Raw genomic sequence first — 69,750 nt, 5'->3', positions numbered from 1 at the left:
GCAGGTTTCTCCAATAGTTCAGATCTGCACTGAGCGAGAGGGGAACCACCACCAACCGATGACGTTGACGCAATGGGTCTAGTCTTAGTTGGGCGAACCATCGCTGCATCCTGCGCATATGCAGGAGTCCCAGTGGAACCACAGAGTGGGCTGACGACATGAGACCCAAAAGTGACATGATCGACAGCGCCGTCACCGTGTGATTCGGACGACACTTCCTCAGGGCTAGCAACAAGGCTACCCTTCGGGGGTCCGAAATTCGAGCCCTCATCCTCACAGTGTCTAGCTGTATTCCCAGGTAGACAATCTGATGAGTGGGCCAGGGCGCGCTCTTTTTCCAATTCACAGCAAACCCCAGACTTGTGAGATGCATCACTGTCTGTGTTGTGTGAGTGATCGCCAGCTCTGCTGACGGGGCGAGAACCAGTAGATCGTCCAGGTAGGCTAGTAGCCGTATTCCCTGACGACGCAACGGTTCCAATGCCGCCTCCACACACTTGGAAAATGTGCGAGGTGCCAGGGAGTACCCAAATGGCATCCTCGTGTATTCGTACGCCACCCCTTGAAAGGCGAACCGCAGAAACTTCCTGTGACGCGGCTGAACCGGCACATGAAAGTACGCGTCCTTTAGGTCTATGCTCGTACAAAAGTCCCCTCTCTGGACACATTCCAGCAGACGTTTTGTCGTTAGCATTCGGAAGGGCCGTTTGGTTATGCTCTCGTTGAGAATGCGTAAGTCCAAAATCGGCCTCACTCCCCCCGTCTTTTTGGGCACTAGGAAATAAGGCGAATATAGCCCTTTGTTCCTTTGCTCCCGGGGAACTACTGTCACCGCCTCCTTCGCCAAAAGTTCCGTAATCTCTGACATCAGAGCGGCCACTTTGTCTGGCGTTTTCATCACCGTCTCCACCACTCCCCTGAACGAGGGTGGGGTCCGGTGGAATTGGAGAGCATAACCCTTCTGCAACGTCTGTTCTAGCCAGCGTGAGAGGGTGCAGCTTCTTCGCCACTGCCAGCAATGCAGAGAAAGCGGCTGAGCACGAAGCTGAGGTGCATCCAGTAGGAAGGACCTGTATTCCTCTATGGCCCTTACCGCCACTGCTCCCCAACATTGAAGTGGTGGAACAGCCCAAGGTGGGCCTCCCGTGAAAGGGAGAGGAACCATCAATGCGTTCTGAGAGAGAAAGAGGAGCAGGGACGTCGGTTAAACTCGTAACCGTCGTATTCCTGCCCTCCTTGAACGCATCGCGGGTCTGAATTGCGCTGACCGAGGTCACAGCCTGCGGCAGGGCACCATCCCCAGCAAGCGATTGCGTCATCTTAGGTGACTGCAATTCGCTATCCGAGCCCTTCACTACAGTACTCCTAGAAGTCTGTAGTATGAGGTCTCTATGAGGTAAAACAAGGCGGCGCCTTGATACCTTCTTAACTTTCACCTTCTGTGTGCGTTCAACTCTGCACCCCTGGTGGGTTGATTCACACTCAGTGTGGTGAGTACTAGCTCGTTCTGTCAGGGGAGCCGATACGTTGGTTATACCCATAACCCTAGTAATCCAGCCCTCCATGAACGTAGCATGGGTCTGAATCGCATTAACCGAGACCTTGGTCTGCGATAATGCGCCGTCCCCAGATAGCTGCTGTGTTACAATGCCTGGGGGCGCCGATACTCTGGACACCTTCGTGACCGCGGTAATCGGGCCCTCCGTGAACGCAGCATGGGTCTGGCTCGTACTAGCGGAGACCTTAGTCTGTGCTAGTGCGCCATCCCCAAATAGCGGCTGCGTCCTCATGTCAGAATCTGACAGGGACTGCTGCCTGCTATGTAAAGACTTCTTATATGTGAAGTGTGATGTGACGACCTGATTGAGGTCTTATGGATACCTACTCTAAGTGCCTGTTCAGCAACGCACCCTCGGTGGGCTGAACGGCTCTTAGAGTGGTAAGGAAGAGAGGGTGAGATTTGAACGCTCTCGGACGTATTATGGAAAAGAGGCTATTTTTTGACAAAGTCAGGTGGAGCCAACTCTTTATTAAATACATCAACAAAGGCATTTACATCAACACCCATCCCTTCAACCGAAGGGTGGGGGGGAACAGTGGGCACGTTCGACACCATCGATGCGTCCTCCATCCACTCCCCCGCGTCCCGTCACGTACGCCTCCTCTTGCCTCCCTTGGAGGGCCAGGTCGGCGTCCTCGTCACCTCCCTCGCCGGCTGTAGTGGGGCTACCGTAGCTGCTGGAAGGGCGGGGCCCGTTCCCTTGCTGCTCGTGGCCGCCGGATGACGCCGATTACGCCGCCTCGCCGTAGACCCCGGTCTACTTGGAGGGGCGGAGGTAGATGGCCTTTGGGATGGAGCGGGGCCGAGTCGTCCTGCCAACGGCAGGTGCTTGGCCAGCTGTTTCTTTTCCTCCTCCAGCTTGGAAAAACGCTCCGTCGCCTCTTTGACTGCGACCCCAAAGAGGCCGTCGTCAGAGAGAGGGGCGTTCAAAAGAGACGTCTTGTCTGCCTCTTTCATGGATGTCAAGGACAACCAGAGGTGTCGTTCCCCGACCACCGAAGTGGCCATGGACCTCCCCGCGCAGACTGCGGACGCCTGTGTCAGGTGGAGTATGGCGCCAGAAATTCTGGACGTCTCCTCCACCTCCTCCGGTGCCAGCTCTGTCTTGCCCGTGGTTAAACGGGACAGAGAGGCTGCCAAGAGGGCAATATTGTTAGCTGCTGCTACAGCTTGGGCTCCCAACCCAAAGGACTTCTCTAACAGCGACGCTGTGAGTCGGTCCTTCTGGGATGGCAACGTGGCCTTCTTGGAAGAGGGCCAAGGGCTCGAACCCGGTACGAGATACGCCGCTATGGCGCTCTATAACCTGGGGATTCCCTGACCCTGGAACCTTCCTTCCACTCTCGTGAATGGGAGATACGCTTTTACAGGAAAACGCACCGCTAAAGGTGCCTCCCACGAGCCCTCAACGTACCTAGCCAAAGAAGGCATGGCAGGAGCCACTGGCTCTGCCGCCTTCCTTGGCCTGGAATATATCAACCTATATCAACCTCCGGTGCGGAGGGAAGAGGGGGCAGCCTTATCACCAGCCGTTGAGCAGCTCTCTCAATGAGACCCGGAAAATCCGATCTCAGAGAGGCTGCAGCGAAAGAGAGAGCTTCTGATCTCTCAGAGCTCGTATCCCCTTCGCTATAGGGACTACAAGCCCTCTCGCTCTCCAAAGGAAAGGGGGGCTTGAAAGTATGAGGGATGGGGTCCGACTGTTCCATTGGAATGCCAGACCCCTCCTCAAAGTCCCTATCTTCCCCCGAGTCTGCGCAGTCGGACAACGCCTCTGAAGCAGAGGCTAGTATCGACAGCACGTCCTCAAGGGGGATGTCCTCCCTGAAAAACGCCCAACGCTGCTTCCTCTCCTTTAAAGAAAGGAGGGCGCAGGAGGCGCAATTCGGGGGACTGCAGACCCCTTCCTTGGCATGCTGGCATCCCAAACACACGAAACACAGGTCGTGGTGGTCACCGGCCGCCATGGAAGTGCATCTGCACTGAGTTCTGAAAAGAGCTTTTGGGGGTGGAAAATCTCCCGATGTGCTCATTTAGACGACGTTGATGACTGGAATATCAACGGCGTTTTCGTCCTGAGTCTTGTGCTTCGTCTCTTCTTGGCTCTTCAGTCTAGTCATCCAGTCGCTGAAGAAAAAGGGAGGCTGATTGAGGGGAGGCATCCCCTCTTATAGGGACACCTGTACTCCTATTGGCTGCAGGTGTGTGCATAATTTTGTCTCAGGCTGATGCTGCCTTAGGGCAGAGGGTAAACCACTAGGAGCAGAGCTCCCCTATGGGGCGGAGCTCCACGATATAGAACCAATGGAAGTACATTTCTTGGATACAACAGCCTTCTTCAACCAAAACAATGTAGCACAGAAAACAGTACTCACCTAAAGATACACATGCTCTACTACCTTTACATAAAAATTGAGCAAATAGTTTGGATAGGCTGATCTACTAGAAGGTTGATAGGCTAAGGTATAACACGGCCAGCCAATCAACAGCAAGGGCAACAGCTAGGCCCTCCCCCAATATAAGAGCAATTGGAGAGTTTCTCCTCCCCTGTCCCAACTACTCTCTTTTAAAAGCACTAGGGTGTCCTCAATAGGTAAAATTTCCTCTGAAGAAGCAGTATCACTGCAAAACGTCAGGAGGATTTTAAAACGGGACGACACAGTGGGCCTCACCTTGGTTTTGGTTTTCTTTATTGATCTTGATTTTAAATCATTTATTAAAAGTTACGTTTTAACAACAGGAGGTGAAGGGTTCAGGGGTTTGGTGATATAACGTCAACAACATTTTAACTGCCAGTGGAATCTGTTTTATCTGGACTTCATCCACCAGGCAATACCATTCCAACCCTAGGAGCAACCAGCCTACAAATATCAAGGCAGTAAGAACCCATTCCTGACAGCACATGCCTTGTGCTGTTGGGAAAATTCACATCCTGTTTTTAAATATAGTTTATACCAATGTGGGGGGGACAAACTGTCTTGTCATTTTGCCTATTGATAACACCTTTTGCTATAGTTTTAGGACCACACCCTGTATAATTCATCATGTAGCCCCTGATGAACATAGTGACACGTTCACACACAAACAGAACACCACAGCCCTTCCCCCATGGAACAATACAACGCTTACCCTATAGAGTCCAACAACCCCGTACCAACACAATCCCACCATGGCCTATCCACTGGCAGCCCCAACTCAACCAACCTCCTGATGATGCGACCAGACAGATGGCCAAGGTGTACTTTAAGGTAATTCAAGCAATACACCACAGAGCAATAATCTCAACCCAAATGTTCCCTGTTGGAATGATGAGACAGGTGAAACATTTCACCGCCTTCATCAAACCCTCCTCACCCACAGATCACACCACAGCCCTGGTAGCAGCAAACACTAACCAATGGATGAACAATAACATGCAGATATTACAAATAAATTACAACAACATCATCCAATCACTCACACAACCACAAAACACCTTCGAATCTCTGGCACTTAATATAGCTGTGGGCTGGGCAGAGAAACGATACGCACATAAACTCACATTGACCACCATCACTACAGTAGAGGCAGCTCTCAATCCCTCCCCAGCCACAAGCAATAGTCAAGCTCCTAGGAACACCCCTTCTCACCCCAGTACAGAACCCATTTCCCGCAGCCCCTTTGAAAATACCAACAACCAGAATGGTAATTGCTAAACTGGCTACCGCCCCAGCCCCCTACCTACCACCAATTGATGAGTACCCTCCCCTACCCAAGCCCCCTCCTCCCCTACTCAAGCCCCCTCCTCGACCCAAACGCTCACATTCACTTGGACCATGCCCAAGAGCATGTGACACCACTGCCACTATTAATGAAAGAGCACAACCGACCCCTCTACCCACTGCCCCAACCTCAGTACCCACTCGGTCTTCAATAGCAAAGGACTGCATAGAAAAATATCCCCCCTCTCAAACCCCTCCCCAGACACAACCGGGTTCTCATACAACAATAAAAGAGAAGCGTACCACAACTCCGCACAATCACACTACTCCTCTGCAATTACAGATGGATGTCAGCAATATTGATCCCATACCTCCCAAGTCCAATATTAACATACCCGTCATGGTACATCACAGATACTGCAGCCAACCAACAGCAACAACATCCTCCCACTCTCCCCTACCAGCAAACACATGAAAGAGGCACAGCAATGTAGCAGTACTAACATGGAAAGCATCTCACCCCTCTTCTCTCTTTCACCAACAGGAGGCACCAGTTCAGGGGTCCAGTCACGGACAGGGCAGCTAATAGGGCACATGACAAACTATGGGTAAACCCAGTCAAAAAAACAATCTGAGCCCGTCTCTGAAAACACCATGCCCTTGCCGGACCGGGACCCCGAAACAACTGGTACCTCAGCACATCCACCTCAGACACAGCACCAATCGTACCAGCCCCAACCCCAGCCTCGATCTGCACCCACACTAACACACCAAACACCTACATACCATATAGCAAGACCCAAATACAAAACTTAATAGGCACAGCATCCACACTGATACTAGGAGATTCCAACCTCAACTGAATACCCCCATTCAATAACCCAAACATACAAATCGACAGCTACCCAGGTGCAACTTTTTATCATTTTGCCAAGGTTCTGAAAAATACACCTGTGCACTTAGACACCAGCCAGGTGGTTCTCTCGGTGGGTATAAACAACAAGGACCATGATCCCTACCAGACCTCCCTCAAACAACTGGCAGCCATGTATAAAGAAGCAAAAAACACTTTTCCAAATGCTATTATTTATATCCCTATCCTTAACCACTCATAGTTCCTCACCCCAGTGCAGAAACACAACCTGAAAATCACGAATGGATACATCACCACACAATTCCCAACCCTCCTAGAGATACTGTATGATACATTCCATGCGTCTCCAGATCTGATACACTGGACAACAACCACAGCAAGACTGATATTCAATAACTGGTGTCAGCATTACATTTACATTGACTTCCATCCACAGCTTGGACAATCATAGCCACACCAACAGAATATTAATATAACTCTTTCCCTCTTCCCTCACTGTTGCTGCCACAGCCACTACCTCAGATCCCCCAGCAGAGGGCAGAACTACACCTGGTTTATCAAACATCATGGATTTATCAAAAACTTTTCAGCCAACAGCAATACAGATCCAATTCCTGGAAAATTGTTTTTATTTCATTCCCCGCCCCAACAGATTCGATTGGGAGGAACTTCAAAGGGACACCCACAAGTACCACAGACGACTAAGACTTTTAGACTATTTTGACTATGAGACTAATGACAATCACTTGCCATTTACCCTTCCTTCCACCTGGGAACCAAAGTTGTCCCAGGTGGATGGGAGGATTAAGCAGCTAATCAGAACAGACAAAAATACTCTCCACAATGACCAACCCCAGACAGACACAAAAGACAATCTCACCCACATAGAAAGAGAGGCCATAAAACAACTTAAAAACAACCCACACAATATACCGAAACCAGCAGACAAAGGATCAAAAAGTGTTATAATAGATAAACACCAATAGAATTATCCAACACTAAACACTATTAACCAATAGACAACAGTATACAACTACAGACACAAATACAATTAAGGCAAATCATTCAAACCTTCTATGAAAAACATATCACTGCTAAACAACGGAACTTTCTCTTTGGACCAGACACCCCACGACCTAGACTGTTTTACAGTGAGGGAAAAAAGTATTTGATACCCTGCTGATTGTGTACGTTTGCCCACTGACAAAGAAATGATCAGTCTATCATTTTAGTGGTAGGTTTATTTGAACAGTGAGAGACAGAATAACAACAAAATAATCCAGAAAAACGCATGTCAAAAATGTTATGAATTTATTTGCATTTTAATGAGGGAAATAAGTATTTGAACCCTCTGCAAAACAGGGCTTAGTACTTGGTGGCAAAACCCTTGTTGGCAATCACAGAGGTCAGACGTTTCTTGTAGTTGGCCACCAGGTTTGCACACATCTCAGGAGGGATTTTGTCCAACTCCTCTTTGCAGATCTTCTCCAAGTCATTGAGGTTTCGAGGCTGACGTTTGGCAACTCGAACCTTCAACTCCCTCCACAGATTCTCTATGGGATTAAGGTCTGGAGACTGGCTAGGCCACTCAAGGACCTTAATGTGCTTCTTCTTGAGCCACTCCTTTGTTGCCTTGGCCGTGTGTTTTGGGTCATTGTCGTGCTGGATTACCATCCACGACCCATTTTCAATGCCCTGGCTGAGGGAAGGAGGTTCTCACCCAATAGTTGACAGTACATGGCCCCATCCATCATCCCTTTGATGCGGCGAAGTTGTCCTGTCCCCTTAGCAGAAAAACACCCCCAAAGCATGTTTCCACCTCCATGTTTGATGGTGGGGATGGTGTTCTTGTGGTCATAGGCAGCATTCCTCCTCCACCAAACACGGCGAGTTGAGTTGATGCCAAAGAGCTCGATTTTGGTCTCATCTGACCACAACACTTTCATCCAGTTCTCCTCTGAATCATTCAGATGTTCATTGGCAAACTTCAGACGGGCATGTATATGTGCTTTCTTGAGCAGGGGGACCTTGCGGGCATTGCAGGATTTCAGTCCTTCACGGCGTAGTGTGTTACCAATTGTTTTCTTGGTTACTATGGTCCCAGCTGCCTTGAGATCATTGACAAGATCCTCCCGTGTAGTTCTGGGCTGATTCCTCACTGTTCTCATGATCATTGCAACTCCACAAGGTGAGATATTGCATGGAGCCCCAGGCAGAGGGAGATTGACAGTTGTTTTGTGTTTCTTCCATTTGTGAATAATCGCACAACCTGTTGTCACCTTCTCGCCAAGCAGCTTGGCGATGGTCTTGTAGCCCATTCCAGCCTTGTGTAGGTCTACAATCTTATCCCTGACATCCTTGGAGAGCTCTTTGGTCATGGCCATGGTGGAGAGTTTGTAATCTGATTGATTGATTGATTCTGTGGACAGGTGTCTTTTATACAGGTAACAAGCTGAGATTAGGAGCACTCCCTTTAAGAGTGTGCTCCTAATCTCAGCTCGTTACCTGTATAAAAAGACACCTGGGAGCCAGAAATCTTTCTGATTGAGAGGGGGTATATTCTGCCCTGGAATTGCGTTCCCGTGCAAAACTAGACAGATAGCTAACAACTGAGTCTTCAATAAAACTTCCAAGGCGTGACTTTTCTTGAACGAATGTATTGAAAACGTTTATGTTGTGAAACTGCAAATACAGAAAATAATATACTTTAGTATTCAATTCACATTGACATACTGTAGCTGTACATTATACATTTCAAGTTGAAGTTGCATAAATACAAAGCAAGTGCCAAGTTACCATATATCTGGCATGACGACAACCCAAATAGATAATTACTCTATGAGTAAAAACTAGCCAACTCCTTTCATTACTCTAATAATGTACAAACACCTCTGTACAATAACAAAGCATATTACACTAGAAACAGTAACAAACTATAGTATGTTTTACACTTCTTTTACATGACGCACGAGCAAACTAATACAGCTAACGGCATCCATGAAAGTCAATGCAATTTGCGTGAGTAAATGTAACCAACTAACATTGATAAGTAAGCAATTTTGTCAATAACAATATTATCATCACTTGCAATATGCTTGAATTGAACTTACAAACAAATATTTTCAGAGGCTGAAGCGTAACAAGAAATAGTTGCACTGAAAGAACTGTACAGTAGCGTTGTTTCTAGCTGCTTGTCTGCGTGCAGAATGACTACTTTACTTCCGGTTTTTGTACATTATTCTAAGTACCAGAAAGCTCCACTAGGGGGCGCTAAACACCATGGAACACAATGAAAGTCACTCTTAATCACTATAATAAAATAAACTGTTACCTTCTAACAAGATGGCAGCACAGGGTCAAATACTTATTTCCCTCATTAAAATGCAAATCAATTTATAACATTTTTGAAATGCGTTTTTTCTGGATTTTGTTGTTGTTATTCTGTCTCTCACTGTTCAAATAAACCTACCATTAAAATTATAGACTGTTCATTTCTTTGTCAGTGGGCAAACGTACAAAATCAGCAGGGGATTAAATACTTTTTCCCCCTCACTGTACCTACTCCCGAAAATTCACAAAGAACCAGAAACTTGGATAGTTCCCTTTGAGGTTCCCCCCGGAAGACCAATTGTTTCTGACTGGAACAGTGAGTCCTACAACATCTCAGAATACATTGACTATTATATCAATCCCCTCTCCACTAAGCACCCCAGTTATCTTAGGGACACTTATCACTTCATGGAGAGGATTGGACCCATAGTTGTTCGCTCCCAAACCCACATATTCACAATAGATATTGATGGCCTATACACTAATATAAATACAGCAACATGAATACAAGCAGTCAGAAACATTTTCAAGAGATATACAGTTAACACTAGACCGGACAAAGAAATACTACAACTATTAGAAATCAGCCTTACTAGCAATAACTTTTTATTCAACGATCCACAGCACAGGTGGTGGGAACAGCTATTGGTAAAACATGTGCAACTGCATACGCAAATATACAGTGGGGAAAAAAAGTATTTAGTCAGCCACCAATTGTGCAAGTTCTCCCACTTAAAAAGATGAGAGAGGCCTGTAATTTGCATCATAGGTACACGTCAACTATGACAGACAAATTGAGGGAAAAAAATCCAGAAAATCACATTGTAGGATTTTTTATGAATTTGTTTGCAAATTATGGTGGAAAATAAGTATTTGGTCACCTACAAACAAGCAAGATTTCTGGCTCTCACAGACCTGTAACTTCTTCTTTAAGAGGCTCCTCTGTCCTCCACTCGTTACCTGTATTAATGGCACCTGTTTGAACTTGTTATCAGTATAAAAGACACCTGTCCACAACCTCAAACAGTCACACTCCAAACTCCACTATGGCCAAGACCAAAGAGCTGTCAAAGGACACCAGAAACAAAATTGTAGACCTGCACCAGGCTGGGAAGACTGAATCTGCAATAGGTAAGCAGCTTGGTTCGAAGAAATCAACTGTGGGAGCAATTATTAGGAAATGGAAGACATACAAGACCACTGATAATCTCAGTCGATCTGGGGCTCCACGCAAGATCTCACCCCGTGGGGTCAAAATGATCACAAGAACCATGAGCAAAAATCCCAGAACCAAACGGGGGGACCTAGTGAATGACCTGCAGAGAGCTGGGACCAAAGTAACAAAGCCTACCATCAGTAACACACTACGCCGCCAGGGACTCAAATCCTGCAGTGCGAGACGTGTCCCCCTGCTTAAGCCAGTACATGTCCAGGCCCGTCAGAAGTTTGCTAGAGTGCATTTGGATGATCCAGAAGAGGATTGGGAGAATGTCATAATGTCAGATGAAACCAAAATATAACTTTTTGGTAAAAACTCAACTCGTCGTGTTTGGAGGACCAAGAATGCTGAGTTGCATTCAAAGAACACCATACCTACTGTGAAGCATGGGGGTGGAAACATCATGCTTTGGGGCTGTTTTTCTGCAAAGGGACCAGGACGACTGATCCATGTAAAGGAAAGAATGAATGGGGCCATGTATCGTGAGATTTTGAGTGAAAACCTCCTTCCATCAGCAAGGGCATTGAATATGAAACGTGGCTGTGTCTTTCAGCATGACAATGATCCCAAACACACCACCCGGGCAACGAAGGAGTGGCTTCGTAAGAAGCATTTCAGGGTCCTGGAGTGGCCTAGCCAGTCTCCAGATCTCAACCCCATAGAAAATCTTTGGAGGGAGTTGAAAGTCTGTGTTGCCCAGTGACAGCCCCAAAACATCACTGCTCTAGAGGAGATCTGCATGGAGGAATGGGCCAAAATACCAGCAACAGTGTGTGAAAACCTTGTGAAGACTTACAGAAAACGTTTGACCTGTGTCATTGCCAACAAAGTGTATATAACAAAGTATTGAGAAACTTTTGTTACTGACCAAATACTTATTTTCCACCATAATTTGCAAATAAATTCATTAAAAATCCTACAATGTGATTTTCTGGAATTTTTTTTCTCATTTTGTCTGTCATAGATGACGTGTACCTATGATGAAAATTACAGGCCTCTCTCATCTTTTTAAGTGGGAGAACGTGCACAATTGGTGGCTGACTAAATACTTTTTTCCCCCACTGTATACATGGCTGAATGGGAGAGAGAGGCGCTGAATGGGAGAGAGAGGCACTGGCCAAGTGTCCATACCAACCCACATGTTATTACCGATTCTTAGACGATATAATAGGAGCCTGGCCTCACGACATTCAACTATTTACAGATTTCCTAAACATTCTCAACAATCATCCATCCATTAAGATTAAATACACAATTCATCTGCAAGAAATCAACTTCCTTGACACAACAGTTTTTTCAGTAAGAACAATCCATCACTGAAAAAAGTCTGTCACACCACAGTGATACATCATTTGACAATAAAAAAACAGCTTAAAAAATCCACATTGTGGACCACTCAAATAGTTTTGAGACACTGAAAGCAGTAATAGCAACATAGTACATTATTTAATTTGGAGTCCACTATAATCTATAATACATGTAGGCCTACAGATTTAAGTATAACTTTTGTATGACTGAAGCTTTTAGTGGTAGGTCCAACGCTTAAAATATTTTGATATACTATTGATATTCATTTTATAAATAGGCCCGTTTAATTTCGTCTGGCTTGCTGTTCCAAATAAAATGGAATGTTTCTTTTTCATATAAAAAAAAAAAAAAAAAACTGTTCGCTAGGTGTAGGCAAGACCGTAAACTGGGATAATACTATAGAGTTAATCAGTGCGATTTCTTTCCACAAATAGACAGGTATTTTTACCTTTCCGTGGTAGCAAGATCTTATCATTTTTTGCGAACTTTATATTAACATTTAATAGAGTGAGATCATTTTAATTATTTTGGGATATGTATCCACATCACCATCAGACCATTTTATTGGTAAACTACAAGTTGTATTGTCAGTGATCCAATTTACAGTTTAGTCATTTAGCAGACGCTCTTATCCAGAGCGACTTCCAATTAGTGAGTGCATACATTTTTCATACTGGCCCCCGTGGGAATCGAACCCACAACCCTTGCGATGCAAGCGCCATGCTCTACCAACTGAGCTACAGGAGGGCCAATACCTTATATAGTACATTTATCATAATGTGGTTGTATTCCAGAGAGGTTAGAAAATGTATCTAGATCCTCTGAGTACAATGACACGTTTGTTTTTAAACCTTGGATTTCTAATCCCTTGATATAATTGTTGGATCTGATTTGAATAGCTAACATTTCGATGGCCATAATAAATAGATATACCGATAGTGGACAACTTTTTACATTTCAGCACCACGGAGCTCCGCTATTACCCGTCTCGTGAGTGGAGATGAAGCAGAAGCGCTGTCCATTCAACTGTGCTGAATAAAGCAACGCATGCACCGAGTATTCCTTTGTCCTTCCTGATTTGGCCAATTATTTGAGTATTTCGGTCTGCCGCGCGTCTTTGACTATTGTAGATAATCCCTTTGGATTTATGCGTTTTATTTCAACGCCTCAGGCAAGTAAAACGTGCAATACGTAGCTTTAAGACGGGTTAGTTAACAACATACATGGTGAGAAATGTAGAGGTGCGCGTGTAAATGGAGCAATGTGCCTTTTTGATGGAAATATGGAGGTGGGATTTTGGAGATCAGGTCATCATTTACACGCGCTCTCCGCGAATACAGTGGGCCATCAGGATGTCCTAGGGCACGATGGACACCCTCTTTGCGTGGATGGCACACAGTTTGGTGTCCTCGAACAGACCGACCAGGTAAGCCTCGCTAGCCTCCTGCAGGGCTATCACGGCGGAGCTCTAGAAGCGCAGGTCGATCTTGAAGAACTGGGCGATTTTTCTCCCCAGGCGCTGGCAGGGCTCGTAATGGGGAGGCGCTCCTGCGCTCAGACTTGGCGGCTAGCTGCTTCCTGTAGGCTTTGCCACGGGTGGATTTGCGAGCGGTTTGCTTGGTTCTGGCCATGGCGCTTGCTTCCTTCTTAGACAGTCGGAGTATAGCCTCGAAATGCCCATGTGAAATGTATAAAGCCGGCAGTGGCATCTGCTGATTGGACACCATCTCCCCACCACCCGGATTGGCCCGTTGCGGAGGACTCCTCTGTCGGTTACTGGAAAGGATGCTTTGCTTCTTTTATTTTAGGACCGCGCGCCCATCACAATACATTGCACGCCAAAAACATCAGTACACTAAGCGCGTGCGTACAATAGCACACTGCTGGCCCTTTGCGCGCAATAATAGTCGTCAAAGTCAAGAGTGAAATCTTGTGTTATATTTTAATGCTAGCCTGTTATCGCAAACGAGGCCAATAGTACACTGCCTGCACACAACTACACACTGCGCGCTGGCAAAAGCACACTGACAGTCGGGAGTATAGCCTCGAAATGCAGAGACGCGCCATGGCCAGAACCAAGCAAACCGCTCGCAAATCCACCGGTGGCAAAGCCCCCAGGAAGCAGCTTGCCACTAAGGCTGCTCGCAAGAGCACCCCGGCCACTGGCGGTGTGAAGAAGCCTCACCGTTACAGGCCCGGCACCGTGGCTCTGAGAGAGATCCGTCGTTACCAGAAGTCCACTGAACTGCTCATCCGCAAGCTGCCCTTGCAGCGCCTGGTGAGAGAAATCTCCCAGGACTTCAAGACCGACCTGCGCTTCCAGAGCTCCGCCGTGATGGCCCTGCAGGAGGCTAGCGAGGCTTACCTGGTCGGCCTGTTCGAGGACAGCAACCTGTGCGCCATCCACGCCAAGCCGGTGACCATCATGCCCAAGGACATCCAGCTGGCCCGCCGAATTCGCGGAGAGCGCGCATAAATGAGGATGACCTGATCTCCAAAATCCCCCAAATGCTCTTTTAAGAGCCAACTCCATATTTCCATCAAAAAGGCACAATTGTTCCATGTATACACGCACCTCTACATTATGCAGTATGTTGTTCACTAACACGTCTAAAAGCTACGTATTGCACCTTTTAGTTGCCTGAAGTCTAGCTTCAATGTTTGTGTGTGTATATACAACCATCTGGCATCATCCACTTCCTTTGGACTATAGTATCACAGTAAAATGCTTTACAAAGGAGGGGAAAAAGAAACTAGTGATAATATAGGCCGAATAGTAACAAGAATTGTGTTCAGATGAATAATTGACACTATTAGCTGTGTGTAATAGCCTTGCATGCAGTCAAGAAAAAACATTGCATGCCAACTGACTTTGAAAGTCCAATGTTGTAGTGCTGCTGAGAGACTCATGCAGAGGCCAAAACTTTACAGTGGAGCATGGAGGACATCTTGTGGTTCAACTCGGGTACTGCCCATGTAGCTCTTTAGCCCAGCGTTTCCCAAACGCGGTCTGGGGTCCCCAAGGGGTGCGCGTTTTGCCCTAGCACTCCACAGCTGATTCTAATACTCCCAGCTTGATGATGATGAGTTGATTATTTGAATCAGCTGTGTAGTGCTAGGGCAAAAACTCCCAAAACGTGGCCTGAGTTTGGGAAACCCTGATTTAGGCTAATACTAGCCTATTAGGATGACTTGGTTCTATCGCTTTATGCCAACCGCTGAACTCTGGTTTTCACTAATTACTTGTCCCAGGTGACCATTATGAATCTAATAGCAAAACAAATGTTTCTAAATTGCTCTTTGAATGTAGCATGCTACAGTCTGTCAATTACACTGTGGAAATCACATTTACATCTATCTTATCCCCTGTGTCGTCATTGAAGACATATCACAATCATTGAAGGAAAAAGTCCATGTATTCTTTAGATAATTACAACATAGATGTCCTGTAATCAAACGACAGAAATGGAATGAATGAAACAAACCGAACGTTTAGCAGGCACTAGTTTGCATCAAGCCTGTCTTGAGCATTTTGACATAGGTGTGGATTTGATGTCATTGCATGCCTCATCCGTGGCCTGGAGGAGGGTGGCACGCTCATGGGGATGGCAATCACACACACCTTCCACCTGTATTGCATTTCACAGTATTGTGTGGCTCAGGTATTCAGCGCATGTCACTAGCAACACCATAGTTGTGGGTTGGATCCCCACTGGGGTCACATGCTAAAAGGTATGGACTCACTGTTGTCACTTGGGATAAAAGCGCCAGCTATATCAAAGCTATAGGATATGAAGGTAGGGCATTGGCCAATGCCATTTCCGGAAAGCAGTGTGAACCCCCCCGAAGGAGAAGTTGACTATTCAAATAGAGCTACCCAAACATTTATTGGATGTTGCAAAGTTTTTTGCTTTCACCCATGGTTCCTAAAGGGAGTCAAAAAAGGGCAGGAAACGATGGGTTCTCAGCAATATTTCACCAACAACCAATCACTATTCAAGCATAGACATTAGGATCATCAACAAATATTCCTAAGTCATACTACAAAAGGGTTGTAACGAAATGGAATTGTTTGTTCAATGCAAGTTCAACGTCAAAGAAAAAGTGCATCACCACAACAAACGTGTCTTTAGATACACTGTAAAAAATGACTTTGTGGAATGTACTCAAACAGTCAACAAAAGCACACGTAATATTATTGATTAGATATTTTTGCTTGTTTTTATGAGTAGATAAGCTTGAGTAAGTTGTTTAGATGTGGTCAAATACATTGAGTAAAGATGCTAGAAGTAAAAATGATAATATTACGTTGATTCAACTCAAATAGATCCATGACATTGTGTTCTTTTACCTACATTTACATGTACATTTACGTCATTTAGCAGATGCTCTTATCCAGAGCGACTTACAAATAGGTGCATTCACCTTATAGCCAGTGGGATAATCACTTTACAGTAAAGGGGGGGGTAGAAGGATTACTTTATCCTATCCCAGGTATTCCTTAAAGAGGTGGGGTTTCAAATGTCTCCGGAAGGTGGTGAGTGACTCCGCTGTCCTGTCGTCGTGAGGGAGCTTGTTCCACCATTGGGGTGCCAGAGCAGCGAACAGTTTTGACTGGGCTGAGCGGGAACTATGCTTCCGCAGAGGTAGGGGAGCCAGCAGGCCAGAGGTGGATGAACGCAGTGCCCTCGTTTGGGTGTAGGGACTGATCAGAGCCTGAAGGTGCGGAGGTGCCATTCCCCTCACAGCTCCGTAGGCACGCACCATGGTCTTGTAGCAGATGCAAGCTTCAACTGGAAGCCAGTGGAGTGTGCGGAGGAGCGGGGTGACGTGAGAGAACTTGGGAAGGTTGAACACCAGACGGGCTGCGGCATTCTGGATGAGTTGTAGGGGTTTAATGGCACAGGCAGGGAGCCCAGCCAACAGCGAGTTGCAGTAATCCAGACGGGAGATGACAAGTGCCTGGATTAGGACCTGTGCCGCTTCCTGTGTAAGGCAGGGTCGTACTCTCCGAATGTTGTAGAGCATGAACCTACAGGATCGGGTCACCGCTTTGATGTTAGCGGAGAACGACAGGGTGTTGTCCAGGGTCACGCCAAGGCTCTTCGCACTCTGGGAGGAGGACACAACGGAGTTGTCAACCGTGATGGCGAGATCATGGAACGGGCAGTCCTTCCCCGGGAGGAAGAGCAGCTCCGTCTTGCCGAGGTTCAGCTTGAGGTGGTGATCCGTCATCCATACTGATATGTCTGCCAGACATGCAGAGATGCGATTCGCCACCTGGTTATCAGAAGGGGGAAAGGAGAAGATTAGTTGTGTGTTAGGAGAGGCCATGTGAGGATATGACAGAATACCTGAATGATTCATCCTATTATGTACTCAATGTTACATGATATATTCATTTAGACCAACTCAGAAAAGGTTCACATTTTTACTTTGGATTCACTAAATCAGATCCCTTAAGAGAAAAGGTATCCGGACACCGGGAATCCATTTATTTAAACATCAACGGTTTGCAAAACATGTGTTATTATGAGTTGACAAATTACGGAATTGCAAACAACACTGCAGGTAAGTCCTGATTAATGTAGGTAGGCAAAACCGTAGAAATAGGACCTAGAACACTAACTAGTATAGGATCTATGTGGGCAGAACATTTACTTACGAGAGATACAATGGAGCTTCAACCCCATAGACGTCATGGGGAACAAAATATTCTCATAGTAACCATGGATAACTACTGAAATGGAGGCTCAAATAGCTTGTGTTTGCACTGTGGGATATTTTTCAAACTACAATGTTGCCTACAAGGCCAAAATAATTAAAGACGTGACAACCCCAATAATCGAAACACTTTTACTTGTTTGTTCCTATAACATTTATCTGTTCACGAGCACTGCTGATGGATGCCACCTATATTACTTTGGTCATTTTTCCTTTAAACCATTAATGTTGTAGTTGCGCCTTTTTTCAACAGTTCCCAATAGAAATCTGTTTAAAATAGGTGAAAAAGGTATTGCAGTAGACCATCAGTGATGCAGGTAGCATTGTGATGTCATAACAACCATACTGTGCAGACAGACCCTGGTACCGCACCTGCTGCTATTTCATCCTCTAAATGGCCGCCTATGAAAAGCCAAGTGACATTTACTCCTGATGTACTGACTGACCTGTTGCAACCTCTACAACCACTGTGCTTATTATTTGACCCTGCTGGTCATCTATGAACGTTTTAACATCTTGGAGAAAAATGTGCCCTTAATGGCCACGTACTGTTATAATCTCCACCCGGAACAGGCAGAAGGGCACCGGCCACCCCTCAGAGCCTGGTTGTTCTCTAGGTTTGTGCCTTTCTAGGGAGTTTTTCCTAGCCACCGCGCTTCTACATCTGCATCGCTTGCTGTGTGGGGTTTTAGGCTGGGTTTCTGTATAGCACTTTGTGACATATTTTGATGTAAAAAGGGCTATATAAATCCACTTCATTGATTGATTGATGGTAGAATTGTCAAAATACCAGTGGTGAAAGGTGTGTACCTTGATGAAACCTCAAAATGGTATGTACAACGGATTCAAAAATGGACATTTCAAACGGCAACTGTATGGGAACAAAATAGACATTACATTTTACAATGACATCCTTCATTAAAAACACCTATTTTGTATCTTTTGTATACAAAACACAATGGAAAATACCGTGGCAGTGACCCTTTAAAAGACACCTTGCAGAATAAACGTGTCTTCCTTACCCTCTAACCTCTTTAGCCTAGAGAACCGCCACGGGCCCATCAGGGACGGGGTCCCAGACCGCAATGTGCTCGAGCCCCGCCTCTCTGTGACCATCCCCCAGTAGGCAGAGGTTGGTCCCAGCACAGATTCTGTGCCCCAGGCGGCTTCACCAACAACAAGCGGGCCTGTGGTAGAGGACACCATTCCTGACCTGCTACCAGAAAAAATGAAGGGAGAGAAGAGTTCCAAAGGCACCTCAGCGTTTAACTACGAAGGTGTTACAAAGTAACCCTGACATTCAGTCTATGACAATTGTCCTCTGGCCTGTCATTCTGCTTAAGACAGTCATTTGTTCTTGAGGGCTGTCACTCGCCACGGCACTCTCCTTATTGATCGCATAGATTTCCTTTACATGTTACGCAAGGTCTTGCAGGAAATGACCCCACTCAGCTTCCTGCAAAATAAATAAGACACAAATACAGACATTCTGACAATGTGGGGAACACATTTTATTCCACCTGGATTACGACATGCCCTTATTTGTTATCAGATTGCAGTGAACATTCTCTCCCTCTCTCTCTCTCACACACACACACACACACACACACACACACACACACACACACGTGATCGAATATTCATGGGTGAAAATGCTTTATTGGCCCCACATGGTAGTCTTTAATGAGGCCACCTCCAGTAAAGCTGAATAATAATTCCTCACTGAACTCACATCATGACCCTGATATAGAATAAAATCACTGATCTCATTGGATTCAATCTGTGCATGTGAAATCTATGAAATCACCGATCCAAGTATCCTATATTTGCAAAAGGTGTACAATACTTGGGTAGCACAGCGGGGCCTGTGGCTTAAATTGCAGCACCGAACATCAGCCAGATAAATACAAAACAGTGCATTTTTCCTGAGGATACTTTACCATCCAGCATGACCCGCAATCTGTCTCCAACCTTGCCTCAAGATGTTTTGTTGTGAGCCTGTGGAATTGTTCATTGATCTGAAAGACAAATACTGAAATATCATCAAGCAAGGCTCATAACAAAGAGGTTTGTCATAGTGAAGACATATCATTTGGCATTTTCTTTTTTTGCCTGCTGACTCACCTGAGAGGCTTCTAAACAGAGCAGGCTGTCTGTCTTTCATGTCTTCAACACTGGGACACTGGTTGATGACTTCCTGTCTTTTGGCGTGCAAATGTCTTGGTCATATTTCCTGGAATCACCCTTGTGTGGTCCTTCTTTGCATGTTACTAATTCTATTCTCTGAGCGGCCACATCTGTTAAAAGAAGAATCTAGACGACTAACCATACCCATTAACCCATTTTATCTAGACCCTGCAACTACAACAAGTAGCTACGAATTGTGACCAAATTGATTATTTCCATAGCCATTACAGCAGCTAGCTTTTAGCTAAAGTACGTTAGCAATCAAGGGCTGACACACGATTGATATGCTACTAGCTAACTCGCGCTAATACACATGGGCAGACAAACCTAAATTAGCTAATGTTAGCTTAGCTTAGAAAGTAACCTAGCTAGCACAAGCGCCCTTATGTTAGCTAGCTACCTACTAGCTAAAGGTAGTATGACAAAAAAAACAGGACGAGGAAACGTAGCGTGGAAACCCGTATTCTCGGCATATTCAACAGCGTTTAAATAATTCATTACCTTCAACAGTGTTATCTTGTGATCAAGCCATCAATGTTAGGTGATTATTGGTGGTGTCAACATGTTAGCTAACGGGTTAGCAATTAGCAAGTTTGACATTTCAGTGGAAATACTACTATCAGCTTTTTGATAAGCGGTTTTGAAAAAAAAAAACATCACGTATTTTCGCAATTCGGCCCCAAGTTATTGGCCACCTTACTATTCAGTTCCATTACAATATATATCCGTTTAATTTTGTTCAAGAAGAGACACACCGACCGTGTACCGGAAGTGTTTGACTAGTTGGCTAGGCTTCCGGTAAAAAATAATGATTTGCCTGTCCACTTTTCATTGCGTGGCCCGGTGCGCCCTCTTGAGGACGATTAAAAAAACGTCCATCACCAACATATTCAGTGTTGTAACCAAATAATATCTCATCATTTGTTTTACAGATTCATCTTATGTTTTGAGAAAGTAGATAACAGTTGAATTCTAAAATATGAGTATTAATAATTTACATCAAATAAACCTTTAATTTCAGTTATGTGCATTGACATAAACAATGAAAACACTTGGAGTTTGTTGCAGAGATGCACTTGGAGAGTAAAGGAAGAAATACACAAGAGTGGTTCTATAACTATATATATATATATATATATATATATATATATATATATATATATATATATATATATATATATTACATTTTAGACTTTTCTTTTTTGTACAAATAAATAATTTCATATGAACACAAACAATTCAATCTCGACCTCCATCCCTATATTGTCACAAAAATCACAATAATATTCCAGCTACACCGCTACCTCTTGATCCCACTGCACACACCTGCAGTGGAACCAGTGCTGACAGAAGTCACACCACAACCATGGCACCTCGGATCTACACTCCTGAGAGGAGCTTGCAGGCGTCTCACGCTCCCCGCAGCGAGCACAGCAGGTGGTCTTCTTTTATACCAAATAATACAAATGGATTAATATGGTTTTACAAAATGTAGAAGTTCTTCAGCAACAATAGTAATTGATACAACTGAGAGAGAGAGAGAGAAACAGATGAAGTACCTGAGAGCGGTGCCATGGGTGGCGTGACTGACGTGACCGGTGGAGCTTTTCTCTTCCTTTTCTGTGCTGCAGTTTGAGAAAAAGTACTGTTAGACAGAGCATGTTTCATGAAAACCCTTTTCCACTTTTTTACACCAACATCTCTGGAGGAAGCCGCAGAGGTTTTGGAGGAGGTGGAGATGACTTGAGGGCTGGTGCTATGCACTGTAGATATGTAAAGAGAGATTCTGTTGTTTACATTGCTGTTGTATAAAACAGATAACAAACAGTCATTTTTACGTAATTTAACACGCGTTTACCTGTGGAGGTGGCGGTATTCAAATTGCAGGGGGCCAGGGACACCAGACGAGGCCGCTACGGTGGTGTGACCAGAGGAGTCTGAGGAGGCAGTTGGTCCAGAGGAGGCCGTGTTGGTGGTGACAGACAGGGTGGGTGGTGTGCATCGCGGTGGCGGTGGACAAAACCGCCGACGATGGCTTGGAGGAGCCGGTGTTTGTAACGGTGGGGTTGAGGGGCCGACGACGGTGTGGCTGGGAGAGTAGGCACGTGGCCTTCTGCAGCTGGGGACTCCGGCGGCTCCTACAGGTGTTGCACACCGGGAGGCACTGGCAGTGGTGATACAGCTGTCAGGAGTGGTTCCAGCAGGGGGTCCTGCAGAGGCGATGGCGCCAATGGTCTCATCCACGGCAGCCCTCTCCTGTGCCCTCTGTGTTCTGAGGGCTGCCCGACGCTCTTTCCCCTCTCCTTCTCACCCCTCTCCTGCCACCGGCGCGTGTATTCCTCCCCGGTGAGGCACGTGGCGACCACAGCGACTCTTCTGTATCGGTCCAGCCGATACTTCAGGACAGTAAGGATGTGCCCCAGGTCCTTCGCTATCAGCCCACCCTCTATTAGGGGGTGCTCTTCTAGAGTTAGGCCTGGGACTGGAGCAGGGACTGGGACTGGAGATGGGGCTGAGGGTCCTCCTGCGGTCGCTGGGGAGGAGGCGCTGACGAATGGCAAGTGCTGCTGGTTCCAGGAGAGGAGGTGGTGGGACTCAGTAGGGACTGAGACAACATTAAACGGGACCCTTCAATGGCTGAAGGGTCAAGAAGGGAAGAGGGCACACTTCTTAAACCCTTCCACCACATAGCGCATGTCCTTGCATCGCTGGTACGAGTAGCGGAATACTCTGGCAAATTCTGATTTGTTTACCATGTAGGAGTGGTCAAAATGGCTAAGGTCTCCAGCTACCTCGGAGAACTCAGCCATTAAAGGGCCAAAGTATGCCACGTCCAGCGGCTGCAGGACACGGGTGCAGTGTGGTGGAAGACAAAGAAGTATAACCCCTTCCCTTAGTGCCGCCGCGAGCACCTCTGGGTCCATGTGGCTCTTGTGCCCATCGAAGAGGAGAAGGCGCTCCTTCACTGCATACTTAAAGAAGTGCAGAAACCAATTCCTAAACAGGTCCCCATCAATGTAGCCACTGCTAGCCAAGGCTTGGGGGGGGGCCTCCCAGTGTGTAGTGGCCACCGGGGAAACGTCCTCCCCAGCTGCGTTGAAGCAGGCCAGCACTGTGATGTGCTCCTTGGTCCCAGGAGCCTGCTGGTACACGTGTTTTGCGCCCCGGGGAGCCAGCACTTTGTGCCTGCTCTGGTCGCTACGAAACCCAGACTCATCGCAGTTATAGATTTGTCTGGGTTTCTCCCTCAACCCACTCTCCTCCAAGTGCTTCTCATAAGAAGCGAAGAAGGTGTCCGTCGTCGGACGTGTGGCACACTCAGCACTCCCCCTGTCCTGGGTGTCCGGCCTCCTCATGCTCAGGATCATGTGCCTCCTCCTGAACATTTCCCACCACCGCTTCCCCAGTGGCGGGATTGTTTCCCCTGGGTGCCGAAACCTACAATAGAATAGAATAGAATATATACAGTGGGGGGGGAAAGTATTTAGTCAGCCACCAATTGTGCAAGTTCTTCCACTTAAAAAGATGAGAGGCCTGTAATTTTCATCATAGGTACACGTCAACTATGACAGACAAAATTAGAAGAAATTTTCCAGAAAATCACATTGTAGGATTTTTAATGAATTTATTTGCAAATTATGGTGGAAAACAAGTATTTGGTCAATTACAAAAGTTACTCAATACTTTGTTATATACCCTTTGTTGGCAATGACACAGGTCAAACGTCTGGCACTGCAGGATTTGAGTCCCTGGCGGCGTAGTGTGTTACTGATGGTAGGCTTTGTTACTTTGGTCCCAGCTCTCTGCAGGTCATTCACTAGGTCCCCCCGTGTGGTTCTGGGATTTTTGCTCACCGTTCTTGTGATCATTTTGACCCCACGGAGTGAGGTCTTGCGTGGAGCCTCAGATCGAGGGAGATTATCAGTGGTCTTGTATGTCTTCCATTTCCTAATAATTGCTCCCACAGTTGATTTCTTCAAAACAAGCTGCTTACCTATTGCAGATTCAGTCTTCCCAGCCTGGTGCAGGTCTACAATTTTGTTTCTGGTGTCCTTTGACAGCTCTTTGGTCTTGTCCATAGTGGAGTTTGGAGTGTGACTGTTTGAGGTTGTGGACAGGTCTTTTATACTGATAACAAGTTCAAACAGGTGCCATTAATACAGGTAACGAGTGGAGGACAGAGGAGCCTCTTAAAGAAGAAGTTACAGGTCTGTGAGAACCAGAAATCTTGCTTGTTTGTAGGTGACCAAATACTTATTTTCCACCATAATTTGCAAATAAATTCATAAAAAATCCTACAATGTGATTTTCTGGATTTTTTTCTCCTCAATTTGTCTGTCATAGTTGACGTGTACCTATGATGAAAATTACAGGCCTCTCTCATCTTTTTAAGTGGGAGAACATGCACAATTGGTGGCTGACTAAATACTTTTTCTCCCCACTATCATTGTCCATCCAGGATGAAAATGTTTGTTTTGTTATCACCATACACATCCACATTTACATCACACACATTGAGAACAGTCAGTCCACCAGTCTACATACATAAATACAGATAACACCAAATACCTGCATATTTTGTCGGCGTATTTCATCAGCCTCTGTCTGGTGAAGGGGAGCCCATGGCTGGCACAGTAGATACAGTACTGCACCAGAGAATTTTCATCCTCTGGTGCAAGCAATGTGGGTGGTCCACTGCGACAACCACGGGTCACCTGGCCGCTCAGCCTGTCCGCCAGGGTCTGCCGAGGTACACCATGCACCTTGGTAGATATGAAAATAAAACTGTTACTAGCAGATAAAATTCATATACACATGGTAATCTCCTAAAAACAAAAGATGCCTAACCTTGGCAGCCTGGCGAATAGCCATCCCTGCCCCGCAGTCCTCTATGGCATGGAACATGTCCACCTCACTCCACTGCTTCCTCTTGACTTTCTCCATGCTTTGGTGTTAATACATGTAGATAATTAACTTGGCATACTATACACATTTTAGAAAGATATCTGAATATGTATAAACATTTACATTTCAGAGCTAAGGCATTGAAAGGTGAGGAAAGTTTTCACAATAACTGAAAGTGTACCCACGTTTTTTGTTTGATGTTATCTGTAATGAAAATGTGTGTCCCAATTAGTTTAATATTGATGCATACATTGTACAATTTGACTAAATACTACCTCTATGTAGCTGTTGTAAGATGAAACATAACCAACAGTGATAGCTGTCAAAAAGTTAATGGTTCAAAGTTCCAAATACATTTTTGCAGATTGTGCAAAAGGCCTCCGTCAGAGGACTCCCAATTTTGATATGATAAAGCTTGACAACATTCTGCTGTTTTCGTGATATGTATTATCTAACGCTTACAATTTATTTCCTTTTTGCTGTCTTAGCAGTTCTATCAACATTTAGCAACTAAGCTAGTAACATTAGAAAATCCGCTATATTTCAGAGCTAAAAAGTTGGATATTAAATGATGTGTGGTCTGTCGTGCAGTCGAATTTTACAATATGCAGCGTGTTCCACAAAATGTGTACATATCACTTTTTTCAAAACACTCAAAACTGTTAAGTTGCGTCAATTCAAATCTGGTATTAGGAACAAAAGTGGTCAACACGACTTCTAAGATATACTAGTATTTTAATTAATGCAAAACCTTCAATGGTAAATATGAGGTTCGTATATACGGGCTCCCTGAACTACCTCGCAGGGCAGACAGAGAACTAATCCATTGTTTCAGATTGTTCTTCAAATACTCTTGACAGTTCTCAGTTCCCGCTCTCTGCTGGCCAATCAGAGTAGAGACTGAGCGTGGTTTAGACTTACTCAGCCAATCCGTTGGCGCACGGGCTAGTCCCAGTCCCTTGGCGCATCCCTGTTACCAGGCATACGTTCTTATCATAACAACCTGTCATGGTGAGAAGAGCCAGCTCCCCTAGACACCATTCCTACATCCAAGGATGGTTCACAGATCACAAAGGACCAGTATAGTCTAGTATTTGGAGACACAAATTATTATCTTATCTTACCCCCTAAAACAGCTCTTCACATCAATCACAGCTTGCCAGGTAAAACAACCCACATGAGCCCAGTCTAGAATGCATTCTTTCTAAGTTAGTCATCCCATCAATTATGAAAATAATAAATCCCCAACAAAACCTAACTTCACTTACACAAATTGCACTGAAAATCGGAGGTCAGCTAGCTAGAAGGGTGTCGTTAGCAGCAAAACGTACCATTATTTTCCAGTTCCATTTTAAAATGTTGAGCTCGAGGTGATTTAGTCCTCCAACCGCTAGAGAGTGTCAGAGGTTAGGGGGAAATTAGCTACACGTTAGCTAGCTAGTATTGGCGATTTATTATTCTCCTAAATTGATGGGATGACTAACTTAGAAAGAATGCATTCTGGACTGTGCTAATGTAGGTTGTGACACCTGGCAAGCTGTGATTGATGTGAAGAGCTGTTTTAGAGGGTAAAATGAGATAAGGATGTGTGTCTCCAGATACTGGAATATACTGGTTCTTTGTGATCTGTGAACCTTCCTTGGACGTAGGAATGGTGTCTAAGGGAGCTGGCTCTTCTCACTATGACAGGTTGTTATGATATGGACTTATGCCTGGCAACAGGGGTGCATCAACGGATTGGCTGAGTAAGTCTAAACCACGCTCAAGTCTCTACTCTAATTGGCCAGCAGAGAGGTGGGAAACTCTCTCTGTCAGAGTATTTGAGCAAGAACATAGAACAATGGATTAGTTCTCTGAAGTGCCCTGCGAGGTATTTCAAAGAGCCCGTATATACAAAACATCATATTTACCATTGAAGGTTTTTGCATTAATTAAAATAACTAGTATATCTTAGAAGTCGTGTTGACCTCTTTTGTTCCTAATACCAGATTTGAATTGACGCAGCTTTGACAATTGGTGACCCCGACGTGATCTGGTAGAAGGGACTTCGCTGGGTACTGTCCGGCCCATTGGTCATCTCTTTCATTGGACTGTGTTTCACAAAAAGTCCGGACAACTTAAAGGTAAGCAGATACCTATTGTTAAATAACTAAAGATCTGCAAATTGGCTTTATTCAAATTAATTTTGTGAAACAACTGTCTGATGTAAGTGAACTAAATTATGAAACTATTATGAGTAGATAAGCACAAAATTGTGACAAATAAACCTTAGGTGAAATGTGATGTTAAACCATGGTACCAGAGAGTATTGATTCTACCGGCAAGGTCCGTAACTGGGAGACGGCTAGGTTCAGGAGACAATACTGACATCTACCGGCAAGGTCCGTAATTGCGACAATACGGCTAAGGTTCGGAGATATAGGGAATAATTGATTTAAGTAATTGCTATCGGCAAGGTTCGTAACTACGACAGTACGGCTAGGTTCGAAGAATTACACCGGCAAGGTTCGTAACTTTAAGGATATGGCTGGGTTCGGTAAATTTTAGATAATACTGGTGACTGGCAAGGTCCGTAACTAAGGGTTGCGGCTAGGTTCAGCACAGTGTTTTGAATAAAATAGACACGGCTGTGTGCCCAAATAGATTGTGTGTGGAATATAAGTGTGTAATTTATGACTGTGTGACATATTTGACTGTGTGATAGGATTATGACTGTGTATTGTGAGTGAGTGCGATAACTGTGTACTATTTTTGCTGTGTGATAACTGTATACTACGTTTAACTGTGTACCATTTTTGGCTGTGAATACAAATAATATTTTAAAACAGTAAATAATGAGAATTACAATTAGGAAATAAGGTTTAAATTGTGCAAACGTTAACAAAAGACACCCATAGGAGGTACTATAAAAAGTTAGACAGTGCGAGTGTTGTCGTATACATGAAAGTGTGAATGATAAACCTGTATACCTTGATAGAAAACAAATTGGGAATCAAAAGACGTTTGTGGCTGTCCAAACGGTATAATTTGGGAATAAATGCTGGATTTGTGGTTACTCAAACCATATAATCCGTCAGTGACAATCGAAAACATGAAATGAAAAGTGATGAATGAGTGTGACTGAACTAAAACTTTTGAACTGATATATTTGAAATATAACATTTGATGTTTGACATAGCATAATACTGGTTTTAAATAAGTAAATTGAAGTGATATGGTGTGGCGCTTGATTTGATGTATCAACCATTGGTTAAATAATTGAAACACTTGGGTTTATTCGTTCAATTTACCATTTGATGTGTGGCGTTTAATTTGATGTATCAACCATTGGTTAAAGAATTGAAACACTTGGGTTTATTCGTTCAGTTTACCAGTTGATGTGTGGCGTTTAATTTGATGTATCAACCATTGGTTAAATAATTGAAACACTTGGGTTTATTCGTTCAATTTACCATTTGATGTGTGGCGTTTGATTTGATATAACAACCATTGGTTAAATAATTGAAACACTTGGGTTTATTCGTTCAATTTACCATTTGATGTGTGGCACTGTAAGAATACTGCTTTCAAATAATTAAGGCTGAAATAACCTGGCGCCGAGTTTAACTAATTAGGTGGGAATAATAGATAGATGTACTTTAAATAACTAAATAACGGACGAATATTACAAATTAAAACGAAAAAAACATGACTACCAGCGGAGAAGCGGAAAGAATATTGAAGGCTCTAAAATCCACACTTGAAACAAACGGAGGAAAAGATGGAAAGGAATGGAGCAGGCGAGGAGAAAAACTCTATAGGGAATGGATAGACGATGGTTGTATACTGTCCCCCGATGGAGTGCCTGTAGAAGGCGAACCAGGGAGAATACTGGAGACGTTGAAACGGAAAACCCAGAAAGCAGAAGGCGAATGGAAAAATGAAGGAGAGCCCCGCAGTGGCAAAATTAAAGACGCAATGGAGAAAGCAAAGCTAAAGGAGAGGATTGGCCTAGCAATGCTTGGAAAATTGAAGAAACTGTGTGCGGAGAAAACAGGACAAAAGGAAAGGACCCGTTTATACCCACCCTTACCAACAGCGCCACCACCATATGACGACCACCCAAAAACAATGGCTCCGGTTCTGGATATAGCGGGAAAAGTCCACTATCAACAAAGGACAGATGAGGGAGAAGAAGGAATGTGGGTCAGAAAGAGCGATATGACTGACAGAAGGGGAGAAGTGGACATACTTTTAAAAGCTGCAAGAGCGCTAGAAAAAGGAGTGTTTGAACTGAGTAGAATTGAGGGAGAGACGGGGAACAGATGCGGAACAGAAGGAGAAGGGAGTGTTGACGGTGACGGTGAGAGTGAGAAGGAAGAGAGAATGAGCCTAACTGGAGGAAACGTAAGGGGTGGTCTAGCCCAGGGGGAGTGGCAATGAAACAAGGATGCTGAAGAAGGGGAATTGAGGGAGAGACTTGAGAGACAGAGAGATGAAGAACGACTGGAAGAGTTGAAGATGATAAAAGAGGAAGTACGACACCAGGAAGCACAACTGCACAAGTTTAAAAATGGAGCTCAAAGCGAACAAAAACGGAAGTGAAAGTGAACGCTCACCAGTAAGGGGACACTGTATTGACCTCAGAGACAGGGAAGAGAGTGAGGAGGAAAGAGGGAAACAACAAAAACTCATATGTGGAGCTTTTGATGGAGACATATGGGACAACAATGATGGACCCGCATACCATACCCGAGCCAGGGCCCAGTCCAGAGAAGGACACAAAGGGGGGCAGTACCCGTTGAGGGAGACCCCAGGGGGGGCCTCAGTTTACAAGCCATGGTCCCACAGAGACATACAGACCCTGGTGGACTGTCTCCCCCAAACTGAAGAATCTGGACACAGATGGGTGAAGTCTTTTGAGAGTCTCACAGCAGCGGATGAACTCACCATAGGTGATATGGTTACTGTAATGAACAGGTGTATGGGAGACCAGGAATGCAGAGAGATAATGACCTCTGGGGGGACTGAGAGGGCAAGTGGGGTCGGCTACAAGATTTGACCCTCACCGCAGTGACATATGGGATGTCATAAGGATAAGGGATGGTAAGTATCCTACCCAGGCCAGACCCGAATTGATGAGAACTCTGATATTGAATGACGATGAAACCATACCAGCATACATGAAGAGGGCTAAGTGCCTCTGGAGGCAAGCATGGAATGAAGAACCAGGAAAAGACACCATGAAGCACCTCTTCCTGACAAACTGCTTGGGGGGACTCCCGGATCAGGCTCGAGCTGAATGTGAAAAAGTTGTGGCAATCACCGCAAAATCAATTCCGGAATTTACAGAGATAGCACAACACCATGTGGAACGATGGAGAGAGGCTAAGCGAAAAGAAGAGGATGAACTCAAACAACTTCAGAAAAAGGTTCTGAAGAAGCAACTGACAGAGGACAAGCCGGGAAAACAAATGGTGGTAACCAGTACCCCAACATCTAATCCTACCACTCCTGCACCCGGAAATGATACTACTGCTGCAGTTACTGCTGTAATACAGGCAATGACGGGAATGATGGCACCTTCTGGTCCTCCTGGATATGGTGCACCCACATACCAGCAACCCTATATACCACCACGACAACAGGGATACACCCCTAGATACGCTGACCAAGGGTGTTTTAACTGTGGGATGGATGGCCACCTGGCAAGACACTGTTATCTCCCAAGACAGGGACAACAAAGAGGGAGGGGTTACATGGGACAGTCCAGAAGACAAGCACCGAGATACCAGCAAGGATGGGGAAACTGGCAAGGAGGAGGAATGCCAGTCCAGCAGCACCAACCACCACAACAGCAGAACCGAAAACAAGACCCAGCAGTGCCTAACGCTGCCTTCCTGCCCAGCATGTCATGGCTGGGTGATGAACACAATTACCAATGAAGCTGCCCAGAAACCCATAAGGATCCCACCACCAACATTTACACTTTCCCACCAGGTTCAGAGCCGATAGTGACATGTTTGATTGGAGGAAGACAACATAATATGCTGATTGATACAGGATGTACATGGTCTTCTGTACAAGCAACATATCAACTCACTACCAAAACACAAGCTTTTTCTGGGGTTTCTGGGGCTATTATGAGAAAGCCATACACAGTTCCATTGGAGGTTGTATGGGATGACCAACAGGTTACCCATCAGTTTCTATACAACCCGGAATGCTCAATGGGGCTCATGGGGAGGGACCTGCTTTCCAAACTGGGATGTAGTATCTATTGTAACCAGGAGGGTCTACATGCATCCATCATGCCCATAGATGATCTCATGCCAGTAATCATGAAAAAACTCTCCGACCCCCCTCACATGCTATATGTGGGAACACACCTAAACGAGGAAGATGAGGAGGAAGCATATGTTTACTGGCTGAAGCTCATGGATACTGACCCTGATGCTCCCCGAGTATGCAGAGAGTTCCAACTATGGAAGGCCTGGATACAGACCTTAAATGCATACTATCCACCTGAGGACCCTCCGCACATGACAATGAACTATACCAGGGACTTGGATGAAGCATATGATGAAGCCTGGGAGGAGGAAATGGACGATAGGCGCCCGATTGTGACCAGCAATTATATGTACATACTCAAAGAAGGAGTGGCTACCAGCTGCATGGTCATGGATGGAGACGTGGTACTCACAGACAAATGGTTTGCTCTTCCTAGTGATTCTGTGCCGCATGTTACCCTTCTTGTGGGATTTGGATATGAGGCAAGATCTCTGGGACCAGCGGTAAAGGCATCAAGTTGCCTACGGTGGAACAAAACCTCTTGTTACAACGTGGAAAGCGCATTCCTTGAGGGAAATCAAGTATGGAGAATTAAACTCAATGTGGATGATGTGTCAAAACCAGAGGTTGTGAGGAGGTCACGTTACCATGGCAGGGAGATGACTGATCATCCGGATACTCCTAACATTTTCAATCAACTACCAGAGGAACTGTGGACAACAAGTGCTGAAGATGTGGGGCTGGTTGACGTAGAACCAGTGGTTGTCTCTATTCGAGAAGAAAGTGAACTCATTATCCCAGTTCACAAATCTCAATACCCTCTCAGTGAAGAGAAGATGAGGGGAATTGAGCCTACGATATCAGGACTCCAAAAAGGACAGGTTATATATCCAACATGTTCTGTGTGGAATACATCCATCCTTCCAGTAAAGAAAGGTGACACTGGGAAATGGAGGATGGTGCAGGACTTCAGACCAATCAACGAAGTAACTGTACCAGATGTTCGACCTGTACCAGACCCATATCTGGCCTTACAGAACATTTCACCCACCCAAGATTGGTTTACAGTAGTGGATCTCGCCAATGCATTTTTCTGCATCCCATTACATCCAGAGTCCCAGCCACTTTTTGCATTTACCTATAGAGGGCAACAATTTACGTATTCCCGACTTCCACAAGGCTTCCCCGGGAATCTTCAACGCTATCCTGAAGAGCCACTAACATTACCTGAGGGGGTGACACTACTCCAATACGTTGATGATCTTCTGTTGGCAGCACCCACTGCTGAGTCTTGTTTGCAGGCATCCAAGTCCCTTCTCCTGTTGGTGGCCAAAAAGGGATACAAGGTAAAGAAAGAGAAAGTGCAGTGCTGACGGAGAAGTGTCCAGTTCCTGGGAAGAGTGCTGTCAGGGAAGGGACAAGCTGTGTCTGTGGCTCAGAGGACCTCCATCTTGGAACATCCCAAACCTACTACTGTACAACACATTTTGTCATTTCTTGGCCTTACTGGATATAGCAGAACGCACGTGCCAGAATACTGCCTTAAAGTGGAACCACTGCGGGCAATCTTGAGAGAAGCAGGAAACAGAAACCTCACAGCAGTCCTTAAGTGGACTCCGGAAGCAGAGGCAGCTTTAATCCAACTCAAACAGACGCTGGCACAGGCTGAAGCACTGTCCTTACCCGATTACACCACGCCATTCTGTTTGGATGTTTCTGAGCAGGATGGTTATGTACATTCCATCCTGTATCAGAAACAAAAGGGGGAAAGAAGAGTGTTACACTACTATAGCGCGAAACTGGACAGCATTGAAACAGGACAGACTGACTGTTTCAGACACATGGCTGCCATTGCAAAAGCTATAGGTAAAACAGCCCACATTGTGATGAGACATCCACTTGAAATCAATACAGATCATGGGGTGACCGCTTTTATAGGCTCCAAACTTTTCACACTGTCCAGTAAAAGAAAATCCAGCATAACAAAGGCCATCACTGCAAAACACATTCCATATGTGACAACAGCAACCAATATGACTGATGGTATGGGTCTTGGAGAACCACATGTCTGTGAGGATAGAGCAGCCAAACAGATCAAAGTCCGAATGGACCTGCAAAACTCACCCTTGGAGGGGAACAAAATCACCCTGTTCACTGATGGATGCTGCTACAGGTCAAAGGACCCAAAGGAAGGAAACACTGCTGCCTATGCAGTGGTGAAACAAGACACAGAAGGAGGACATGAAGTAATGGAAGCAGAGAAACTTGGTCCCAATGAAGCTTCAGCACAGCTAGCTGAACTTAGGGCGTTGAGGAGAGCTCTACAACTAAGTGAAGGAAAGAATGTGGACATCTACACAGACTCTGCCTATGCACATGGGATTGCACACGTTGATGGACCACAGTGGATGAGGAGAGGATTTGTGACCAGCTCAAATGAGCCCATCAAACACAAGATTGAAGTACAGAAGTTAATTGATGCAATCCAGCTTCCCAAACGAGTGGCAATAATGAAGTGCAAAGGTCACAGCAGAGAAAGCACCAGAGTGCGTGAAGGAAATGATCGGGCTGATCAAGCAGCAAAAGATGCAGGAGGATACAATGCCCAGCAGATGGTGCAACGAGCCACTCAAGGACAGGAGGAGTTGACGACAGACACAGTAAGACAGTTGCAAGAAGCAGCAGGCGCCTACGAACAGAACGTATGGAGCAGACAGGGAGCAAGGCAAGACCATCATGGGATTTGGAGATCTCACACAGGAAAAACAGTGGGACCTGCAAAACTCCTCAGATCAATCTTAAGGGAAGAGCATGAGAAGGCTCATGGAGGATGGAAAAGTGTCGCAAAATCAGTTGAGAAAGCATGGTGGCATCCACACATGTTGGACATGGCAAGAGAGACATCAGAGAGCTGTGAAGTGTGCAAACAATACAACAACAAAGTGTCACTTGGAGCAGTGATAGGCAGCTTCCCAAGACCTGATGCACCATTTCAAGACATTTGCATAGATGTCATTGACATGGGACAGGCCAGCAAAGTGGAAGGAAAAAGGTACCTATTAGTAATGATGGACAGATTCACCAGATGGGTGGAAGCCATCCCCACAGCAAGAGAAGACGCAAAGGCCATGATTAAGTGGCTGAGGCGAGACCTCATTCCAAGGTTTGGGGTCCCGCGAATGGTCCGTTCTGACAACGATACCCATTTCAAGAATAAACACCTAAGGGAGGTAGAGCAGGCCCTAGGAATCACCCACAAGTTTGGGTCAGTATACCACCCCCAATCGCAGGGACTCGTAGAAAGAGCTAACCAATCGCTGAAACGAAAAATGGCCAAAATCATGGCCGGAACTAAACTGAAATGGGTAGATGCCCTACCCCTTGCTCTAATGTCAATGAGAAATTCACCTGGGTCTGATACCCACTTGACTCCACATGAGCTTATGACAGGACGCAGAATGCCAGGGCCACCAGCAGACAATCTTAGTATGCCTAGGCTAGATATTGCAAAAATCAGATATGCAGACTACATGCAGGCACTAATTTCTCTTGTTGAAAGATTGTCTAAACAGGTGGTGGAGGTGCGCACTCCTGCTGTTGAAACCACGGACGAGAACAGAGACATCCTGGTGGGAGATTGGGTGAGAGTGAAGGTGCATTCCAGGAAGTGGACGGAGCCAAGGTGGGAAGGGCCTTTTCAGGTGAAAGAGGTATCAAGTCACTCGCTGAGGGTAAACACGAGTAAGAAGGACGTGTGGTACCACAGAACACATTGTGCCAAAGATATAGTTCCAAGAAGAACTCTAGATCAAGTACAACAGGACTTGGCTGCAGAAGGGGAGGATGTTATGGTTACTAGCGGGGCTGGCCCTATGGGGAACAGTGACATCCAGTCAGTATCATAATATAGTAATTACCTTACAGGAAGGGGAATCTCAAGTGATGTCCCTAGAACCATGTAAGATCTGGTCATGGAGGAATAGGGCTAGTGGAATTGGGGACACTGGTTGCAATTGGAACCAGAAGGAAAACTGTAACAAAATGTATCCCCATGTGTTAAAGAGAGGTACTTATCTGTGTGAGGGAAAGTGGTGTCCATATTGGGGATTTTATGATTACAAATGTTGGCACCTTCTGGGAATGGCGTAGAGGCTATCCATATGTATTAGGAGATGCTTCTAAAGCAGCTAGGTTATGAAGGGTTATGAAGGGAAAGAAAATATGTGGTTGGCATACATGAGATATACGGCTAGGACACTGGTCAGGCAGAATTGTGTTATCTGTGGGCATGCAAGACCTGGGTTGGCAACCCACCCATTCGCTTTAGGAGAAGGGGAAGGATGGCAGTGCATATTGGAAGAGTTCTACCATTCACTGCCAAACACCACCCTGTGCAAAGCCCTAAGTTTGATTTTCCCTGAGGTTCCCCCACAAAAGGCACCTGAAGGAGTTCAGGCTTATGGAGGTAATTACAGTTGCATTACTGGAACAGGTAAGGGTGTTAACTATGGTAGGCTACCACCAGGGGACTGTGCTGTGAATGTAACTATGAACAGCACTTGGCCAGTAGAGGGTAAAACCCAGACAAAAGGGGTGGCTGATGTGTGGTGGATCTGTGGACCAAATAGAAAACTAACCCCGATTCTAAAGGGGGACTGGCAGGGCACGTGTGCATTAGCCAGTTTGATTGTACCTCTGACCATTATTGATGTTTCCTCAGACCAACTTTTGGGCATCGCCCAGCTAGCCCCAGACAGAGAGAGAATGAGGCGGGGGAAACGTAGTGCCCCATGGTCAGCAGGAGAGGAGATCCACTCTAACCTGTTGGGGGTGCCTGTGGGAGTACCATTACAGTTCCAGGCACTCAACAGGAATGATGGGTTGTGGCATTTGTTGCCAATCATAGGACCTGCCATAGATGCTGCTAAACAGCGATCTTGGATAAATTACATCTATTATAACCAAAAGAGATTTGTTAACTATACACGCACTACATTTACATTTTAGTCATTTAGCAGACGCTCTTATCCAGAGCGACTTACAGGAGCAATTAGGGTTAAGTGCCTTGCTCAAGGGCACATCGACAGATTTTTCACCTAGTCGGTTCGGGGATTAGAACCAGCGACCTTTCGGTTACTGGCACAACGCTCTTAACCACTAAGCTACCTGCCGCCACTACCCTGACTGGAATGTCGGAACAACTAGAGGCCACCTCTAGGGTGGCTAGGCAAAATAGACTAGCACTTGACATGTTGCTTTCTAACCAAGGGGGTGTGTGTAAGATGTTTGGGGAACAATGCTGTACGTTTATTCCTAACAATACTAGCCCGGACGGGAGCATCACAAAGGCCCTAGTTGGCCTGGATAAGTTGTCAGCAGAAATGAAGAGCATGGCTGGAGTGGGGAGTGGTGGGCTGTTCTCCTGGTTAAGTGACTGGTTCGGTAAGTATTCTTCTATGGTGGTTACTGGATTTCTGACCCTAGTAATTGTGTTTTTATTGTTGATGTGTTGTGCTGCTTGTATCATTCCCTGTCTCAGGAAGTCAGTGGTAGGAGTGGTGCGGGTGTCAGGAGTGATGCCGTTGTTGCCGGCCCAGGATGATGTGGGTGACTCTGCCACGGACTCTGAGACCAAGTTGGATGATCCATGATTTGCCTAGTAAAATATATACACGCATTTATTTTCAGTTTTTGCTCATTTATTACCTTGTGTTTTTACTAACCACTGTGATTGTTTATTCCTCCTGAGGTGAAGGTAAAGGATTCCTGGGTGGCTGGTAGCCAACTCAGTACATGTTAGGTGTAGGGGAGAAATAGAGGGTTAAAATTATTATTTGTCGTTTATTAACATTTTTTGATGTGATTTAATTTCCATATCCTGTTATACTCAGGGTTGTTTATATTCTGTTCAAACTGTTATTTGGAGTGACACCATAAATGGTGTCAACAGAGGGAATCTTAAATTTTCCCTTTTACAATTTTGGAATCACCCCCTAGAGGGTGTCAAAAGGGAGTCCAAATGTACTTCTCTGTTTGTGTTTTATGTTTTAATAGTCTTATGTTTTGTGTTCTATTAATCCTGTGTTTTATGGTTTGATGTTCTTTGATGACTGGTAACTATTTGCAAGTTGGGTGCAGATGGACTGAGGGTTTTAATTTTTTAGGATCATTATAGCCTATTAATAAAAGTGTGATTATTTTTGTTTGTATTGTATTATAATGAATGACACCCTGTGTTTTCTTATTTTTTGAATCACACCCTAGTAGGTGTGAAAAGGGGGATTATTGGGGATGTATTATTCTCCTAAATTGATGGGATGACTAACTTAGAAAGAATGCATTCTGGACTGTGCTAATGTAGGTTGTGACACCTGGCAAGCTGTGATTGATGTGAAGAGCTGTTTTAGGGGGTAAAATGAGATAAGGATGTGTGTCTCCAGATACTGGAATATACTGGTTCTTTGTGATCTGTGAACCTTCCTTGGACGTAGGAATGGTGTCTAAGGGAGCTGGCTCTTCTCACTATGACAGGTTGTTATGATATGGACTTATGCCTGGCAACAGGGGTGCATCAACGGATTGGCTGAGTAAGTCTAAACCACGCTCAAGTCTCTACTCTAATTGGCCAGCAGAGAGGTGGGAAACTCTCTCTGTCAGAGTATTTGAGCAAGAACATAGAACAATGGATTAGTTCTCTGAAGTGCCCTGCGAGGTATTTCAAAGAGCTCGTATATACGAAACATCATATTTACCATTGAAGGTTTTTGCATTAATTAAAATAACTAGTGTATCTTAGAAGTCGTGTTGACCTCTTTTGTTCCTAATACCAGATTTGAAATTGACGCAACTTTGACACTAGCTAGCTAGCTAGCTAGCTAGTCTAGGCTACGTTAGCTAGTAACACATGACCAAACGAGAGCTCGCTAACCATCGGTCACATACGATATAATATATAATAATATAATATGCCATTTAGCAGCCGCTTTTATCCAAAGCGACTTACAGTCATGCGTGCATACATTTTTGTGTATGGGTGGTCCCGGGGATCGAACCCACTACCTTGGCGTTACAAGCGCCGTGCTCTACCAGCTGAGCTACAGAGGACCCAACAAATGCGCAGACAAAACATGTAATCAAAAAACTGTCATTCAAATAATGAGCATTTGTCCAGCATAGATTTGACTTGCAAAAGCGGATGATTTTTGCGCATCATTTCCTGTATTTATGTTAAATTATTTGGAATACATTCACCACACTAAATCATGTTCAAACGCACAAACAAATAATTTACTTCAAGATTTAAAGTTTAAGAGAGTGAGTACTCAATTGGACGACATTTCATTGTTACATACCTAGTCTCGTCTCAGCTCAGTTTATTATCAGACTTCTTGAGGTAGTGACCGTTTTTGTCTTTCGCAGCAATAGTATGTCTTCTTCTGTCACTAACTTCGGGGTGCAGCGCATATGGTTCAGTGGCGCTCATCAGCGCCATCTACCGTCGGGGAGTTTGAAAAAGGAACGAACGAGTCTCTGATCTTGTCAACATCAGCATTTTGCTCTACTTACCGTGAAGTAAAATCATAATAGTCATCATCATAATAGTAGTACATTACAGTATATATTTGAGTAAAATAGTACAATTTAAAGGGAGTATGTCAGGGTCAATTACTGACAAATGAGAACACACTAATCCTCAGGGGTCATTTTGGGGCAAAACGCACCACTTTGTGAAGGTTTTGTTTTGATTGAAGAGCAAGAAAAGTATTAATTGGTTCCACTTCTTTCCCTTCTAAATGCGTTTGCCTAAGGAAAGCCAGTATGCACATATCTAAATGTTATAAAACATCTTTATTTTTTTTGCCACTCAGAACACAGACATTTACCTTAAGGGGAGTTACCCTCATTTTAGACTTCCCAACCATACATTTTCATGACAGTGTTCCTAATCTGCAGTAGGCAAAGCAGTTGAAAATCGGTAGGTTAACACCAAACCGTGAAGTGATTATGAATTCAGAGCAGTCGGATTAGGTCATAGTCAAATACATTTGAACAAATGAACAACAATATCACACGGAAAGTGATGTGAGCATTGCATTGTGGAAAGCAATGACTTTACAAAAACATGTATTGCAATGAGAAGCATGTATTTCTAGATTAAACACTGATTCAGTGTGGTGAACAAGTACCTGTATGATTTGGTGTGCTCTACTTGAACATGTGCTTAGAGTTTTGAAACCACTGCCTATATGATGAGCTGTTGTTGTATTTTTTTTTTACCACATACTTATGGAAAATTGCACCGGTTGAGAGATGATGGCTCTCTGAGCCTACGGTGAAGAGTACTTCTGATCCAGCAGGTGGTGCTAAGATCCCTCCCTATATTACTTGAATGATGAGTTGACTTATTCCTTATAGCTCCTAATGATTTTAAGGCCAGTGTTGGCAAACATTACTTCTGCTCCAGCAGGTGGCCATGAAATCCCTCCCTGTACGACTTGACTGACCAGTTAGTTGATGGACTCCTTATAGCTCTTAATGATTTTAAGAGTGTTGGCCACATGACTTCTGGTCCAGCAGGTCCCTTTTATTTCAACGCCTCAGGCAAGTAAAACGTGCAATACGTAGCTTTTAGACGGGTTAGTTAACAACATACATGGTGAGAAATGTAGAGGTGCGCGTATATAATAAGCCATTTAACAGATGCTTTTATCCAAAGCGACATACAGTCATGTGCGCATACATTTTTACGTCCCGGGGATCGACCCACTACCCTGGCGTTACAAGCGCCATGCTCTACCAATTTAGCTACAGAGGACCACGAATAAATATATCAATTGTGCCTTTTTGATGGAAATATGGAGGTGGGATTTTGGAGATCAAGTCATAATTTACGCGCGCTCTCTGCGAATAAGGCGGGCCAGCTGGATGTCCTAGGACACGATGGTCACCCTCTTTGTGTGGATGGCACACAGTTTGGTGTCCTCGAACAGACCGACCAGGTAAGTCTCGCTAGCCTCCTGCAGGGCCATCACGGCGGAGCTCTGGAAGCGCAGGTCGGCGATTTTTCTCCACAGGCGCTGGAAGGGCACAATGCGGATGAGCAGCTCAGTGGCCCTTTGGTAACGACGGATCTCTCTGAGACACGGTGCCGGGCCTGTAACTGGGAGGCGCTCCTGCGCGCAGACTTGGCGTTGAGCTGCTTCCTGTAGGCTTTGCCAAGGGTGGATTTGCAGTCGGAGTATAGCCTCGAAATACCCATGTGAAATGTATAAAGCCGGCAGTGCCATCTGCTGATTGGACACCATCTCCCCACCACCCCGATTGGCCCATTGCGGAGGACTCCTCTGTCGGTTACTGGAAGGGATGCTTTGCTTCTTTTTTTTAGGACCGCGAGCCCAACACAATACACTGGGCGCCCAAAACAATAGTCCACTAAGCGCGTGCGTACAATAGCACACTGCTGGCCCTTTGCACGCAATAATAGTCGTCAAAGTCAAGAGTGAAATCTTGTGTTATATTTTAATGCTAGCCTGTTATGGCAAACGAGGCCAATGGTACACTGCCTGCACACAACTACACACTGCGCGCCGGCAAAAGCACACTGTGCGCGCGCAACAGCACACTGACGGCCCTTTATGCGGAATTATAGTCTCCAAAGTCCAGAGTGAAATCTTGTGTTCTAATCTAATGCTTGCTTGCTATGGCAAACGAGGCCTAGTAGGTGTTATTGTTCATTCATGGCCTCATGTGGGAACATGATATAGTGCCATGTATGTAAGAAATAGTCGACATAATTGTGTATACACCCACTCAATTGGTTGGCTCTTAAAATAGCCTTTGGAGGTTGAGTTGTCAAGTTGAAGCCGCAGTAGCGAATTTACTTGGCTTTGACGGTCTTCTTGGGGAGTAGGTAATGGGGAATGATGTGAGGCTTCTTGTTTGCACGGGCAATGTCTCCGGCCAACTCCAGGATCTCAGCAGTCAGGCACTCGAGCACGGCAGCCAGGTAGACTGGTGCGACAGCACCCACACGCTCGGCGTAGTTGCCTTTGCGCATCAGCCTGGGCATCTCTTAATCCATCTTGATTTAAATGTTCATGTAAAATTTGTTCCCAACATTGAAAAATGTCTGTGTTTGTGTGTTGTTTTTTTTCCAGCAAGATGAAGGGGGTGATGTCCTGCAGGACCTAGCACAACATGTAAGGAAAGTCGTTGTGTACTAACCTGGGATATTTACGTTAAGGATTATGTTTACCAATCGATGACAGTATTGACTCAATACGGGGTTTGCTTTCTGCTATCCGTCGCCGTTTAAATGTCTGACATATAACCGTGCTCGAGAAAACAACAGGTAGCATAATGTATTTCAGCAGATTTCGTGCGTTTCTGTGTGAAAAGACACAAACTTATGTGCTACTTAATTCGTGCGAAAAGACACCAATTTAACACACAACAACCATAAACGGATAGCCTATTTTTCTTTATTTTCTTTATTATGGCTAATTAAACATTATGAATATACAGAAATGTTGTCTTTATTTAATATTGTTTCAAACATTGTAGTTGTATGCCTATGTACTGTTTGAGATTTTCTGAACATCATTTGTGAGAAAATACACACATTTACGTGCAACTTAATTCGTGGGAAAAATTGTTTTATTAATGCTAACGCTGTTTTCTATGCTTGATTTCGATTAATACTTTGGGACACTGGTGTACTTTTGGTCAGAAAGGCCCCTTTTCCGTGTAGGCAACAGTACACGATTTTCTTCATAATGCATTTCATATTTCGTAGAGCCTAAATTACACAATTTTCTTCATTATTCATTTAATACATGTTAAAGAGGTTAATGTAAAATAATGAAATGTCGGCTTTCACTTATGGCACTTCCAAGGCCTTTCTATTATGGTTATGTCAATCATATTATATACTTGTTGTAACACGTTCAACCAGTTAGCAAGTCAGAAATGTCCGTTTCCAAGTACCGACTAGCACTTGAATGCTGTATTATGCCAACTTCACATTCTCGTGGAAAATGGGAAGTTGTAACTCCGACATGATTGTGTTAAAGTGGTTTTGAAGTCGGAACAATTCTTAAACCAATAAGATTGGCAACAACATTTTCACAATTTCTCACTTGTAATTCGAACTTGGAGGGTCATTCAAGTGAAACTTCCCAGTCGGAACTAGGTATTTCCGATAACTCTGATAGCACCCTGAACGCGACATTAATATGTGTGATCGACAACAGTAGGGTCTGGGCCTGGCGTGTACAGTCCCCATACCCATTCCATAGGAGTGAGTGTCAGTAGTCTACTATATGTCCGTGCTATGTGAAGTAAGTATGGTGATTATTATTAAGGTTCTGGTCGTCTGAGATATCAACAAGTAAGGCTATACAATATCAATAAATATATATTTTTTTCTATTAGTTTTTTTCCACAAATAGACAGGTATTTTTACCTTTCCTTGGTAGCAAGATCTTATAATTTTTTGCTAACTTTCTATTAACATTTAATAGAGTGAGATCATTTTATTTATTTTGGGATATGTATCCACATCACCATCAGACCATTTTATTGGTAAACTACAAGTTGTATTGTCAGTGATCCAATTGACAGTTTAGTCATTTAGCAAACGCTCTTATCAAGAGTGCATACATTTTTCATTCTGGTCCCCGTGGGAATCGAACCCACAACCCTTGCGTTGCAAGCGCCATGCTCTACCAACTGAGCTACAGGAGGGTCAATACCTTATATAGTACATTTATCATAATGTGGTTGTATTCCAGAGAGGTTAGAAAATGTATCTAGATCCTCTGAGTACAATGACACGTTTGTTTTTAAACCTTGGATTTCTAATCCCTTGATATAATTGTTGGATCTGATTTGAATAGCTAACATTTCGATGGCCATAATAAATAGATATACCGATAGTGGACAACTTTGTACATTTCAGCACCACGGAGCTCCTCTATTACCCGTCTCGTGAGTGGAGATGAAGCAGAAGTGCTGTCCATTCAACTGTGCTGAATAAAGCAACGCATGCACGGAGTCTTCCTTTGTCCTTCCTGATCTGGCCAATTATTTGGCTGGAGTATTTCGGCCTGCCGCGCGTATTTGACTATTGTAGATAATCCCTTTGGATTTATGCGTTTTATTTCAACGCCTCAGGCAAGTAAAACGTGCAATACGTAGCTTTAAGACGGGTTAGTTAACAACATACATGGTGAGAAATGTAGAGGTGCGCGTATAAATGGAGAAATTGTGCCTTTTTGATGGAAATATGGAGGTGGGATTTTGGAGATCAGGTCATCATTTACGCGCGCTCTCCGCGAATACAGTGGGCCATCAGGATGTCCTAGGGCACGATGGACACCCTCTTTGCGTGGATGGCACACAGTTTGGTGTCCTCGAACTGACCGACCAGGTAAGCCTCGCTAGCCTCCTGCAGGGCTATCACGGCGGAGCTCTAGAAGCGCAGGTCGATCTTGAAGAACTGGGCGATTTTTCTCCCCAGGCGCTGGCAGGGCTCGTAACGGGGAGGCGCTCCTGCGCGCAGACTTGGCGGCTAGCTGCTTCCTGTAGGCTTTGCCACGGGTGGATTTGCGAGCGGTTTGCTTGGTTCTGGCCATGGCGCTTGCTTCCTTCTTAGACAGTCGGAGTATAGCCTCGAAATGCCCATGTGAAATGTATAAAGCCGGCAGTGGCATCTGCTGATTCGACACCATCTCCCCACTACCCCGATTGGCCCATTGCGGAGGACTCCTCTGTCGGTTACTGGAAAGGATGCTTTGCTTCTTTTTTTTTTAGGACCACGCGCCCATCACAATACACTGCGCGCCAAAAACAATAGTACACTAAGCGCGTGCGTACAATAGCACACTGCTGGCCCTTTGCGCGCAATAATAGTTGTCAAAGTCAAGAGTGAAATCTTGTGTTATATTTTAATGCTAGCCTGTTATCGCAAACGAGGCCAATAGTACACTGCCTGCACACAACTACACACTGCGTGCTGGCAAAAGCACACTGACAGTCGGGAGTATAGCCTCGAAATGCAGAGACGCGCCATGGCCAGAACCAAGCAAACCGCTAGCAAATCCACCGGTGGCAAAGCCCCCAGGAAGCAGCTCGCCACTAAGGCTGCTCGCAAGAGCGCCCCGGCCACAGGCGGTGTGAAGAAGCCTCACCGTTACAGGCCCGGCACCGTGGCTCTGAGAGAGATCCGTCGTTACCAGAAGTCCACTGAACTGTTCATCCGCAAGCTGCCCTTACAGCGCCTGGTGAGAGAAATCACCCAGGACTTCAAGACCGACCTGCGCTTCCAGAGCTCCGCCGTGATGGCCCTGCAGGAGGCTAGCGAGGCTTACCTGGTCGGCCTGTTCGAGGACACCAACCTGTGCGCCATCCACGCCAAGCGGGTGACCATCATGCCCAAGGACATCCAGCTAGCCCGCCGTATTCGCGGAGAGCGCGCATAAATGAGGATGACCTGAACTCGAAAATCCCCCAAAGGCTCTTTTAAGAGCCACCTCCATATTTCTATCAAAAAGGCACAATTGTTCCATGTATACACGCACCTCTACATTAGCCACCATGTATGTTGTTCACTAACACGTCTAAAAGCTACGTATTGCACCTTTTAGTTGCCTGAAGTCTAGCTTCAATGTTTGTGTGTGTGTGTGTGTGTATATACTCTGGCATCATCCACTTCCTCTGAACTATAGTAGCACAGTAAAATGCTTTACAAAGGAGGGGGAAAAGAAACGAGTGATAATATAGGCCGAATAGTAACAAGAATTGTGTTCTGATGAATAATTGACACTATTAGTTGTGTGTAATAATAGCCTTGCATGCAGTCCAGAAAAAACATTGCATGCCAACTTACTTTGAAAGTCCCATGTTGCAGTGCTGCTGAGAGACTCATGCAGAGGCCAAAACTTTACAGTGGAGCACGGAGGCCATCTTGTGGTTAAATGTGGGTACTGCACATCATGGTGATTCCCTTTCAGTATTTGCTCTTTAGGCCAGCGTTTCCCAAACGCGGTCCTGGGGTCCCCAAGGGGTGCGCGTTTTGCATTTTGCCCTAGCACTCCACAGCTGATTCTAATACTCCAGCTTGATGATGATGAGTTGATTATTTGAAGCAGCTGTGTAGTGCTAGGGCAAAACTCCCAAAACGTGCCCCGAGTTTGGGAAACCCTGCTTTAGGCTAATACTAGCCTATTAGGATGACTTGGTTCGATCGCTTTAATGGCAACTGCTGAACTCTGGTTTTCACTAATTACTTGTCCCAGGTCACCATTATGAATCCAATAGCAAAACAAATGTTTCAAAATTGCTCAATAGTGAAAGAAGGGCAGGAAACGATGGGTTCTCAGCAATATTTATAGAATATTTCATCAACAACCAATTACTATTCAAGCATAGACATTAGGATCATCAACAAATATTCCTAAGTCATACTACAAAAGGGTTGTAACGAAATGGATTTGTCTGTTCAATGCAAGTTCAACGTCAAAGAAAAAGTGCATCACCACAACAAACGTGACTTTAGATACACTGTAAAAAATGACTTTGTGGAATGTACTCAAGCTATTACAGTCAACAAAAGCACACGTCATATTATTGAGTAGATATTTTTGCTTGTTTTTATGAGTAGATAAGCTTGAGTAAGTTGTTTAGATGTGGTCCAATACATAGAGTAAAGATGATAGAGGTAAAAAATGATTATATTACGTTGATTCAACTCAAATAGACATTGTGTTATTTTACCTGAATGATTCATCCTATTATGTATTTAGACCAAGTCAGAAAAATGTTCACATTTTTACTTTGGATTCACTCAATCAGATCCCTTAAGAGAAAAGGTATCCGGACACCGGGAATCCATTTATTTAAACATCAACGGTTTGCAAAACATCTGTTATTATGAGATGAGAAATTACGGATTTGCAATCAACACTGCAGGTAAATCCTGATTGCTGCAGGTAGGCAAAACCGTAGAAATAGGAACTACAACACTAACTAGTATAGGATCTCTGTGGGCAGAACCATTACTTACGAGAGATACAATGGAGCTTCAACCCCATAGACGTCACGGGGAACAAAATATTCTCATAGTAACCATGGATACCTACGGAAATGGAGGCTCAAATAGCTCGTGTTTGCACTGTGGGATATTTTTCAAACTACAATGCCAAAACATTGAACAACCCCAATAATCTAAACACTTTTACTAGTTTGTTCCTATAACATTTCTCTGTTCACGAGCACTGCTGATGGATGCCACCTATATTACTTTGGTCATTTTTCCTTTAACCCATTAATGTTGTAGGTGCGCCTTTTTTCAACAGTTCCCAATAGAAATCTGTACCGCACCTGCTGCTATTTCAACCTCTAAATGGCCGCCTATGAAAAGCCAAGTGACATTTACTTCTGATGTACCGACTGTACCGACTGACCTGTTGCAACCTCTACAACCACTGTGCTTATTATTTGACCCTGCTGGTCTTCTATGAACGTTTGAACATCTTGGAGAGAAATGTGCCCTTAATGGCCACGTACTGTTGTAATCTCCACCCGGCACAGGCAGAAGGGCACTGGGCACCCCTCAGAGCCTGGTTGTTCTCTAGGTTTGTGCCTTTCTAGGGAGTTTTTCCTAGCCACCGCGTTTCTACATCTGCATCGCTTGCCGTTTGGGGTTTTAGGCTGGGTTTCTGCATAGCACTTTGTGACATCTGTTGATGTAAAAAGGGCTTCATAGATCCACTTCATTGATTGATTGATTGATGGTAGAATTGTCAAAATACCAGTGGTAAAAGGTGTGTACCTTGATGAAACCTCAAAATGGTACGTACAACGGATTCAAAAATGGACATTTCAAACCGCAACTGTATGGGAACAAAATGGACATTACATTTTACAATGACATCCTTCATTAAAAACACCTATTTGGTATCTCTTGTATACAAAAACACAATGGAAAATACCGTGGCAGTGACCCTTTAAAACACACCTTGCAGAATAAACGTGTCTTCCTTACCCTCTAACCTCTTTAGCCTAGATGACCGCCACGGGCCCATCGGGGATGGGGTCCCAGACCGCAATGTGCTCGAGCCCCGCCTCTCGGTGACCATCCCCCGGTAGGCAGAGGTTGGTCTTAGCACAGATTCTGTGCCACAGGCGGCTTCACCAACAACAAGCGGGCCTGTGGTAGAGGACACCGTTCCTGACCTGCTACCAGAAAAAATGAAGGGAGAGAAGAGTTCCAAAAGGCACCTCAGCGTTTAACTACGAAGGTGTTACAAAGTAATCCTGACATTCAGTCTATGACAATTGTCCTCTGGCCTGGCATTCTGCTTAAGACAGTCATTTGTTCTTGAGGCCTGTCATCTTGACTGTGAGCTTTGAGCAGTCCAGCTCCACAAACACTTTCTGGAATGCCTTGAACATGTACTCCAGCTTTTAGGGGTGGCTGAGATTCAGAGCATACAGTGAGTGGAAAAAGTATTTGATCCCCTGCTGATTTTGTACGTTTGCCCACTGACAAAGACATGATCAGTCTATAATTGTAATGGTAGGTTTATTTGAACAGTGAGAGACAGAATAACAACAAAACAATCCAGAAAAACGCATGTCAAAAATGTTATAAATTCATTTGCATTTTATTGAGGGAAATAAGTATCTTGTCCCTGACATCCTTGGAGAGGTCTTTGGTCTTGGCCACGGCGGAGAGTATGGAATCTGATTGATTGATTGCTTCTGTGGACCGGTGTCTTTTATACATTTTTTTTTTATATACAGGTAACACGCTGAGATTAGGAGCATTCCCTTTATGAGTGTGCTCCTAATCTCAGCTCGTTACCTGTATAAAAGACATTTGGGAGCCAGACATCTTTCTGATTGAGAGGGGGTCAAATACTTATTTCCCTCATTAAAATGCTAATCAATTTATAACATTTTGGACATGCGGTTTATTCTGGAAGTTTTTGCTGTTATTCTGTCTTTCACTGTTCAAATAAACCTACCATTCAAATTATAGACTGATCATTTCTTTGTCAGTGGGCAAACGTACAGAATCAGCAGGGGATCAAATACTTTTTTCCTCTCACTGTATGTCATGCCAAGAAGAATGGCAGAAGCCTTTGCAAAACTCAGACCGGTGATCACTTAAGGATGACGCCTACCTCCTCTGGACCATCACTCGCCACGGCACCCTCCTTGTTGATCGCATAGATTTGCTTTACATGTTGCGCAAGGTCTTGCAGGAAATGACCCCCTCAGCTTCCTGTAAAATAAATAACACACAAATACAGACATTCTGTCAATGTGGGGAACACATTTTATTCCACCTGGATTACAACATGCCCTTATTTGTTATCAGATTGCAGTGAACATTCTTTCCCTCTCTCTCTCACACACACACACACACACACACACACACACACACGTGATCGAATATTCATGGATGAAAATGCTTTATTGCCCCCACACGGTAGTCTTTAATGAGGCCACCTCCAGTAAAGCTGAATAATAATTCCTCACTGAACTCACATCATGACCCTGATATAGAATAAAATCACTGATCTCATTGGATTCAATCTGTGCATGTGAAATCTATGAAATCACCGACCCAAGTATCCTATATTTGCAAAAGGTGTACAATAGCACAGCGGGGCCCGTGGCTTAAATTGCAGCACCGAACATCAGCCAGCTAAATACAAAACAGTGCATTTTTCCTGAGGATACTTTACCATCCAGCATGACCCGCAATCTGTCTGAAAGTACTCCTCCCTTGGAATGGAATAAGGACAGCAGCTTAGGGGTGTCCTGCATAAACCTTGCCTCAAGATGCTTTGCGGTGAGCCTGTGGAATTGTTCATTGATCTGAAAGACAAATACTGAAATATCATCAAGCAAGGCTCATAACAAAGAGGTTTGTCATAGTGAAGACATCATTTGGCATTTTCTTTTTTGCCTGCGGACTCACCTGAGAGGCTTCTAAACAGAGCAGGCTATCTGTCTTTCATGTCTTCAACACTGGGACACTGGTTGATCACTTCCTGTCTTTTGGCGTGCAAATGTCTTGGTCATATTTCCTGAAATCACCCTTGTGTGGTCCTTCTTTGCATGTTACTAATTCTATTCTCTGAGCGGCCACATCTGTTAAAAGAAGAATTTAGACGACTAAACATAACCATTAACCCATTTTATCAAGACCCTATACAACTACAACAAGTGGCTACGAATTGTGACAAAATTGATTATTTCCATAGCCATTACAGCAGCTAGCTTTTAGCTAACGTACGTTAGCAATCAAGGGCTGACACACGGTTGATACGCTACTAGCTAGTTCGCGCTAATACACATGGGCAGACAAACCTAAATTAGCTAACGTTAGCTTAGCTTAGAAAGTAACCTAGCTAGCACAAGCGCCCTTATGTTAGCTAGCTACCTACTAGCTAAAGGTAGTATGACACAAAAAAGAGGACGAGGAAACGTAGCGTGGGACGCCGTATTCTCGGCATATTCAACAGCGTTTAAATAATGCATTACCTTCAACAGTGTTATCTTGTGATCAAGCCATCAATGTTAGGTGATTTTTGGTGGTGTCAAAATGTTAGCTAACGGGTTAGCAATTAGCAAGTTTGACATTTCAGTGGAAATACCATTTTCAGCTTTTTGATGAGCGGTTTTGAGAAAAAAAACATCACGTATTATCGCCATTCGGGCCCCAGTTGTTGGCCACCTTACTATTCAGTTCCATTACACAATATATCCGTTCAATTTTGTTCAAGAGACACACCGCCCGCGTACCGGAAGTGTTTGACTAGTTGGCTAGGCTTCCGGTAAAAAATAATGATCGTCCTCTTGAGGACGATTAAAAAATTGTCCATCACCTACATATTCAGTGTGGTAACCAAATAATGTCTCATCATTTGTTTTACAGATTCATCTTATGTTTTGAGAAAGTAGATAACAGTTGAATTCTAAAATATGAGTATTAATAATTTACATCAAAAAAAACTTTATTTTCAGTTATGTGCATTGACATAAACAATGAAAACACTTGGAGTTTGTTGCAGAGATGCACTTGGAGAGTAAAGGAAGAACTACACAAGAGTAGTTCCATAAATATATATATATATATATATATATATATATATATATATATATTACATTTTAGACTTTTCTTTTTTTGTACAAATAAATAATTTCATATGAACACAAACAATTCAATCTCGACCTCCATCCCTATATTGTCACAAAAATCACAATAATATTCCAGCTACACCGCTACCTCTTGATCCCACTGCACACACCTGCAGTGGAACCAGTGCTGACAGAAGTCACACCACAACCATGGCACCTCGGATCTACACTCCTGAGAGGAGCTTGCAGGCGGATCACGCTCCCCGCAGCGAGCACAGCAGGTGGTCTTCTTTTATACCAAATAATACAAATGGATTAATATGGTTTTACAAAATGTAGAAGTTCTTCAGCAACAATAGTAATTGATACAACTGAGAGAGAGAGAGAAAAACAGATGAAGTACCTGAGAGCGGTGCCATGGGTGGCGTGACCGACGTGACTGGTGGAGCTTTTCTCTTCCTTTTCTGTGCTGCAGTTTGAGAAAAAGTACTGTTAGACAGAGCATGTTTCATGAAAACCCTTTTCCACTTTTTTACACCAACACCTCTGGAGGAAGCCGCAGAGGTTTTGGAGGAGGTGGAGATGACTTGAGGGCTGGTGCTATGCACTGTAGATATGTAAAGAGAGATTCTGTTGTTTACATTGCTTACATTGCTGTTGTATAAAACAGATAACAAACAGTCATTTTTACGTAATTTAACACGCATTTACCTGTGGAGGTGGCGGTATTCAAATTGCAGGGGGCCAGGGACACCAGACGAGGCCGCTACGGTGGTGTGACCAGGGGAGTCTGAGGAGGCAGTTGGTCCAGAGGAGGCCGTGTTGGTGGTGACAGACAGGGTGGGTGGTGTGCATCGCGGTGGCGGTGGACAAAACCGCCGACGATGGCTTGGAGGAGCCGGTGTTTGTAACGGTGGGGTTGAGGGGCCGACGACGGTGTGGCCGGGAGAGTAGGCACGTGGCCTTCTGCAGCTGGGGACTCCGCCGGCTCCTACAGATGTTGCACACCGGGAGGCACTGGCAGTGGTGATACAGCTGTCAGGAGTGGTTCCAGCAGGGGGTCCTGCAGAGGCGATGGCGCCAATGGTCTCATCCACGGCAGCCCTCTCCTGTGCCCTCTGTGTTCTGAGGGCTGCCCGACGCTCTTTCCCCTCTCCTTCTCACCCCTCTCCTGCCACCGGCGCATGTATTCCTCCCCGGTGAGGCACGTGGCGACCACAGCGACTCTTCTGTATCGGTCCAGCCGATACTTCAGGACAGTAAGGATGTGCCCCAGGTCCTTCGCTATCAGCCCACCCTCTATTAGGGGGTGCTCTTCTAGAGCTAGGCCTGGGACTGGAGCAGGGACTGGGACTGGAGATGGGGCTGAGGGTCCTCCTGCGGTCGCTGGGGAGGAGGCGCTGACGGATGGCACAGTGCTGCTGGTTCCAGGAGAGGCGGTGGTGGGACTCAGTAGGGACCGAGACAACATTAAACGGGACCCTTCAATGGCTGAAGGGTCAAGAAGGGAAGAGGGCACACTTCTTAAACCCTTCCACCACATAGCGCATGTCCTTGCATCGCTGGTACGAGTAGCGGAATACTCTGGCAAATTCTGATTTGTTTACCATGTAGGAGTGGTCAAAATGGCTAAGGTCTCCAGCTACCTCGGAGGGCCAAAGTATGCCACGTCCAGCAGCTGCAGGACACGGGTGGAAGACAAAGAAGTATAACCCCTTCCCTTAGTGCCGCCGCGAGCACCTCCGGGTCCATGTGGCTCTTGTGCCCATCGAAGAGGAGAAGGCGCTCCTTCACTGCATGCTTAAAGAAGTGCAGAAACCACTTCCTGAACAGGTCCCCGTCAATGTAGCCACTGCTAGCCAAGGCTTGGGGGGGGGCCTCCCAGTGTGTAGTGGCCACCGGGGAAACGTCCTCCCCAGCTGCGTTGAAGCAGGCCAGCACTGTGATGTGCTCCTTGGTCCCAGGAGCCTGCTGGTACACGTGTTTTGCGCCCCGGGGAGCCAGCACTTTGTGCCTGCTCTGGTCGCTACGAAACCCAGACTCATCGCAGTTATAGATTTGTCTGGGTTTCTCCCTCAACCCACTCTCCTCCAAGTGCTTCTCATAAGAAGCGAAGAAGGTGTCCATCGTCGGACGTGTGGCACAATCAGCACTCCCCCTGTCCTGGGTGTCCGGCCTCCTCATGCTCAGGATCATGTGCCTCCTCCTGAACATTTCCCACCACCGCTTCCCCAGTGGCGGGATTGTTTCCCCTGGGTGCCGAAACCTACAATAGAATAGAATAGAATATATACAGTGGGGGGAAAAGGTATTTAGTTACTTTTTTTTTTTTACTTATTTTCCACCATAATTTGCAAATAAATTCATTAAAAATCCTACAATGTGATTTTCTGGATTTTTTTCTCCTCAATTTGTCTGTCATAGTTGACGTGTACCTATGATGAAAATTACAGGCCTCTCTCATCTTTTTAAGTGGGAGAACTTGCACAATTGGTGGCTGACAAAATACTTTTTTACCCCACTATCATTGTCCATCCAGGATGAAAATGTTTGTTTTGGCATCATCATACACATCCACATTTACATCACACACATTGAGAACAGTCAGTCCACCAGTCTACATACACAAATACAGATAACACCAAATACCTGCATATTTTGTCGGCGTATTTCATCAGCCTCTGTCTGGTGAAGGGGAGCCCATGGCTGGCACAGTAGATACAGTACTGCACCAGAGAATTTTCATCCTCTGGTGCAAGCAATTTGGGTGGTCCACTGCGACAACCACGGGTCACCTGGCCGCTCAGCCTGTCCGCCAGGGTCTGCCGAGGTACACCTTGCACCTTGGTAGATAAGAAAATAAAACTGTTACTAGCAGATAAAATTCACATACACATGGTAATCTCCTAAAAACAAAAGATGCCTAACCTTGGCAGCCTGGCGAATAGCCATCCCTGCCCCGCAGTCCTCCATGGCATGGAACATGTCCACCTCACTCCACTGCTTCCTCTTGACTTTCTCCATGCTGTGGTGTTAATACATGTAGATAATTAACTTGGCATACTATACACATTTTAGAAAGATATCTGAATATGTATAAACATTTACATTTCAGAGCTAAGGCATTGAAAGGTGAGGAAAGTTTTCACAATAACTGAAAGTGTACCCACGTTTTTTGTTTGATGTTATCTGTAATGAAAATTTGTGTCCCAATTAGTTTAATATTGATGCATACATTGTACAATTTGACTAAATACTACCTCTATGTAGCTGTTGTAAGATGAAACATAACCAACAGTGATAGGTGTCAAAAAGTTAATGGTTCAAAGTTCCAAATACATTTTTGCAGATTGTGCAAAAGGCCTCCGTCAGAGGACTCCCAATTTTGATATGATAAAGCTTGACAACATTCTGCTGTTTTCGTGATATGTATTATCTAACGCTTACAATTTATTTCCTTTTTGCTGTCTTAGCAGTTCTATCAACATTTAGCAACTAAGCTAGTAACATTAGAAAATCCGCTATATTTCAGAGCTAAAAAGTTGGATATTAAATGATGTGTGGTCTGTCGCGCAGTCGAATTTTACAATATGCAGCGTGTTCCACAAAATGTGTACATATCACTTTTTTCAAAACACTCAAAACTGTTAAGTTGCGTCAATTCAAATCTGGTATTAGGAACAAAAGAGGTCAACACGACTTCTAAGATATACTAGTATTTTAATTAATGCAAAACCTTCAATGGTAAATATGAGGTTTGTATATACGGGCTCCCTGAACTACCTCGCAGGGCAGACAGAGAACTAATCCATTGTTTCAGATTGTTCTTCAAATACTCTTGACAGTTCTCAGTTCCCGCTCTCTGCTGGCCAATCAGAGTAGAGACTGAGCGTGGTTTAGACTTACTCAGCCAATCCGTTGGCGCACGGGCTAGTCCCAGACCCTTGGCGCATCCCCGTTACCAGGCATACGTTCTTATCATAACAACCTGTCATGGTGAGAAGAGCCAGCTCCCCTAGACACCATTCCTACGTCCAAGGATGGTTCACAGATCACAAAGGACCAGTATAGTCTAGTATTTGGAGACACAAATTATTACAGTGCCCTCCACAATTATTGGCACCCCTGTTTAAGATGAGGTCGAGGACTTCCAAAAATTCACCTTTTTTTTTAAACAACATAGGTCCCAAATGCAAAAAAATAGAAAAATCCAACATTTTATTTAAGTACATTACTTTGGTGTAAAAAAAAAAAATCACACATTTAGAAAAAAAAAAACTTGAAATCATGTGTCCCACAATTATTGGCACCCCTAACAATTCCGCTGAAAATTTTAATTGATTTTTTTTTTAAATATATTTTTCTGTAGTTGCTAAAGTTGCTCAGGGTATCTAGGAACTTTTAATTAGTAATTCATGACTTCCTGTTTCCCTGGGGTATAAATATGATGTGACACAGAGGCCTAATTCTCTTACCCATTTGTCAACATGGCAAAGACAAGAGAACACACCATTCAAGTAAGGCAGATTTGTGTCGACCTTCATAAGTCAGACCCAACAAATGCGCAGACAAAACATGTAATCAAAAAACTGTCATTAAAATAATGCGCATTTGTCCAGGATAGATTTGACTTGCAAAAGCGGCTGATTTTTGCGCATCATTTCCTGTATTTATGTTAAATTATTTGGAATACATTCAGCACACTAAATCATGTTCACACGCACAAACAAATAATTTACTTCAAGATTTAAAGTTTAAGAGAGTGAGTACTCAATTGGACGACATTTCATTGTTACATACCTAGTCTCGTCTCAGCTCAGTTTATTATCAGACTTCTTGAGGTAGTGACCGTTTTTGTCTTTCGCAGCAATAGTATCTCTTCTTCTGTCACTAACTTCGGGGTGCAGCGCATATGGTTCAGTGGCGCTCATCAGCGCCATCTACCGTCGGGGAGTTTGAAAAAGGAACGAACTAGTCTCTGATCTTGTCAACATCAGCATTTTGCTCTACTTACCGTGAAGTAAAATCATAATAGTCATCATAATAATAGTAGTACATTACAGTATATATTTGAGTAAAATAGTACAATTTAAAGGGAGTATGTCAGGGTCAATTACTGACAAATGAGAACACACTAATCCTCAGGGGTCATTTTGGGGCAAAACGCACCACTTTGTGAAGGTTTTGTTTTGATTGAAGAGCAAGAAAAGTATTATTGGTTCCACTTCTTTCCCTTCTAAATGCGTTTGCCTAAGGAAAGCCAGTATGCATATATCTAAATGTTATAAAACATTTACATTACATTTACATTTACGTCATTTAGCAGACGCTCTTATCCAGAGCGACTTACAAATTGGTGCATTCACCCTATAGCCAGTGGGATAACCACTTTACATTTTTTTTTCTTTTTTTTTTAGTCTTTTTATTTTCAATTTAATTTTATATTATATATATATATATATATATATATATATTATTTTTTAGGGGGGGGGGGGGTAGAAGGATTACTTTATCCTATCCCAGGTATTCCTTAAAGAGGTGGGGTTTCAAATATCTCCGGAAGGTGGTGAGTGACTCCGCTGTCCTGGCGTCGTGAGGGAGCTTGTTCCACCATTGGGGTGCCAGAGCAGCGAACAGTTTTGACTGGGCTGAGCGGGAACTATGCTTCCGCAGAGGAAGGGCAGCCAGCAGGCCAGAGGTGGATGAACGCAATGCCCTCGTTTGGGTGTAGGGACTGATCAGAGCCTGAAGGTACAGAGGTGCCGTTCCCCTCACAGCTCCATAGGCAAGCACCATGGTCTTGTAACAGATGCGAGCTTCAACTGGAAGCTAGTGGAGTGTGCGGAGGAGCGGGGTGACGTGAGAGAACTTGGGAAGGTTGAACACCAGACGGGCTGCGGCATTCTGGATGAGTTGTAGGGGTTTAATGGCACAGGCAGGGAGCCCAGCCAACAGCGAGTTGCAGTAATCCAGACGGGAGATGACAAGTGCCTGGATTAGGACCTGTGCCGCTTCCTGTGTAAGGCAGGGTCGTACTCTCCGAATGTTGTAGAGCATGAACCTGCAGGATCGGGTCACCGCCTTGATGTTAGCGGAGAACGACAGGGTGTTGTCCAGGGTCACGCCAAGTCTCTTCGCACTCTGGGAGGAGGACACAACTGAGTTGTCAACCGTGATGGCGAGATCATGGAACGGGCAGTCCTTCCCCGGGAGGAAGAGCAGCTCCGTCTTGCCAAGGTTCAGCTTGAGGTGGTGATCCGTCATCCATACTGATATGTCTGCCAGACATGCAGAGATGCGATTCGCCACCTGGTTATCAGAAGGGGGAAAGGAGAAGATTAGTTGTGTATCGTCAGCGTAGCAATGATAGGAGAGGCCATGTGAGGATATGACAGAGCCAAGTGACTTGGTGTATAGGGAGAATAGGAGAGGGCCTAGAACTGAGCCCTGGGGGACACCAGTGGTGAGAGCACGTGGTGCGGAGACAGCTTCTCGCCACGCCACTTGGTAGGAGCGACCGGTCAGGTAGGACGCAATCCAGGAGTGAGCCGCGCCGGAGATGCCCAGCTCGGAGAGGGTGGAGAGGAGGATCTGATGGTTCACAGTATCAAAGGCAGCAGACAGGTCTAGAAGGACAAGAGCAGAGGAGAGAGAGTTAGCTTTAGCAGTGCGGAGAGCCTCCGTGACACAGACAAGAGCAGTCTCAGTTGAATGACCAGTCCTGAAACCTGACTGGTTTGGATCAAGAAGGTCATTCTGAGAGAGATAGCAAGAGAGTTGGCTAAAGACGGCACGCTCAATAGTTTTGGAAAGAAAAGAAAGAAGGGATACTGGTCTGTAGTTGTTGACATCAGTGGGATCGAGTGTTGGTTTTTTGAGAAGGGGTGCAACTCTCACTCTCTTGAAGACGGAAGGGACATAGCCAGCGGTCAAGGATGAGTTGATCAGCGAGGTGAGGTAGGGGAGAAGGTCACCGGAGATGGTCTGGAGAAGAGAGGAGGGGATGGGGTCAAGCGGGCAGGTTGTTGGGCGGCCTGCAGTCACAAGTCGCAAGATTTTATCTGGAGAGAGAGGTGAGAAAGAAGTCAAAGCATAGGGTAGGGCAGTGTGAGCAGGACCAGCAGTGTCATTAGACTTAACAAACGAGGATCGGATGTCGTCAACCTTCTTTTCAAAGTGGTTGACGAAGTCATCCACAGAGAGAGGGGGGATTCAGCAGGGAGGAGAATGTGGCAAAGAGCTTCCTAGGGTTAGAGGCAGATGCTTGGAATTTAGAGTGGTAGAAAGTGGCCTTAGCAGCAGAAACAGATGTAGAAAATGTAGAGAGGAGGGAGTGAAAAGATTCCAGGTCGGCAGGGAGTTTAGTTTTCTTCCATTTCCGCTCCGCTGCCCGGAGCTCTGTTCTGTGAGCTCGCAATGAGTCATCAAGCCACGGAGCTGGAGGGGAGGACCGAGCCGGCCGGGAGGATAGGGGACACAGAGAGTCAAAGGATGCAGAAAGGGAGGAGAGGAGGGTTGAGGAGGCAGAATCAGGAGATTGGAGGGAGAAGGATTGAGCAGAGGGAAGAGATGATAGGATGGAAGAGGAGAGAGTAGTGGGAGAGAGAAAGCGAAGGTTGCGGCGGCGCATTACCATCTGTGTAGGGGCAGAGTGAGTAGTGTTGGAGGAGAGCGAGAGAGAAAAGGATACAAAGTAGTGGTCGGAGACATGGAGGGGAGTTGCAGTGAGATTAGTAGAAGAGCAGCATCTAGTAAAGATGAGGTCAAGCGTATTGCCTGCCTTGTGAGTAGGGGGGGACGGTGAGAGGGTGAGGTCAAAAGAGGAGAGGAGTGGAAAGAAGGAGGCAGAGAGAAATGAGTCAAATGTAGACGTAGGGAGGTTGAAATCCCCCAAAACTGTGAGGGGTGAGCCATCCTCAGGAAAGGAACTTATCAAGGCGTCAAACATTGTTTGTTTTTTTTGCCACTCAGAACACAGACATTTACCTTAAGGGGAGTTACCCTCATTTTAGACTTCTCAACCATACATTTTCATGACAGTGTTCGTAATCTGCAGTAGGCAAAGCAGTTGAAAATCGGTAGGTTAACACCAAACCGTGAAGTGATTATGAATTCAGAGCAGTCGGATTAGGTCATAGTCAAATACATTTGAAGAAATGAACAACAATATCACACGGAAAGTGATGTGAGCATTGCATTGTGGAAAGCAATGACTTTACAAGAACATGTATTGCAATAAGAAGCATGTATTTCTAGATTAAACACTGATTCAGTGTGGTGAACAAGTACCTGTATGATTTGGTGTGCTCTACTTGAACATGTGCTTAGAGTTTTGAAACCACTGCCTATATGATGAGCTGTTGTTGTATTTTTTTTTACCACATACTTATGAAAATTGCACCGGTTGAGAGATGATGGCTCTCTGAGCCTACGGTGAAGAGTACTTCTGATCCAGCAGGTGGTGCTAAGATCCCTCCCTATATTACTTGAATGATGAGTTGACTTATTCCTTATAGCTCCTAATGATTTTAAGGCCAGTGTTGGCAAACATTACTTCTGCTCCAGCAGGTGGCCATGAAATCCCTCCCTGTATGACTTGACTGACCAGTTAGTTGATGGACTCCTTATAGCTCTTAATGATTTTAAGCAGAGTGTTGGCCACATGACTTCTGGTCCAGCAGGTGCCTTTTATTTCAACGCCTCAGGCAAGTAAAACGTGCAATACGTAGCTTTTAGACTGGTTAGTTAACAACATACATGGTGAGAAATGTAGAGGTGCGCGTATATAATAAGCCATTTAATAGACGCTTTTATCCAAAGCGACATACAGTCATGTGCGCATACATTTTTACGTCCCGGGGATCGAACCCACTACCCTGGCGTTACAAGCGCCATGCTCTACCAATTTAGCTACAGAGGACCACGAATAAATATATCAATTGTGCCTTTTTGATGGAAATATGGAGGTGGGATTTTGGAGATTAAGTCATAATTTACGCGCGCTCTCTGCGAATAAGGCGGGCCAGCTGGATGTCCTAGGACACGATGGTCACCCTCTTTGCGTGGATGGCACACAGTTTGGTGTCCTCGAACACACCGACCAGGTAAGTCTCGCTAGCCTCCTGCAGGGCCATCACGGCGGAGCTCTGGAAGCGCAGGTCGGCGATTTTTCTCCACAGGCGCTGGAAGGGCACAATGCGGATGAGCAGCTCAGTGGCCCTTTGGTAACGACGGATCTCTCTGAGACACGGTGCCGGGCCTGTAACTGGGAGGCGCTCCGGCGCGCAGACTTGGCGTTGAGCTGCTTCCTGTAGGCTTTGCCAAGGGTGGATTTGCAGTCAGAGTATAGCCTCGAAATGCCCATGTGAAATGTATAAAGCCGGCAGTGGCATCTGCTGATTGGACACCATCTCCCCACCACCCCGATTGGCCCATTGCGGAGGACTCCTCTGTCGGTTACTGGAAGGGATGCTTTGCTTCTTTTTTTTAGGACCGCGCGCCAAACACAATACATTGGGCGCCCAAAACAATAGTCCACTAAGCGCGTGCGTACAATAGCACACTGCTGGCCCTTTGCGCGCAATAATAGTCGTCAAAGTCAAGAGTGAAATCTTGTGTTATATTTTAATGCTAGCCTGTTATGGCAAACGAGGCCAATGGTACAATGCCTGCACACAACTACACACTGCAAGCCGGCAAAAGCACACTGTGCGCGCGCAACAGCACACTGACGGCCCTATATGCGGAATAATAGTCTCCAAAGTCCAGAGTGAAATCTTGTGTTCTAATCTAATGCTTGCCTGCTATGGCAAACAAGGCCTAGTAGGTGTTATTGTTCATTCATGGCCTCATGTGGGAACATGATATAGTGCCATGTATGTCAGAAATAGTCGACATAATTGTGTATACACCCACTCAATTGGTTGGCTCTTAAAATAGCCTTTGGAGGTTGAGTTGTCAAGTTGAAGCCGCAGTAGCGAATTTACTTGGCTTTGACGGTCTTCTTGTGGAGTAGGTAATGGGGAATGATGTGAGCTTCTTGTTTGCACGGGCAATGTCTCCGGCCATCTCCAGGATCTCAGCAGTCAGGCACTCGAGCACGGCAGCCAGGTAGACTGGTGCGACAGCACCCACACGCTCGGCGTAGTTGCCTTTGCGCATCAGCCTGGGCATCTCTTAATCCATCTTGATTTAAATGTTCATGTAAAATTTGTTCCCAACATTGAAAAATGTCTGTGTTTGTGTGTTGTTGTTTTTCCAGCAAGATGAAGGGGATGATGTCCTGCAGGACCTAGCACAACATGTAAGGAAAATCGTTGTGTACTAACCTGGGATATTTACGTTAAGGATTATGTTTACCAATCGATGACAGTATTGACTCAATACGGGGTTTGCTTTCCGCTATCCGTCGCCGTTTAAATGTCTGACATATAACCGTGCTCGAGAAAACCACAGGTAGCATAATGTATTTCAGCAGATTTCGTGCGTTTCTGTGTGAAAAGACACTAATTTATGTGCTACTTAATTCGTGCGAAAAGACACCAATTTAACACACAACAACCATAAACGGATAGCCTATTTTTCTTTATTTTCTTTATTATGGCTAATTAAACGTTATGAATATACAGAAATTTTGTCTTTATTTAATAATGTTTCGAACATTGTAGTTGTATGCCTATGTACTGTTTGAGATTTTCTGAACATCATTTGTGAGAAAATACACACATTTACGTGCAACTTAATTCGTGGGAAAAATGGTTTTATTAATGCTAACGCTGTTTTCTATGCTTGATTTCGATTAATACTTTGGGATACTGGTGCACTTTTGGTCAGAAAGGCCCCTTTTCCGTGTAGGCAACAGTACACGATTTTCTTCATAATGCATTTCATATTTCGTAGTCTAAATTACACAATTTTCTTCATTATTTATTTAACCCTCCCGTTGTCCTGTCCGGGTCAAAAAGACCCAGGCTACGTGTCAGTGCCTATGTGTTAGAGCGAGTGGCTGTATATCCCGTCCCGCTGTCCTTTCTTGTCCGGGGTCAAAAAGACCCAGGCTACGTGTTAGAGCCTAGGTGTTAGAGCGAGTGGCTGTATATCTCCTCCCGCTGTCCTGTCCTGTCCTTTCTTGTCCTGGTCAAAACGACCCAGGCTACGTGTCAGTGCCTATGTGTTAGAGCGTGTGGCTGTATATCTCCTCCCGCTGTCCTGTCCGGGTCAAAAAGACCCAGGCTACGTGTCAGTGCCTATGTGTTAGAGCGAGTGGCTGTATGACCCCTAGCGTTGTCCTCTCCTGTCCTGGCTGGGGTCAAAACGACCCAGGCTACGTGTTAGAGTGTTAGAGCGAGTGTGTGCTGTGAACGGGACCCTTGCAAATCAAATTAAATCAACTTTTATTGGTCACATTGTAGGTCCAGACATTACAGTGAAATGTTTACTTTCTAAAGAATCTGGTGATTTCCTTGTAATATTGTAGGTGTGTGTCACTACTCGAGGACAATGCTGGAAACCCAAGATGTCCATTTCCTCAATAAGTGAATACATGTCATCTGGTCTTCGGCTTGCTGACAATTGTACATCTCCGCACGTGTTTCATTCTGACAGTCTGTCAACTTGTATACTTGCGGTACAATATTTTGGGTTTTCGTGAAATCACAAGGTATGCGTAGACTCGAACGGATCCCCATCATGGCGTGTTGTTTGGGGGTAACAGAAAAGCCTTGAAATATCCAGGCGACTTTCTTCATCAGAAGTGTCTGTTCCTCATCTGAGAGATCTGTCATGTGGACACCGCTACACACGGATGAGATGTCGAATGGCATTTGCCGATATGTCCGATATGTCAACAAATGGTCTCGGACGTGGCTGTGACGAAGGTCCATGTCCCACATGTCGTAGTACAAAGCACAAGTACAAGACTCGCTGTCGTCGAAACCGGTCAACATTGCACAGGGACACCATCCCACAGCTTCACGGTGTATCTTCTGCAAATGGTCCCGGTGTGTCACCATGATGTGTGACACTGCACCGTGGTAAAACCACAAGAGCAGAGCCTGTCCTACGACCCGAACGAGCCACAGCTCATAACTCAACAGACTATATTTGGGTTCGACAAATAGTCTTACCTCCAGTTTGTTGTTGGGCATGACCGAGAGGCTTTTCACCGTGTACCCGAGAAGTATGGGTATGTTCTTCACTACTCGATTGAACGCAGAATAGATGTCGTTGAAGTTGATGGTGCTCAGATTCAGTCGAGTCGACCCTCCGATGCCCAGACCGATCACGGTGCCGACGACGGTGGTGGTATTGTCGGTAGTAGTTACGTGACTGGAGTCCGACGTGTGTATGTCAAACACTGCAGTGATGCAGCAAGAATCCCCCTTCACGTTTTCTGTGTTCTGGAAAGTCGACATAGCTTCGATCGATGTTGTTTGTCTGTGAGACACGAACCTGTTTCGATGCAGTAGTGCTCAGAAGCTTCTCTGGTGGTATATTGTGGATTCAATGACCACTCCCATAAAAAGAAATAATTATATTATATTCATTTATTTTTTTGTCAAATTATGTCTTTGTGATTAGTATTAAAACATGACATTTTGTAATAGTAGTTGTTATTTGTTGTAAACATAGATCATGGTTTCGGCTACATACAAGCAATTGTGGTGTCTACGTAGACAGACATGAAGTTATTCGATTCAAAACCTATTCTGTGCTGCCCATGTTCTATTCCTTCGACACACATCGTCGCTATTCTGACATGTCGGCCATCATGAGTTTGCGTTCCACGCCATTCCTTGAGTGCGATACAGCTAGTCCAGAAAGTGTCTCTGTGGGTGTGGGAGAAATTAACCCTCCCGTTGTCCTGTCCGGGTCAAAATGACCCAGGCTACGTGTCAGAGTGAGTGGCTGTATAACCCCTAGCGTTGTCCAGTCCTGTCCTGTCCGGGTCAAAAAGACCCAGGCTACGTGTCAGTGCCTATGTGTTAGAGCTAGTGGCTGTATAACCCCTAGCGTTGTCCTGTCCTGTCCTGTCCGGGTCAAAAAGACCCAGGCTACGTGTCAGAGCCTAGGTGTTAGAGCTAGTGGCTGTATATCCCCTCCCGCTGTCCTGACCAGGTCAAAAAGACCCAGGCTACGTGTCAGAGCCTAGGTGTTAGAGCTAGTGGCTGTATATCCCCTCCCGCTGTCCTGACCGGGTCAAAAAGACCCAGGCTACGTGTCAGAGCCTAGGTGTTAGAGCTAGTGGCTGTATATCCCCTCCCGCTGTCCTGTCCGGGTCAAAAAGACCCAGGCTACGTGTCACAGCCTAGGTGTTAGAGCTAGTGGCTGTATGTCTCCACCTGCTGTCCTGACCGGGTCAAAAAGACCCAGGCTACGTGTCAGAGCCTAGGTGTTAGAGCGAGTGGCTGTATATCTCCTCCCGCTGTCCTGTCCGGGTCAAAAAGACCCAGGCTACGTGTCAGAGTGTTAGAGCGAGTTGCTGTATAACCCCTAGCGTTGTCCTGTCCTGTCCTGGCTGGGGTCAAACGGACCCAGGCTACACGTTAGAGGCATAAGCTCTGAGCCAGAGGTACTAGGTAAGCCGTAAACAAAAACAGCAACACCAAGAACACCAAGAACACCAAGAACACCAAGAACAACAACTACTACTACTACTACTACTACTACTACTACTACTACTACTACTACTACTACTACTACTACTACTACTAATATTGCCTCCGTGGCATGTCCGGACACGTCCCGAAGAGAGAGGTCTTGGGGACTTCCCCAGCCTGGGTGCCGAAGCTATTATGAGTGCTGTGCGTTTCACGGCCAAACAGGTCCTAGAACATATATTTTCCAATGACTCTGACTGCGACGAGGAAGCGGACGAGGAAGCGTCCGAAGAAGAAGACGGGGAGGAATACAACCCAGAGGATGAGGAGACCACAGAGGACGACGACGACTACGACGCCGCAGCCGCTGCCACCGCCGCCGCCGCCGACGAGGACGATGTCCAAGTAGAAGAAGGTCAAGGCGTAGAAGACGAACGAGACGATGATGACGACGACGACGACGACGACGACCAACAACAAGAAGAAGAAGAACAAGGGGAAGAACAAGGGGAAGGTGAAAGTGAGCGAGGAGAGCGAGGAGACCTCCGCCGCTGCCGCAGGCGCCGCCGCAGCATCAGCCCCAGAACACAACACGATATCCCTCGAGTGGAAAGAGAGACATTCGTGTCGAGAAACGGCCAAATCCAATGGTGCTCGGTGCCCTGTGACAACAATCGGGGCGTCGGAGGGGCCGCCGCAGCGGCAAAAAGTAACAGGCCGGTTGCTGAGGTGCCGGAGGACATGAGGCCCGGGCCTACTAGGCAGGCCGTAGGCCAAGACCGCGACATCCTCTCCACGTTCCGCTTGTTTTTCACACCCGAGATAGAAGACATCATCCTGGAGATGACCAATCTGGAGGGCGTTCAAAATACGGAGCCCGAGGCGACGGCGGCGGCGGCGACACAACGACCACCGCCACTACGCCGCCGACGACGACCACGAAGACCACGAAGACCGCGACCGCGACCGCGGCGGCGGCCGCTGGAAAGCGATGGACTCCACAGACCTGCGAGCCTACGTAGGGCTGCTCATCCTAGCCGGCGTGTACAGGTCCCGAGGCGAAGCGGCCTCTAGTCTCTGGGACGCCGAGAGCGGAAGGACCATTTTCCGCGCAACCATGCCGCTCAAAGTCTTTCACGCTTACTCGAGACTCCTTCGCCCGACGACCGCCAGACCAGAGCCGAGAGACGCGCAGCAGGCGGCGGTGACAAACTTGCGGCCGTGAGAGAGGTCTGGGACAAGTGGGTCGAGAGGCTGCCGCTCCTCTACAACCCCGGGCCCGACGTGACGGTGGACGAGCAACTGGTCCCTTTCAGAGGTGTGCCGGGGCCAACAACACCGTACAAGAGCACAACAACAACACTGAACACAACACTGAACACAACACAACACAACACGCTAAAGCTAATCTCTTGTCTTTCCTCTCCTCCTCTCTCTCTCTCTCTCTCTCTCTCTCTCTCTCTCTCTCCTCCAGGCCGATGTCCTTTCCGCCAGTATATCCCAAGCAAGCCGGCCAAATACGGCATCAAGACCTGGGTGGCCTGTGACTCCAAATCCAGCTACGCCTGGAAGATGCAGGTCTACACCGGGAAGGCCACATGCGGAGGCCCCGAGAAGAACCAGGGGATGAGGGTCGTGCTCGATTTGACGCAGGGACTCAGGGGTCACAACGTCACCTGCACAATTTCTTCACCTCATACGAGCTCGCGCGCCAGCTCCTGACCAGGAACGTCACCGTGGTCGGCACAGTCAGAAAGAACAAGCCAGAGCTCCCGCAGGCGCTGCTCGCCTCAAAGGACAGGCTCCTCTTCTCCTCCAAGTTCGCCTTCACGCCCACCACCGCTCTAGTGTCCTACCTGCCAAAGAAAAACAAGAACGTCTTACTCCTGAGCACGCTGCACACCGAGGCTCACGTTAGCCGTCGCCAGGACAAGAAGCTGGCCATCGTCCTAGACTACAACAGCAACAAGGGAGGTGTGGACAACCTAGACAAGGTGATTGGAACCTACAGCTGCAGGAGGATGACCGCGCGCTGGCCCCTGGCACCGAAGCCTCTGCGGCGCTCGTCAAAGCTGTTCAGAGGGCTACATATCGTGATCAGCCCCGGCGGGATCACGCCCCCGCAGCACCAGACCACGCACCGGCCCAAGCACCCAACCCCGCACAACCCAGTAAGAGGAAGAGGTGTCAGGTCTGCCCCACAAAGAAGGACTGTAAAACACACACGGTGTGCACCAGGTGTAACAAATACATCTGCAAAGGCTGTTCGCACGCATACTGTCCCACATGTTCCAATTGGGCCTTTAGTGAGAGGGGGACAGTTCGACCCGGAGGGCACGGCGTGTGTACAGAATACCAGGACAACGGGAGGGTTATCATCCATACTCAAACAGTACAGCGGTACAGTCCACGGAATGTGGTCGAATAGGGGGGTGTTTTTAAATCGCATACCCAAACTCACACAGTCCACAAGCCGGTGAAGCAGGTATTAATGACTGTACTAATGACAATAGCAAAGACCTCTAGAGTAGAATAGACTAATTGATGGCAGGGTGTCAGGATACTATGCTTGCTACTGGGGACCCATGTAGAGAGAAGCAGTTCAACCCTATCGGGGCTGCAGATGCGCAGGTTCTTTGCAACAGGCTGAAGGTGAATTGCTTCAAGGACCAGTCTGTACTGAGTACAGTCACTGGTGAGTTAGGGGCTCCGTGCAAAAACATACCGATAAAAGGCGACGGAAATTGTTTCTTCAGAGCGGTCAGTGAAGCGGTTTGTGGTACAGATGAGTTTCATAGAACCATTCGAAATGTCGTCGTGGAGCAGCTACAAAGCAATGATGTGATATATACCAGCATGTTGAGAAGTGGCTACCGTTCAGTATCAGACTACATTACCAAATCACAAATGGCCTCTCTAGGTACTTGGGCTACGGAAGTGGAGATTCAAGCAGCTGCAGATTGTTTGGGTGTAAGCATATATACATACTACACCGGGAGGTGGCTTATACACCGTTGTAATGGTGTAAAGGTGTCTAGCCAGGGATCTATTTGGAGAATGTTGGTAACCATTTTGAGACAGTTGTTTGCGTCCAGAGGCATCAGATGCTGTCTTGCTACGGGTACTGCAAAGTAGATAGAAGTAGGACCAGTGTTACGCCACTAAGAGACGAGTGTTCAGCCTCAGACTGGTCCGATTTTGAGAGTGCAAGGCTATCACCAAGCTCAAGTTACTACAATGATTGGACGTGTGAGGAACATCACGGATACCCAATAGAGGACAATGGAAATGTATATGAAACTCTAGGTGATAATGTTGACGACACCATGCTTCAGGAAGCTGAACCCCATGACCAGTACTTGTCAAACAACAGCCCTGTAGACGACCAAATGTTTTACGGAGCAGATTCATGCGAGAACGGTTGTACGCAAAAAACATTCAACCCTTCCGATTCCGATAGGTGCGATTCCGAGATCGATTGGGAAGGAAGTATGATGTATGCATTTGAATACGAAACTCTAGGTGATCAACTGGAGGACACCAGGCTTCAGGAAACAGAACCCGGTGACCAGTACGAGTCAAACAACAGCCCTGTGGACGACCAGCACCTATATGACTCAGATGCATGCGGGAACAGTTTTAGACAACACACATTCAGCCCTGCAGATTCCAACCGGTCCGATTCAGAGACCGATTGCCAAGCAACAATGGCAGGTGACTACAATGATTGGATGTATGAGCACGAACACGACACTCTAAGTGATACCGTGGAAGACACCAGGAGTCAGGAGGAGGACACCCCTCTCCAGTACGGGTCAAACACCAGACATGTGGACAGGGACGATGTTTACGAAGAAGCGGTTGACGACTACTACGACGTTGACGATGACGATGTTGAAGATATGGTTCGAGCCGAGGAGGATGCTAAAAAACATCAGCAGATACATCTCATGCTTAAGTGGTCAATATTGAACAGAACGTGGCACTCCTTTCTAGAATGGCTAGGTGAGCGCTGGTGGGGCTCAGTCTCTGCAGATCAGATTAGCTCCTTCATGGGCGGACGTAAGATTCGCTTTGGAGATATTGTTATTGCGGCACACTTTGGTGACATGCCCGGAGGAGTATGTTCGGTTACGGCGAAGACTCACAACGCAGTACTGACATTTCATGTGGCCATCTGTGGAGGCAGTTACATATGTAAGGACTTGGTAGAGGGCGACTTCTCTACGCCAATTGACATAATACGACATCTGGTCGATAAGCTGGGTGAAGGGCGCATTCTGCGTCAACATTGGACAATACCTCACAACCCAAACTACTTTTCCGTGACACATATAGTGGGACAAATGTGTTACATGATGAAGGTGCTGAAAGACTCATGGTGGGGAGCGTCATACGGCAACGCAGTATGGTCACCCCATTACCGTGAAGTAATAGAGCATCTACGAAAGAAAGGACCAATGCACGAGAACCCGGCTGCAGCAATTCATTATATGGACGATGTCAGCCTAGGATACCTGTTTGACATTGTCACTGCATTTGGGAATAGATTCAAGGTGACGTTCGATACCTTTGGTTTTACAGTAGGGACAAGGGCACGCTTCTCAGATATCGCAGGTGTGCTGTCCTACATCAGCAGGATTGACAGAGTCACATTTGTATCTCGACCCTGTTCCCTGATGCACGCGGACCAGAGCTTAGGGGATGTAGATTACATTGCCAATCCACAGCGTGTCGTACACTCACGAGCAACCTGTAATGTATTGCAACTATAGGTGCTTATGTGATGAGTGGTGTATCCCTGTTGTACTATGTAATGTACATTGTAATGTAAGCCTCCTTGTGTTGTAATACATGTCTATGGATATCTGTGAATAAATACAAAATACTTGTGAAACTACGAATGTCCATTCACGTTTATTGAAATAGTACATTGGACCCTTCAGTCTGACAATATCCATACACAAACAGTCACTTTGCACAATATACAATCTGGAACATAAACATACATAATCATACAATGGGTCATCAAAGGAATAAACAGGGCTTCTCCTTAGTCATCTTCCTCAATTGGCACGTAGGCGTCCTCATACTCTTCTTCGTCATCGGCCATGTACTTGGGAGACAGAAGAGTAATCACATTACCCATAGTCCATAAACACAGTGAATGTGCCATCACATTACACATTTCAACATCTACCATGTCATCCTCTGCATTGTTACCCTGGTGAAGAGGAGGCAACGCTGGTTGAGGGTGAGGTTGTGCATGGTTGAGGACCTCGGGGTGCAACAGGGGATGCAGTTGGTGTAACTCAGGATGTTGAGGTTCCTCTCTGTCAGAGGTTAGTATGTAATCGCTCTCCTAAGATGTATATTGTATGGAAAGAAATAGCAAAGTATAATTTGCAAATGGTCATGGTATGTACAACAGTGCATGCAATATGATCAGCAAAGTCATCCACAATATATCTGAGTACCTACGGAACGGAGTGTAATTTCAGAGTGGAGAGTAATTTCAGAAAGCATACCAAGTACTTAGGAGTATCATCTCGTGTACAAGCATAGTGCGTAACCTAGGGTGTAATGACGTTATCCTACCGGGCTGAGCTCGCTGTTGTCGGTTTCTATACCACTCTCCTCAGACATCATGCAGACTGTGATATGAACAATGGGTTGAGTGAACGATATACAGGTGTATACCCATCGGATATAGTAACCCAAGATTAGTACCGAAATGTAAATTTAGCTCAATCACTTTACCAGTAGGTACTACTTACGATGCGTGTAGCATACTATAGCCGATGCACATGAAACATATAGCAAACATATTAGGGACTATGGCGTATGTGAAGACAAGCAACTTCGATTCACTCCGTTTCTGTAGGCAAAGAGTAGGAATGGAAAACAACTATGGCAAC

General features: G+C 45.5%; 1 protein-coding gene, 1 long non-coding RNA gene and 3 pseudogenes across 2 annotated transcripts; 1 reads left to right on the top strand and 4 right to left on the bottom strand.

Annotated features, from left to right (window-relative positions):
• Positions 1-13,350: 13,350 nt before the first annotated feature.
• Positions 13,351-13,624, bottom strand: LOC121534689 (annotated as a pseudogene).
• Positions 13,625-14,058: 434 nt separating this feature from the next.
• On the top strand, positions 14,059-44,560 carry LOC121534671. The gene is made up of 5 exons (XM_045210090.1): positions 14,059-14,457; positions 34,652-34,761; positions 36,619-36,714; positions 41,237-41,249; positions 44,144-44,560. Exons 1-5 carry the CDS (start codon positions 14,059-14,061, stop codon positions 44,558-44,560), a joined length of 1,035 nt encoding a protein of 344 aa, XP_045066025.1.
• On the bottom strand, positions 43,399-43,714 carry LOC121534679 (annotated as a pseudogene).
• Positions 44,561-50,484: 5,924 nt separating the features above from the next.
• Positions 50,485-50,987, bottom strand: LOC121534700. The gene is made up of 3 exons (XR_006657737.1): positions 50,946-50,987; positions 50,638-50,703; positions 50,485-50,523 (listed from the first exon to the last, which is right to left on the bottom strand). It is a non-coding gene; the product is annotated as an uncharacterized LOC121534700 (long non-coding RNA).
• Positions 50,988-59,227: 8,240 nt separating this feature from the next.
• LOC121534662 lies at positions 59,228-59,598 on the bottom strand (annotated as a pseudogene).
• Between the last annotated feature and the right edge of the window lie 10,152 nt (positions 59,599-69,750).

The sequence above is a fragment of the Coregonus clupeaformis genome, chromosome 33 (genome assembly GCF_020615455.1).
Source record: "Coregonus clupeaformis isolate EN_2021a chromosome 33, ASM2061545v1, whole genome shotgun sequence".
Lineage (NCBI taxonomy): Eukaryota > Metazoa > Chordata > Actinopteri > Salmoniformes > Salmonidae > Coregonus > Coregonus clupeaformis.
This window is presented reverse-complemented; position numbering and strand designations above follow the sequence as displayed.

Coding starts and splice junctions, on each gene's coding strand:
- LOC121534671 (XM_045210090.1), top strand. CDS start 14,059: ATGGCCAGAACCAAGCAAACCGCTCGCAAATCCACCGGTGGCAAAGCC. Junction 14,458..34,651: donor TGGCCCGCCGAATTCGCGGA/GAGCGCGCATAA, acceptor TTGTCTAAACAG/GTGGTGGAGGTGCGCACTCC. Junction 34,762..36,618: donor AGGAAGTGGACGGAGCCAAG/GTGGGAAGGGCC, acceptor TCCCTGTCTCAG/GAAGTCAGTGGTAGGAGTGG.